The following is a 72,089-nucleotide window of genomic DNA, read 5'->3' as shown; positions in this document are numbered from 1 at the left end:
GGTCCCTTAGCATGTAGGTATCATTGAAGCATTTTTTGTCAGCACCCCAGCAAATGCACTGGTAGGATTTTTGCAGAGGCCATAGATGCTTTATTGCAGGGCAGATGTCAAGATGCCCCTGGGCTTTCAGTGTAAGCCCCTGAGTTTATGGAGCCCTCTTGGATGCCACCAGTAGTTAGCAGATGGGCCTGTCATCTTCCATGTGTTAGTTACCTATATGTGTGTAACAAATTCCTCCAACTTTTAGCATAGTAAACAAGAAAACATAATTCACTCATTTTCTGTGGCTCAGGCATTTGGGAAGTGCCCAGTTGAGCAAAAGTGACCGAAAATGTTAGTAGAATAGGAGAAGCCAAACTGACCTTATATGTCATTTAGACCAACCTTCTTATTTGATAGGGAAATGTATGCAGAGAGTTTGAATGATTACCTGTGCTGGTGCAGCTATTTTCAGAGGTGTTTGGAGCACAGGGCTCTGTTCCTCACATCTGCTGTTGGGTGATGTGAGTGTGATGTCAGTGCTGTAATGTTTGTGAGGAGGTATGAGGTCATGAGAACTAACATGCATAGTCAGTCATTTGGGTGTTAGTTTGTGGGAAAACTGGCCGATTAAGTTTGGTTGTGTAACTTCTGTCTGTGAAGGTCAGTGAAATGAACACAATGATTAAAAACACTTTTTTTCCATTCCTGAGTTTTAACAAACTTACTGTAGTGGGGGTACATTGTGACTTTTGCCAAAGTTCTTATAATATGCCATAGTTGAATTCATCCCTCCACGTTCTCCTTTATTCTCTCTCACCGTATTCCTGGAATAGTTTCATCACGTCTCGTTTTTCCATTTTCATACATGAGTATATAATATTTATACCATATCCTACACCCTTTCCTTATATCCTCACCCCTCCCACAAGTAACAACTCCCTATACAGGACCTATTTTCCATTTCTGTTACCAAAAATCCCTTTTTGTGTTTATTTTGTTTTAGTGTGGGGGGCAGAACTGGGGCTTGAACTCAGGGACTCTACCTTGAGGCAGTTCACCAGCCCTTTTTTTGTGATAGGTGTTTTTGAGACAGGGTCTTGCAAACTATTTGCCCAAGCTGTGTTTGAACCAAGATCTTCCTTATCTCTCCCTTCTGAGTCACAGGGACTGCGGGTGTGAGCCACTGGTGACCCGCACGTTTTTGTTTGTTTAATTGAGATAGCTATACGGGATGTTTCATTGTGACATTTGCTCATACATATATAGCTCTATGCATATATATATATGTACACGTTATAACACAAATTGGGTCATTCCCTCGATTTTTTGCTTTTCTACTTTATTCTCCTTCTTATGGTAGTTTCAAAAGTTTTTAAAATTCTGCATTCCTCTACAGAAAGTACAACAACCATATTGACCTGGTTAACCTCCTCCTTTTACCCTCTCTCTCTCATAAATGAGCTCCCCTTAGACCTGTTGTTCATACTACTGCTTGTATGTGTGTCAGGTCTCTAGTGCATGTGTGAGAAAAAACATGTGGCCTTTGGTTTCCCCAACCTGACTAATTTAACTTAAGGTGATGTTCTCTAGTTCCATCCATTTACCTGCAAACAACAAAATTTCATGCTTATTTAAGGCTGAATAAAATTCCATTGTGTGTAAATGCCACAGTTTTGGATCCATGTATCAGTTGTGAGGCATCTTGGCCGTTTACATATGTTAGCTGTTGTGAGTAATGCTGCAGTAAACACGGATGTGCAGGTGTCTGTATTGTTACCTGGCTTGCATTCATTCAGGTATATCCCTATGAATGATAATGCTGGATCACACAGCAATTCTACTTTGAGTTTCGAGAAGCCTCCATATTGTTTTCCACAGTTGTTGTACTAATTTGCATTCCCACTAACTGCATATGAGGGTTCCTTTTTTTTAGACATCCTTGAAAACATTAGTTGTTTGTATTCTTGATAGCCATTACAATGGGAGTGGTTTGGAATCTTGGTATGGTTTTCATTTTTGTTTTCTTTCTGACGAGCGATGGTGAGCATTTCTTTATGTAGTTGTAGGTCCTTTGGACTTCTGCCTTGGAACAAGCTCTGTTAAGTTCATTCGTGTATTTCTTCATTGGGTCACTGATTTTTACGGGAATTTAGTTTTTGAGTATATTCTCGGTATTAATTTCAGTCAGATGTATACCTGGCAATGATTTCCCCATTCTGGAGCCTTGGTTTCTGCTTCTATTCCTCACCACGTCATCTCAAGGTGTGGTTCTAGTGGACTGGCAAGGGAGGAAAAGGTTCCATGGAGGCACAGCACAGACACCTGTTGATCTGATATAAATTCTTCTCTGGTCTGCAGAGTACATCAAAGCACAGGCAGTGAAGGTTGGAAGGAATTCACCTCATTCACCGGTGTTTCCAGGTGTTCATAAGTATGGGTTCTGCTGAAAGGTACTTTTTTTTTGATGAAAGCCCAGAAATTGACTTCCACAAAGTAGTTAATATTCATGGGTCACATTCATTGTGTGGGTGTGTTTGTGTGTGGGGCCGCATGTGCGGTTGAAAATAGTTCCTGGATCATTGTCCGTGGATGCTGTGTTCCTAATAATGCCAGTCAGGAATGCTCCTTCGGAAGGCAGTAATTTTGGGTTTTTCTCTGTGTTGTTACTCCCTAGGTAAACTGTAATCAATTCACTGAGGAGGAAAGATTCAGGGATCCTTGAATATGTGCAGGGTATGTGAGGCTATCACGATGCATATATGTATGTGCCTCGTTACCCTGCTAGAAGTGATTTGAGTTCAAGTGATGGCTTCAGACACTGACTCTCGATTAGCCTTTAGTTGTTCCTTGGCATAATGGTGGTAGTATGTCTTCCTTCCAAGGACAATGTTGGAAGTGATGTCACTTCTTGGGTTTTTCTAAGTTTGATCCTTCCTAAAGTGCTTAAAGTGTCGCCTCAGTAGGGTAACGCCAGGATTTCAGCCTTTGCAGATAACATTCGACTTGCGTTGAATAGAGGCCAGGTTCCTGGGTGTCTGTGTCTACCTTTCTGTGTGCCTTTCTTGTGTGTATGTGTCTGTCTTTGTCTGTGTGCTTAATATTTCTCATTTGTTCATGTGTGAATTTCTTTGCTATTTGTCATAAATTCTCATATTACCAATTGTTTCACACTCTTTGAGTGTATCCGCTGCTTAGGCATGCAGAAGTGTCTTTGAATCAAAATCTATCATTAACGTGGAGGAAATAGATGGAACGAACAAGGCTGGGTGATTTTCTATGACTTCTGGTCTTGCACAAAGTTGTAATTAACTCCATAGAATGTAAGAAATTCACATACAAGATAAATATTAGTATGTCACTCATTCTCTGTGTGTGAGTGTGTGTGGGATGTTTGTTGTTTAGTTTCCCAACACTGGTTGGTAGAATATAGGTTCCTTCCCCAAGTCACTTGAGGAACAGCCTTGTGTGGCACTGACTTTATGTCTTCGGTTCCATGAATGAAAGGTGAACTGTGATGTCCCTCAGAGAACCATTGCAGATTTGGATGTCCTTCCTGAGAGTTTCATGTTTATTCCATAGGTTGTGGTGTTCCTGAAATCTGCCATTCTTCCGAGAGGTGGTAAGCATTTCAGTCACTAGAGAACCCTAAGCATTCCTTGGCTATAGCGTGTGTGTGCCTGTGTACTTCTCAGATCAAAGTGAAGTAATTTCTGTGTCGTTAGGAAGTGAATTCTTGTGGTGACCTTGAGGCTCTTGGCAGCCAGTGTGTGCTTTTGCGTGTTTTGTTCAAGTTAGGAACACTGTAGGCTGGAAGACAGCCCCAGGCCCTCACTCTGTGATATTTTGGGTCAGTTAAGGGAATACCCTCCCAGATGATGGGAGATGTAGTTCTGAGAAGGAAGTTGCCTCATCCAAGGTTCAGGGAGTTTTCCTGGCTTATTTACCTTCAAAGGGCTTGAGGTGTTTGTGTACTCACCAGGTGAAAGCCTTCCTGTCCTCCAAAGTGTGGGGTCCAGATTGGGAGTAGTATGGAAGAAGTCAGAAATGTCATGCCACTTGAACCTTGAATGATCTGAGGAGGGAACGTGGAGGAGAAAAGCAATTCCCAGATCACAAGTTCTTGCCAGGAAACTGCCACACAAATGGCTGGAGACTGAAGGGAGAGGGGCCATAGAGGCAGTGCTTACGTGGTCTGACCAATCAGGACAGACTTGGTTGTGATGTCACAGTGGGATCCCAGCCACTGCAACATACACATTCCCGAGGCAGCTCCTGCCTGGCCTCTTGCTATGGTAGCGCAGCCAGCCAAGCATGGAGAAGCTGGAGGTAGGTGCCACTGTCTCGTGTGGAAGACTTCTCTTTTATTTGGGTCCTCGATATACGGGGCACACGTGGCCTGAGCACACGGGTGACCTGAGCATCCTAGGATCGGGTGATACCATTCCTCAGTAGAGATCTTCGTAAACTTTTTTGGTTTTGGTGGAACTGTTGGGACTGGTAATACTGGCGTTGAAACTCAATGCTTTTCACTTGCAAAGCAGTTGCTCTACCCTTTTAGCAACACCTCCTGTCAAAGTTCTATAAATCTTTAGATTAAAGAAGTACAGTGAACCCCGAAAAGAATAAACAGAGCCAAACCATCCAACACCAATCACTATATTGTTTAGGAATGGATCGGTATGTGATAAAAAACCCATAGTAATGTACCTGAAATTTGGGCTGTTTGCCCGTGACGTATACCTGCATTTCTCTCACCTCAGCAGGTAGAAACAGGAGGATCGCAGTTCAAAGCAAGCTCTTTGAAATATTTTCCACAAGCCTCTGTTGAAAATACTCAACGCACAGAAGGTGTGCTGGAGTGGTATGGTTTTTCTTTTTTGAAATATTGTTTATTGAGTACTGTTGTACTGGGTATATGTTGTTACATTTACAAAAGTTTTTTACACTATGTCATAGTTAAAATCATCCCTTCCATCATTTTCCTTTATTATCTCCCTCCCTATTCCTGGAATAGTTTCACAGGTCTCATGTTTGCATTTTCATACATGAGTACACAATATTTCCATCCTATTCACCCTCACAACCATTTACTAATAATCCTCCCTGCTCCCAATGTAAGTAACCGCGAGACAAGACCAGGTTTCCTTTCTTGTGTTGTGTTTTTTATTAGTTTATATGTTTGTGTTTGGTGGGACTGGGTCTGTTTTCTTCTTTTGAAAAAAAATGATATTTTTTTGTTTAAGATAGGTCTATAGGGAGTTTCACTGTGACATTTCCATGTACATACGTCTTATGATCCTAATTGTTTCATCCCTTCCTGTTGTCCTTTTTACTTTATTCCCCTTCCATTTTTGATGTATAGAAAATACATTCACATTCTTAACTTCGTTCTTTTAAATGTTCTCCCTCCCATTAGGGACTCCCCGTCAGATTGAGTTGTTTTTCATAGCACTCTTTGTATATTTATTGGGCCTGTATTCTACATCTGGGAGAAAACATGCAGTGTTTGGTTTCAGAACCTGGCTAATTTCACTTAAGATAATCTCCATTTCCATCCATTTCTCTGCAAAGGATAAAATCTCATTCTTTATTGTGGCTGAATCAAATTCCATTGAAAATTCTTGTTTTTCTAATTTACAGATAAAAAGAAAGTTATGCAGTGACACAGATTATCAGGAAATTACCACATGGTTTCTGTTCAACTGGAATTTCAGATTCCACAAACTCAGGTGAGTTAAGGAGCATGTTTGATCAGAGATCTTTCTCTGTGAGATAAACAACTCCCATACCCCCGCTTCTAGCAGTGACTGAGTTGAGGACGAGTTCATGAGCCCTGGGTCCCTTAGCATGTAGGTATCATTGAAGCCTTTTTTCTCAGCACCCCAGCAAATGCACTGGTAGGATTTTTGCAGAGGCCATAGATGCTTTATTGCAGGGCAGATGTCAAGATGCCCCTGGGCTTTCAGTGTAAGCCCCTGAGTTTATGGAGCCCTCTTGGATGCCACCAGTAGTTAGCAGATGGGCCTGTCATCTTCCATGTGTTAGTTACCTATATGTGTGTAACAAATTCCTCCAACTTTTAGCATAGTAAACAAGAAAACATAATTCACTCATTTTCTGTGGCTCAGGCATTTGGGAAGTGCCCAGTTGAGCAAAAGTGACCCAAAATGTTAGTAGAATAGGAGAAGCCAAACTGACCTTATATGTCATTTAGACCAACCTTCTTATTTGATAGGGAAATGTATGCAGAGAGTTTGAATGATTACCTGTGCTGGTGCAGCTATTTTCAGAGGTGTTTGGAGCACAGGGCTCTGTTCCTCACATCTGCTGTTGGGTGATGTGAGTGTGATGTCAGTGCTACAACGTTTGTGAGGAGGTATGAGGTCATGAGAAGTAACATGCATAGTCAGTCATTTGGGTGTTAGTTTGTGGGAAAACTGGCCGATTAAGTTTGGTTGTGTAACTTCTGTCTGTGAAGGTCAGTGAAATGAACACAATGATTAAAAACACTTTTTTTCCATTCCTGAGTTTTAACAAACTTACTGTAGTGGGGGTACATTGTGACTTTTGCCAAAGTTCTTATAATATGCCATAGTTGAATTCATCCCTCCACATTCTCCTTTATTCTCTCTCACCGTATTCCTGGAATAGTTTCATCACGTCTCGTTTTTCCATTTTCATACATGAGTATATAATATTTATACCATATCCTACACCCTTTCCTTATATCCTCACCCCTCCCACAAGTAACAACTCCCTATACAGGACCTATTTTCCATTTCTGTTACCAAAAATCCCTTTTTGTGTTTATTTTGTTTTAGTGTGGGGGGCAGAACTGGGGCTTGAACTCAGGGACTCTACCTTGAGGCAGTTCACCAGCCCTTTTTTTGTGATAGGTGTTTTTGAGACAGGGTCTTGCAAACTATTTGCCCAAGCTGTGTTTGAACCAAGATCTTCCTTATCTCTCCCTTCTGAGTCACAGGGACTGCGGGTGTGAGCCACTGGTGACCCGCACGTTTTTGTTTGTTTAATTGAGATAGCTATACGGGATGTTTCATTGTGACATTTGCTCATACATATATAGCTCTATGCATATATATATATGTACACGTTATAACACAAATTGGGTCATTCCCTCGATTTTTTGCTTTTCTACTTTATTCTCCTTCTTATGGTAGTTTCAAATTTTTTAAAATTCTGCATTCCTCTACAGAAAGTACAACAACCATATTGACCTGGTTAACCTCCTCCTTTTACCCTCTCTCTCTCATAAATGAGCTCCCCTTAGACCTGTTGTTCATACTACTGCTTGTATGTGTGTCAGGTCTCTAGTGCATGTGTGAGAAAAAACATGTGGCCTTTGGTTTCCCCAACCTGACTAATTTAACTTAAGGTGATGTTCTCTAGTTCCATCCATTTACCTGCAAGCAACAAAATTTCATGCTTATTTAAGGCTGAATAAAATTCCATTGTGTGTAAATGCCACAGTTTTGGATCCATGTATCAGTTGTGAGGCATCTTGGCCGTTTACATATGTTAGCTGTTGTGAGTAATGCTGCAGTAAACACGGATGTGCAGGTGTCTGTATTGTTACCTGGCTTGCATTCATTCAGGTATATCCCTATGAATGATAATGCTGGATCACACAGCAATTCTACTTTGAGTTTCGAGAAGCCTCCATATTGTTTTCCACAGTTGTTGTACTAATTTGCATTCCCACTAACTGCATATGAGGGTTCCTTTTTTTTAGACATCCTTGAAAACATTAGTTGTTTGTATTCTTGATAGCCATTACAATGGGAGTGGTTTGGAATCTTGGTATGGTTTTCATTTTTGTTTTCTTTCTGACGAGCGATGGTGAGCATTTCTTTATGTAGTTGTAGGTCCTTTGGACTTCTGCCTTGGAACAAGCTCTGTTAAGTTCATTTGTGTATTTCTTCATTGGGTCACTGATTTTTACGGGAATTTAGTTTTTGAGTATATTCTCGGTATTAATTTCAGTCAGATGTATACCTGGCAATGATTTCCCCATTCTGGAGCCTTGGTTTCTGCTTCTATTCCTCACCACATCATCTCAAGGTGTGGTTCTAGTGGACTGGCAAGGGAGGAAAAGGTTCCATGGAGGCACAGCACAGACACCTGTTGATCTGATATAAATTCTTCTCTGGTCTGCAGAGTACATCAAAGCACAGGCAGTGAAGGTTGGAAGGAATTCACCTCATTCACCGGTGTTTCCAGGTGTTCATAAGTATGGGTTCTGCTGAAAGGTACTTTTTTTTGATGAAAGCCCAGAAATTGACTTACACAAAGTAGTTAATATTCATGGGTCACATTCATTGTGTGGGTGTGTTTGTGTGTGGGGCCGCATGTGCGGTTGAAAATAGTTCCTGGATCATTGTCCGTGGATGCTGTGTTCCTAATAATGCCAGTCAGGAATGCTCCTTCGGAAGGCAGTAATTTTGGGTTTTTCTCTGTGTTGTTACTCCCTAGGTAAACTGTAATCAATTCACTGAGGAGGAAAGATTCAGGGATCCTTGAATATGTACAGGGTATGTGAGGCTATCGTGATGCATATATGTATGTGCCTCGTTACCCTGCTAGAAGTGATTTGAGTTCAAGTGATGGCTTCAGACACTGACTCTCGATTAGCCTTTAGTTGTTCCTTGGCATAATGGTGGTAGTATGTCTTCCTTCCAAGGACAATGTTGGAAGTGATGTCACTTCTTGGGTTTTTCTAAGTTTGATCCTTCCTAAAGTGCTTAAAGTGTCGCCTCAGTAGGGTAACGCCAGGATTTCAGCCTTTGCAGATAACATTCGACTTGCGTTGTATAGAGGCCAGGCTCCTGGGTGTCTGTGTCTACCTTTCTGTGTGCCTTTCTTGTGTGTATGTGTCTGTCTTTGTCTGTGTGCTTAATATTTCTCATTTGTTCATGTATTAATTTCTTTGCTATTTGTCATAAATTCTCATATTACCAATTGTTTCACACTCTTTGAGTGTATCCGCTGCTTAGGCATGCAGAAGTGTCTTTGAATCAAAATCTATCATTAACATTGAGGAAATAGATGGAACGAACAAGGCTGGGTGATGTTCTTAGACTTCTGGTCTTGCACAAAGTTGTAATTAACTCCATAGAATGTAAGAAATTCACATACAAGATAAATATTAGTATGTCACTCATTCTCTGTGTGTGAGTGTGTGTGGGATGTTTGTTGTTTAGTTTCCCAACACTGGTTGGTAGAATATAGGTTCCTTCCCCAAGTCACTTGAGGAAAAGCCTTGTGTGGCACTGACTTTATGTCTTGGGTTCCATGAATGAAAGGTGAACTGTGATGTCCCTCAGAGAACCATTGCAGATTTGAATGTCCTTCCTGAGAGTTTCATGTTTATTCCATAGGTTGTGGTGTTCCTGAAATCTGCCATTCTTCCGAGAGGTGGTAAGCATTTCAGTCACTAGAGAACCCTAAGCATTCCTTGGCTATAGCGTGTGTGTGCCTGTGTACTTCTCAGATCAAAGTGAAGTAATTTCTGTGTCGTTAGGAAGTGAATTCTTGTGGTCACCTTGAGGCTCTTGGCAGCCAGTGTGTGCTTTTGCGTGTTTTGTTCAAGTTAGGAACACTGTAGGCTGGAAGGCAGCCCCAGGCCCTCACTCTGTGATATTTTGGGTCAGTTAAGGGAATACCCTCCCAGATGATGGGAGATGTTGTTCTGAGAAGGAAGTTGCCTCATCCAAGGTTCAGGGAGTTTTCCTGGCTTATTTACCTTCAAAGGGCTTGAGGTGTTTGTGTACTCACCAGGTGAAAGCCTTCCTGTCCTCCAAAGTGTGGGGTCCAGATTGGGAGTAGTTTGGAAGAAGTCAGAAATGTCATGCCAGTTGAACCTTGAATGATCTGAGGAGGGAACGTGGAGGAGAAAAGCAATTCCCAGATCACAAGTTCTTGCCAGGAAACTGCCACACAAATGGCTGGAGACTGAAGGGAGAGGGGCCATAGAGGCAGTGCTTACGTGGTCTGACCAATCAGGACAGACTTGGTTGTGATGTCACAGTGGGATCCCAGCCACTGCAACATACACATTCCCGAGGCAGCTCCTGCCTGGCCTCTTGCTATGGTAGCACAGCCAGCCAAGCATGGAGAAGCTGGAGGTAGGTGCCACTGTCTCGTGTGGAAGACTTCTCTTTTATTTGGGTCCTCGATATACGGGGCACACGTGGCCTGAGCACACGGGTGACCTGAGCATCCTAGGATCGGGTGATACCATGCCTCAGTAGAGATCTTCGTAAACTTTTTTGGTTTTGGTGGAACTGTTGGGACTGGTAATACTGGCGTTGAAACTCAATGCTTTTCACTTGCAAAGCAGTTGCTCTACCCTTTTAGCAACACCTCCTGTCAAAGTTCTATAAATCTTTAGATTAAAGAAGTACAGTGAACCCCGAAAAGAATAAACAGAGCCAAACCATCCAACACCAATCACTATATTGTTTAGGAATGGATCGGTATGTGATAAAAAACCCATAGTAATGTACCTGAAATTTGGGCTGTTTGCCCGTGACGTATACCTGCATTTCTCTCACCTCAGCAGGTAGAAACAGGAGGATCGCAGTTCAAAGCCAGCTCTTGCAAATATTTTCCACAAGCCTCTGTTGAAAATACTCAACGCACAGAAGGTGTGCTGGAGTGGTATGGTTTTTCTTTTTTTAAATATTGTTTATTGAGTACTGTTGTACTGGGTATATGTTGTTACATTTACAAAAGTTTTTTACACTATGTCATAGTTAAAATCATCCCTTCCATCATTTTCCTTTATTATCTCCCTCCCTATTCCTGGAATAGTTTCACAGGTCTCATGTTTCCATTTTCATACATGAGTACACAATATTTCCATCCTATTCACCCTCACAACCATTTACTAATAATCCTCCCTGCTCCCAATGTAACTGACCGTGAGACAAGACCAGGTTTCCTTTCTTGTGTTGTGTTTTTTATTAGTTTATATGTTTGTGTTTGGTGGGACTGGGTCTGTTTTCTTCTTTTGAAAAAAAATGATATTTTTTTGTTTAAGATAGGTCTATAGGGAGTTTCACTGTGACATTTCCATGTACATACGTCTTATGATCCTAATTGTTTCATCCCTTCCTGTTGTCCTTTTTACTTTATTCCCCTTCCATTTTTGATGTATAGAAAATACATTCACATTCTTAACTTCGTTCTTTTAAATGTTCTCCCTCCCATTAGGGACTCCCCGTCAGATTGAGTTGTTTTTCATAGCACTCTTTGTATATTTATTGGGCCTGTATTCTACATCTGAGAGAAAACATGCAGTGTTTGGTTTCAGAACCTGGCTAATTTCACTTAAGATAATCTCCATTTCCATCCATTTCTCTGCAAAGGATAAAATCTCATTCTTTATTGTGGCTGAATCAAATTCCATTGAAAATTCTTGTTTTTCTAATTTACAGATAAAAAGAAAGTTATGCAGTGACACAGATTATCAGGAAATTACCACATGGTTTCTGTTCAACTGGAATTTCAGATTCCACAAACTCAGGTGAGTTAAGGAGCATGTTTGATCAGAGATCTTTCTCTGTGAGATAAACAACTCCCATACCCCCGCTTCTAGCAGTGACTGAGTTGAGGACGAGTTCATGAGCCCTGGGTCCCTTAGCATGTAGGTATCATTGAAGCATTTTTTGTCAGCACCCCAGCAAATGCACTGGTAGGATTTTTGCAGAGGCCATAGATGCTTTATTGCAGGGCAGATGTCAAGATGCCCCTGGGCTTTCAGTGTAAGCCCCTGAGTTTATGGAGCCCTCTTGGATGCCACCAGTAGTTAGCAGATGGGCCTGTCATCTTCCATGTGTTAGTTACCTATATGTGTGTAACAAATTCCTCCAACTTTTAGCATAGTAAACAAGAAAACATAATTCACTCATTTTCTGTGGCTCAGGCATTTGGGAAGTGCCCAGTTGAGCAAAAGTGACCGAAAATGTTAGTAGAATAGGAGAAGCCAAACTGACCTTATATGTCATTTAGACCAACCTTCTTATTTGATAGGGAAATGTATGCAGAGAGTTTGAATGATTACCTGTGCTGGTGCAGCTATTTTCAGAGGTGTTTGGAGCACAGGGCTCTGTTCCTCACATCTGCTGTTGGGTGATGTGAGTGTGATGTCAGTGCTGTAATGTTTGTGAGGAGGTATGAGGTCATGAGAACTAACATGCATAGTCAGTCATTTGGGTGTTAGTTTGTGGGAAAACTGGCCGATTAAGTTTGGTTGTGTAACTTCTGTCTGTGAAGGTCAGTGAAATGAACACAATGATTAAAAACACTTTTTTTCCATTCCTGAGTTTTAACAAACTTACTGTAGTGGGGGTACATTGTGACTTTTGCCAAAGTTCTTATAATATGCCATAGTTGAATTCATCCCTCCACGTTCTCCTTTATTCTCTCTCACCGTATTCCTGGAATAGTTTCATCACGTCTCGTTTTTCCATTTTCATACATGAGTATATAATATTTATACCATATCCTACACCCTTTCCTTATATCCTCACCCCTCCCACAAGTAACAACTCCCTATACAGGACCTATTTTCCATTTCTGTTACCAAAAATCCCTTTTTGTGTTTATTTTGTTTTAGTGTGGGGGGCAGAACTGGGGCTTGAACTCAGGGACTCTACCTTGAGGCAGTTCACCAGCCCTTTTTTTGTGATAGGTGTTTTTGAGACAGGGTCTTGCAAACTATTTGCCCAAGCTGTGTTTGAACCAAGATCTTCCTTATCTCTCCCTTCTGAGTCACAGGGACTGCGGGTGTGAGCCACTGGTGACCCGCACGTTTTTGTTTGTTTAATTGAGATAGCTATACGGGATGTTTCATTGTGACATTTGCTCATACATATATAGCTCTATGCATATATATATATGTACACGTTATAACACAAATTGGGTCATTCCCTCGATTTTTTGCTTTTCTACTTTATTCTCCTTCTTATGGTAGTTTCAAAAGTTTTTAAAATTCTGCATTCCTCTACAGAAAGTACAACAACCATATTGACCTGGTTAACCTCCTCCTTTTACCCTCTCTCTCTCATAAATGAGCTCCCCTTAGACCTGTTGTTCATACTACTGCTTGTATGTGTGTCAGGTCTCTAGTGCATGTGTGAGAAAAAACATGTGGCCTTTGGTTTCCCCAACCTGACTAATTTAACTTAAGGTGATGTTCTCTAGTTCCATCCATTTACCTGCAAACAACAAAATTTCATGCTTATTTAAGGCTGAATAAAATTCCATTGTGTGTAAATGCCACAGTTTTGGATCCATGTATCAGTTGTGAGGCATCTTGGCCGTTTACATATGTTAGCTGTTGTGAGTAATGCTGCAGTAAACACGGATGTGCAGGTGTCTGTATTGTTACCTGGCTTGCATTCATTCAGGTATATCCCTATGAATGATAATGCTGGATCACACAGCAATTCTACTTTGAGTTTCGAGAAGCCTCCATATTGTTTTCCACAGTTGTTGTACTAATTTGCATTCCCACTAACTGCATATGAGGGTTCCTTTTTTTTAGACATACTTGAAAACATTAGCTGTTTGTATTCTTGATAGCCATTACAATGGGAGTGGTTTGGAATCTTGGTATGGTTTTCATTTTTGTTTTCTTTCTGACGAGCGATGGTGAGCATTTCTTTATGTAGTTGTAGGTCCTTTGGACTTCTGCCTTGGAACAAGCTCTGTTAAGTTCATTCGTGTATTTCTTCATTGGGTCACTGATTTTTACGGGAATTTAGTTTTTGAGTATATTCTCGGTATTAATTTCAGTCAGATGTATACCTGGCAATGATTTCCCCATTCTGGAGCCTTGGTTTCTGCTTCTATTCCTCACCACGTCATCTCAAGGTGTGGTTCTAGTGGACTGGCAAGGGAGGAAAAGGTTCCATGGAGGCACAGCACAGACACCTGTTGATCTGATATTAATTCTTCTCTGGTCTGCAGAGTACATCAAAGCACAGGCAGTGAAGGTTGGAAGGAATTCACCTCATTCACCGGTGTTTCCAGGTGTTCATAAGTATGGGTTCTGCTGAAAGGTACTTTTTTTTGATGAAAGCCCAGAAATTGACTTACACAAAGTAGTTAATATTCATGGGTCACATTCATTGTGTGGGTGTGTTTGTGTGTGGGGCCGCATGTGCGGTTGAAAATAGTTCCTGGATCATTGTCCGTGGATGCTGTGTTCCTAATAATGCCAGTCAGGAATGCTCCTTCGGAAGGCAGTAATTTTGGGTTTTTCTCTGTGTTGTTACTCCCTAGGTAAACTGTAATCAATTCACTGAGGAGGAAAGATTCAGGGATCCTTGAATATGTGCAGGGTATGTGAGGCTATCACGATGCATATATGTATGTGCCTCGTTACCCTGCTAGAAGTGATTTGAGTTCAAGTGATGGCTTCAGACACTGACTCTCGATTAGCCTTTAGTTGTTCCTTGGCATAATGGTGGTAGTATGTCTTCCTTCCAAGGACAATGTTGGAAGTGATGTCACTTCTTGGGTTTTTCTAAGTTTGATCCTTCCTAAAGTGCTTAAAGTGTCGCCTCAGTAGGGTAACGCCAGGATTTCAGCCTTTGCAGATAACATTCGACTTGCGTTGAATAGAGGCCAGGTTCCTGGGTGTCTGTGTCTACCTTTCTGTGTGCCTTTCTTGTGTGTATGTGTCTGTCTTTGTCTGTGTGCTTAATATTTCTCATTTGTTCATGTGTGAATTTCTTTGCTATTTGTCATAAATTCTCATATTACCAATTGTTTCACACTCTTTGAGTGTATCCGCTGCTTAGGCATGCAGAAGTGTCTTTGAATCAAAATCTATCATTAACGTGGAGGAAATAGATGGAACGAACAAGGCTGGGTGATTTTCTATGACTTCTGGTCTTGCACAAAGTTGTAATTAACTCCATAGAATGTAAGAAATTCACATACAAGATAAATATTAGTATGTCACTCATTCTCTGTGTGTGAGTGTGTGTGGGATGTTTGTTGTTTAGTTTCCCAACACTGGTTGGTAGAATATAGGTTCCTTCCCCAAGTCACTTGAGGAACAGCCTTGTGTGGCACTGACTTTATGTCTTGGGTTCCATGAATGAAAGGTGAACTGTGATGTCCCTCAGAGAACCATTGCAGATTTGGATGTCCTTCCTGAGAGTTTCATGTTTATTCCATAGGTTGTGGTGTTCCTGAAATCTGCCATTCTTCCGAGAGGTGGTAAGCATTTCAGTCACTAGAGAACCCTAAGCATTCCTTGGCTATAGCGTGTGTGTGCCTGTGTACTTCTCAGATCAAAGTGAAGTAATTTCTGTGTCGTTAGGAAGTGAATTCTTGTGGTGACCTTGAGGCTCTTGGCAGCCAGTGTGTGCTTTTGCGTGTTTTGTTCAAGTTAGGAACACTGTAGGCTGGAAGACAGCCCCAGGCCCTCACTCTGTGATATTTTGGGTCAGTTAAGGGAATACCCTCCCAGATGATGGGAGATGTTGTTCTGAGAAGGAAGTTGCCTCATCCAAGGTTCAGGGAGTTTTCCTGGCTTATTTACCTTCAAAGGGCTTGAGGTGTTTGTGTACTCACCAGGTGAAAGCCTTCCTGTCCTCCAAAGTGTGGGGTCCAGATTGGGAGTAGTATGGAAGAAGTCAGAAATGTCATGCCACTTGAACCTTGAATGATCTGAGGAGGGAACGTGGAGGAGAAAAGCAATTCCCAGATCACAAGTTCTTGCCAGGAAACTGCCACACAAATGGCTGGAGACTGAAGGGAGAGGGGCCATAGAGGCAGTGCTTACGTGGTCTGACCAATCAGGACAGACTTGGTTGTGATGTCACAGTGGGATCCCAGCCACTGCAACATACACATTCCCGAGGCAGCTCCTGCCTGGCCTCTTGCTATGGTAGCACAGCCAGCCAAGCATGGAGAAGCTGGAGGTAGGTGCCACTGTCTCGTGTGGAAGACTTCTCTTTTATTTGGGTCCTCGATATACGGGGCACACGTGGCCTGAGCACACGGGTGACCTGAGCATCCTAGGATCGGGTGATACCATGCCTCAGTAGAGATCTTCGTAAACTTTTTTGGTTTTGGTGGAACTGTTGGGACTGGTAATACTGGCGTTGAAACTCAATGCTTTTCACTTGCAAAGCAGTTGCTCTACCCTTTTAGCAACACCTCCTGTCAAAGTTCTATAAATCTTTAGATTAAAGAAGTACAGTGAACCCCGAAAAGAATACACAGAGCCAAACCATCCAACACCAATCACTATATTGTTTAGGAATGGATCGGTATGTGATAAAAAACCCATAGTAATGTACCTGAAATTTGGGCTGTTTGCCCGTGACGTATACCTGCATTTCTCTCACCTCAGCAGGTAGAAACAGGAGGATCGCAGTTCAAAGCCAGCTCTTGCAAATATTTTCCACAAGCCTCTGTTGAAAATACTCAACGCACAGAAGGTGTGCTGGAGTGGTATGGTTTTTCTTTTTTTAAATATTGTTTATTGAGTACTGTTGTACTGGGTATATGTTGTTACATTTACAAAAGTTTTTTACACTATGTCATAGTTAAAATCATCCCTTCCATCATTTTCCTTTATTATCTCCCTCCCTATTCCTGGAATAGTTTCACAGGTCTCATGTTTCCATTTTCATACATGAGTACACAATATTTCCATCCTATTCACCCTCACAACCATTTACTAATAATCCTCCCTGCTCCCAATGTAACTGACCGCGAGACAAGACCAGGTTTCCTTTCTTGTGTTGTGTTTTTTATTAGTTTATATGTTTGTGTTTGGTGGGACTGGGTCTGTTTTCTTCTTTTGAAAAAAAATGATATTTTTTTGTTTAAGATAGGTCTATAGGGAGTTTCACTGTGACATTTCCATGTACATACGTCTTATGATCCTAATTGTTTCATCCCTTCCTGTTGTCCTTTTTACTTTATTCCCCTTCCATTTTTGATGTATAGAAAATACATTCACATTCTTAACTTCGTTCTTTTAAATGTTCTCCCTCCCATTAGGGACTCCCCGTCAGATTGAGTTGTTTTTCATAGCACTCTTTGTATATTTATTGGGCCTGTATTCTACATCTGAGAGAAAACATGCAGTGTTTGGTTTCAGAACCTGGCTAATTTCACTTAAGATAATCTCCATTTCCATCCATTTCTCTGCAAAGGATAAAATCTCATTCTTTATTGTGGCTGAATCAAATTCCATTGAAAATTCTTGTTTTTCTAATTTACAGATAAAAAGAAAGTTATGCAGTGACACAGATTATCAGGAAATTACCACATGGTTTCTGTTCAACTGGAATTTCAGATTCCACAAACTCAGGTGAGTTAAGGAGCATGTTTGATCAGAGATCTTTCTCTGTGAGATAAACAACTCCCATACCCCCGCTTCTAGCAGTGACTGAGTTGAGGACGAGTTCATGAGCCCTGGGTCCCTTAGCATGTAGGTATCATTGAAGCATTTTTTGTCAGCACCCCAGCAAATGCACTGGTAGGATTTTTGCAGAGGCCATAGATGCTTTATTGCAGGGCAGATGTCAAGATGCCCCTGGGCTTTCAGTGTAAGCCCCTGAGTTTATGGAGCCCTCTTGGATGCCACCAGTAGTTAGCAGATGGGCCTGTCATCTTCCATGTGTTAGTTACCTATATGTGTGTAACAAATTCCTCCAACTTTTAGCATAGTAAACAAGAAAACATAATTCACTCATTTTCTGTGGCTCAGGCATTTGGGAAGTGCCCAGTTGAGCAAAAGTGACCGAAAATGTTAGTAGAATAGGAGAAGCCAAACTGACCTTATATGTCATTTAGACCAACCTTCTTATTTGATAGGGAAATGTATGCAGAGAGTTTGAATGATTACCTGTGCTGGTGCAGCTATTTTCAGAGGTGTTTGGAGCACAGGGCTCTGTTCCTCACATCTGCTGTTGGGTGATGTGAGTGTGATGTCAGTGCTACAACGTTTGTGAGGAGGTATGAGGTCATGAGAAGTAACATGCATAGTCAGTCATTTGGGTGTTAGTTTGTGGGAAAACTGGCCGATTAAGTTTGGTTGTGTAACTTCTGTCTGTGAAGGTCAGTGAAATGAACACAATGATTAAAAACACTTTTTTTCCATTCCTGAGTTTTAACAAACTTACTGTAGTGGGGGTACATTGTGACTTTTGCCAAAGTTCTTATAATATGCCATAGTTGAATTCATCCCTCCACATTCTCCTTTATTCTCTCTCACCGTATTCCTGGAATAGTTTCATCACGTCTCGTTTTTCCATTTTCATACATGAGTATATAATATTTATACCATATCCTACACCCTTTCCTTATATCCTCACCCCTCCCACAAGTAACAACTCCCTATACAGGACCTATTTTCCATTTCTGTTACCAAAAATCCCTTTTTGTGTTTATTTTGTTTTAGTGTGGGGGGCAGAACTGGGGCTTGAACTCAGGGACTCTACCTTGAGGCAGTTCACCAGCCCTTTTTTTGTGATAGGTGTTTTTGAGACAGGGTCTTGCAAACTATTTGCCCAAGCTGTGTTTGAACCAAGATCTTCCTTATCTCTCCCTTCTGAGTCACAGGGACTGCGGGTGTGAGCCACTGGTGACCCGCACGTTTTTGTTTGTTTAATTGAGATAGCTATACGGGATGTTTCATTGTGACATTTGCTCATACATATATAGCTCTATGCATATATATATATGTACACGTTATAACACAAATTGGGTCATTCCCTCGATTTTTTGCTTTTCTACTTTATTCTCCTTCTTATGGTAGTTTCAAAAGTTTTTAAAATTCTGCATTCCTCTACAGAAAGTACAACAACCATATTGACCTGGTTAACCTCCTCCTTTTACCCTCTCTCTCTCATAAATGAGCTCCCCTTAGACCTGTTGTTCATACTACTGCTTGTATGTGTGTCAGGTCTCTAGTGCATGTGTGAGAAAAAACATGTGGCCTTTGGTTTCCCCAACCTGACTAATTTAACTTAAGGTGATGTTCTCTAGTTCCATCCATTTACCTGCAAACAACAAAATTTCATGCTTATTTAAGGCTGAATAAAATTCCATTGTGTGTAAATGCCACAGTTTTGGATCCATGTATCAGTTGTGAGGCATCTTGGCCGTTTACATATGTTAGCTGTTGTGAGTAATGCTGCAGTAAACACGGATGTGCAGGTGTCTGTATTGTTACCTGGCTTGCATTCATTCAGGTATATCCCTATGAATGATAATGCTGGATCACACAGCAATTCTACTTTGAGTTTCGAGAAGCCTCCATATTGTTTTCCACAGTTGTTGTACTAATTTGCATTCCCACTAACTGCATATGAGGGTTCCTTTTTTTTAGACATCCTTGAAAACATTAGCTGTTTGTATTCTTGATAGCCATTACAGTGGGAGTGGTTTGGAATCTTGGTATGGTTTTAATTTTTGTTTTCTTTCTGACGAGCGATGGTGAGCATTTCTTTATGTAGTTGTAGGTCCTTTGGACTTCTGCCTTGGAACAAGCTCTGTTAAGTTCATTCGTGTATTTCTTCATTGGGTCACTGATTTTTACGGGAATTTAGTTTTTGAGTATATTCTCGGTATTAATTTCAGTCAGATGTATACCTGGCAATGATTTCCCCATTCTGGAGCCTTGGTTTCTGCTTCTATTCCTCACCACGTCATCTCAAGGTGTGGTTCTAGTGGACTGGCAAGGGAGGAAAAGGTTCCATGGAGGCACAGCACAGACACCTGTTGATCTGATATTAATTCTTCTCTGGTCTGCAGAGTACATCAAAGCACAGGCAGTGAAGGTTGGAAGGAATTCACCTCATTCACCGGTGTTTCCAGGTGTTCATAAGTATGGGTTCTGCTGAAAGGTACTTTTTTTTGATGAAAGCCCAGAAATTGACTTACACAAAGTAGTTAATATTCATGGGTCACATTCATTGTGTGGGTGTGTTTGTGTGTGGGGCCGCATGTGCGGTTGAAAATAGTTCCTGGATCATTGTCCGTGGATGCTGTGTTCCTAATAATGCCAGTCAGGAATGCTCCTTCGGAAGGCAGTAATTTTGGGTTTTTCTCTGTGTTGTTACTCCCTAGGTAAACTGTAATCAATTCACTGAGGAGGAAAGATTCAGGGATCCTTGAATATGTGCAGGGTATGTGAGGCTATCACGATGCATATATGTATGTGCCTCGTTACCCTGCTAGAAGTGATTTGAGTTCAAGTGATGGCTTCAGACACTGACTCTCGATTAGCCTTTAGTTGTTCCTTGGCATAATGGTGGTAGTATGTCTTCCTTCCAAGGACAATGTTGGAAGTGATGTCACTTCTTGGGTTTTTCTAAGTTTGATCCTTCCTAAAGTGCTTAAAGTGTCGCCTCAGTACGGTAACGCCAGGATTTCAGCCTTTGCAGATAACATTCGACTTGCGTTGAATAGAGGCCAGGTTCCTGGGTGTCTGTGTCTACCTTTCTGTGTGCCTTTCTTGTGTGTATGTGTCTGTCTTTGTCTGTGTGCTTAATATTTCTCATTTGTTCATGTATTAATTTCTTTGCTATTTGTCATAAATTCTCATATTACCAATTGTTTCACACTCTTTGAGTGTATCCGCTGCTTAGGCATGCAGAAGTGTCTTTGAATCAAAATCTATCATTAACGTGGAGGAAATAGATGGAACGAACAAGGCTGGGTGATGTTCTATGACTTCTGGTCTTGCACAAAGTTGTAATTAACTCCATAGAATGTAAGAAATTCACATACAAGATAAATATTAGTATGTCACTCATTCTCTGTGTGTGAGTGTGTGTGGGATGTTTGTTGTTTAGTTTCCCAACACTGGTTGGTAGAATATAGGTTCCTTCCCCAAGTCACTTGAGGAACAGCCTTGTGTGGCACTGACTTTATGTCTTGGGTTCCATGAATGAAAGGTGAACTGTGATGTCCCTCAGAGAACCATTGCAGATTTGGATGTCCTTCCTGAGAGTTTCATGTTTATTCCATAGGTTGTGGTGTTCCTGAAATCTGCCATTCTTCCGAGAGGTGGTAAGCTTTTCAGTCACTAGAGAACCCTAAGCATTCCTTGGCTATAGCGTGTGTGTGCCTGTGTACTTCTCAGATCAAAGTGAAGTAATTTCTGTGTCGTTAGGAAGTGAATTCTTGTGGTCACCTTGAGGCTCTTGGCAGCCAGTGTGTGCTTTTGCGTGTTTTGTTCAAGTTAGGAACACTGTAGGCTGGAAGACAGCCCCAGGCCCTCACTCTGTGATATTTTGGGTCAGTTAAGGGAATACCCTCCCAGATGATGGGAGATGTAGTTCTGAGAAGGAAGTTGCCTCATCCAAGGTTCAGGGAGTTTTCCTGGCTTATTTACCTTCAAAGGGCTTGAGGTGTTTGTGTACTCACGAGGTGAAAGCCTTCCTGTCCTCCAAAGTGTGGGGTCCAGATTGGGAGTAGTTTGGAAGAAGTCAGAAATGTCATGCCAGTTGAACCTTGAATGATCTGAGGAGGGAACGTGGAGGAGAAAAGCAATTCCCAGATCACAAGTTCTTGCCAGGAAACTGCCACACAAATGGCTGGAGACTGAAGGGAGAGGGGCCATAGAGGCAGTGCTTACGTGGTCTGACCAATCAGGACAGACTTGGTTGTGATGTCACAGTGGGATCCCAGCCACTGCAACATACACATTCCCGAGGCAGCTCCTGCCTGGCCTCTTGCTATGGTAGCACAGCCAGCCAAGCATGGAGAAGCTGGAGGTAGGTGCCACTGTCTCGTGTGGAAGACTTCTCTTTTATTTGGGTCCTCGATATACGGGGCACACGTGGCCTGAGCACACGGGTGACCTGAGCATCCTAGGATCGGGTGATACCATGCCTCAGTAGAGATCTTCGTAAACTTTTTTGGTTTTGGTGGAACTGTTGGGACTGGTAATACTGGCGTTGAAACTCAATGCTTTTCACTTGCAAAGCAGTTGCTCTACCCTTTTAGCAACACCTCCTGTCAAAGTTCTATAAATCTTTAGATTAAAGAAGTACAGTGAACCCCGAAAAGAATACACAGAGCCAAACCATCCAACACCAATCACTATATTGTTTAGGAATGGATCGGTATGTGATAAAAAACCCATAGTAATGTACCTGAAATTTGGGCTGTTTGCCCGTGACGTATACCTGCATTTCTCTCACCTCAGCAGGTAGAAACAGGAGGATCGCAGTTCAAAGCCAGCTCTTGCAAATATTTTCCACAAGCCTCTGTTGAAAATACTCAACGCACAGAAGGTGTGCTGGAGTGGTATGGTTTTTCTTTTTTTAAATATTGTTTATTGAGTACTGTTGTACTGGGTATATGTTGTTACATTTACAAAAGTTTTTTACACTATGTCATAGTTAAAATCATCCCTTCCATCATTTTCCTTTATTATCTCCCTCCCTATTCCTGGAATAGTTTCACAGGTCTCATGTTTCCATTTTCATACATGAGTACACAATATTTCCATCCTATTCACCCTCACAACCATTTACTAATAATCCTCCCTGCTCCCAATGTAACTGACCGCGAGACAAGACCAGGTTTCCTTTCTTGTGTTGTGTTTTTTATTAGTTTATATGTTTGTGTTTGGTGGGACTGGGTCTGTTTTCTTCTTTTGAAAAAAAATGATATTTTTTTGTTTAAGATAGGTCTATAGGGAGTTTCACTGTGACATTTCCATGTACATACGTCTTATGATCCTAATTGTTTCATCCCTTCCTGTTGTCCTTTTTACTTTATTCCCCTTCCATTTTTGATGTATAGAAAATACATTCACATTCTTAACTTCGTTCTTTTAAATGTTCTCCCTCCCATTAGGGACTCCCCGTCAGATTGAGTTGTTTTTCATAGCACTCTTTGTATATTTATTGGGCCTGTATTCTACATCTGAGAGAAAACATGCAGTGTTTGGTTTCAGAACCTGGCTAATTTCACTTAAGATAATCTCCATTTCCATCCATTTCTCTGCAAAGGATAAAATCTCATTCTTTATTGTGGCTGAATCAAATTCCATTGAAAATTCTTGTTTTTCTAATTTACAGATAAAAAGAAAGTTATGCAGTGACACAGATTATCAGGAAATTACCACATGGTTTCTGTTCAACTGGAATTTCAGATTCCACAAACTCAGGTGAGTTAAGGAGCATGTTTGATCAGAGATCTTTCTCTGTGAGATAAACAACTCCCATACCCCCGCTTCTAGCAGTGACTGAGTTGAGGACGAGTTCATGAGCCCTGGGTCCCTTAGCATGTAGGTATCATTGAAGCATTTTTTGTCAGCACCCCAGCAAATGCACTGGTAGGATTTTTGCAGAGGCCATAGATGCTTTATTGCAGGGCAGATGTCAAGATGCCCCTGGGCTTTCAGTGTAAGCCCCTGAGTTTATGGAGCCCTCTTGGATGCCACCAGTAGTTAGCAGATGGGCCTGTCATCTTCCATGTGTTAGTTACCTATATGTGTGTAACAAATTCCTCCAACTTTTAGCATAGTAAACAAGAAAACATAATTCACTCATTTTCTGTGGCTCAGGCATTTGGGAAGTGCCCAGTTGAGCAAAAGTGACCGAAAATGTTAGTAGAATAGGAGAAGCCAAACTGACCTTATATGTCATTTAGACCAACCTTCTTATTTGATAGGGAAATGTATGCAGAGAGTTTGAATGATTACCTGTGCTGGTGCAGCTATTTTCAGAGGTGTTTGGAGCACAGGGCTCTGTTCCTCACATCTGCTGTTGGGTGATGTGAGTGTGATGTCAGTGCTACAACGTTTGTGAGGAGGTATGAGGTCATGAGAAGTAACATGCATAGTCAGTCATTTGGGTGTTAGTTTGTGGGAAAACTGGCCGATTAAGTTTGGTTGTGTAACTTCTGTCTGTGAAGGTCAGTGAAATGAACACAATGATTAAAAACACTTTTTTTCCATTCCTGAGTTTTAACAAACTTACTGTAGTGGGGGTACATTGTGACTTTTGCCAAAGTTCTTATAATATGCCATAGTTGAATTCATCCCTCCACATTCTCCTTTATTCTCTCTCACCGTATTCCTGGAATAGTTTCATCACGTCTCGTTTTTCCATTTTCATACATGAGTATATAATATTTATACCATATCCTACACCCTTTCCTTATATCCTCACCCCTCCCACAAGTAACAACTCCCTATACAGGACCTATTTTCCATTTCTGTTACCAAAAATCCCTTTTTGTGTTTATTTTGTTTTAGTGTGGGGGGCAGAACTGGGGCTTGAACTCAGGGACTCTACCTTGAGGCAGTTCACCAGCCCTTTTTTTGTGATAGGTGTTTTTGAGACAGGGTCTTGCAAACTATTTGCCCAAGCTGTGTTTGAACCAAGATCTTCCTTATCTCTCCCTTCTGAGTCACAGGGACTGCGGGTGTGAGCCACTGGTGACCCGCACGTTTTTGTTTGTTTAATTGAGATAGCTATACGGGATGTTTCATTGTGACATTTGCTCATACATATATAGCTCTATGCATATATATATATGTACACGTTATAACACAAATTGGGTCATTCCCTCGATTTTTTGCTTTTCTACTTTATTCTCCTTCTTATGGTAGTTTCAAAAGTTTTTAAAATTCTGCATTCCTCTACAGAAAGTACAACAACCATATTGACCTGGTTAACCTCCTCCTTTTACCCTCTCTCTCTCATAAATGAGCTCCCCTTAGACCTGTTGTTCATACTACTGCTTGTATGTGTGTCAGGTCTCTAGTGCATGTGTGAGAAAAAACATGTGGCCTTTGGTTTCCCCAACCTGACTAATTTAACTTAAGGTGATGTTCTCTAGTTCCATCCATTTACCTGCAAACAACAAAATTTCATGCTTATTTAAGGCTGAATAAAATTCCATTGTGTGTAAATGCCACAGTTTTGGATCCATGTATCAGTTGTGAGGCATCTTGGCCGTTTACATATGTTAGCTGTTGTGAGTAATGCTGCAGTAAACACGGATGTGCAGGTGTCTGTATTGTTACCTGGCTTGCATTCATTCAGGTATATCCCTATGAATGATAATGCTGGATCACACAGCAATTCTACTTTGAGTTTCGAGAAGCCTCCATATTGTTTTCCACAGTTGTTGTACTAATTTGCATTCCCACTAACTGCATATGAGGGTTCCTTTTTTTTAGACATCCTTGAAAACATTAGCTGTTTGTATTCTTGATAGCCATTACAGTGGGAGTGGTTTGGAATCTTGGTATGGTTTTAATTTTTGTTTTCTTTCTGACGAGCGATGGTGAGCATTTCTTTATGTAGTTGTAGGTCCTTTGGACTTCTGCCTTGGAACAAGCTCTGTTAAGTTCATTCGTGTATTTCTTCATTGGGTCACTGATTTTTACGGGAATTTAGTTTTTGAGTATATTCTCGGTATTAATTTCAGTCAGATGTATACCTGGCAATGATTTCCCCATTCTGGAGCCTTGGTTTCTGCTTCTATTCCTCACCACGTCATCTCAAGGTGTGGTTCTAGTGGACTGGCAAGGGAGGAAAAGGTTCCATGGAGGCACAGCACAGACACCTGTTGATCTGATATTAATTCTTCTCTGGTCTGCAGAGTACATCAAAGCACAGGCAGTGAAGGTTGGAAGGAATTCACCTCATTCACCGGTGTTTCCAGGTGTTCATAAGTATGGGTTCTGCTGAAAGGTACTTTTTTTTGATGAAAGCCCAGAAATTGACTTACACAAAGTAGTTAATATTCATGGGTCACATTCATTGTGTGGGTGTGTTTGTGTGTGGGGCCGCATGTGCGGTTGAAAATAGTTCCTGGATCATTGTCCGTGGATGCTGTGTTCCTAATAATGCCAGTCAGGAATGCTCCTTCGGAAGGCAGTAATTTTGGGTTTTTCTCTGTGTTGTTACTCCCTAGGTAAACTGTAATCAATTCACTGAGGAGGAAAGATTCAGGGATCCTTGAATATGTGCAGGGTATGTGAGGCTATCACGATGCATATATGTATGTGCCTCGTTACCCTGCTAGAAGTGATTTGAGTTCAAGTGATGGCTTCAGACACTGACTCTCGATTAGCCTTTAGTTGTTCCTTGGCATAATGGTGGTAGTATGTCTTCCTTCCAAGGACAATGTTGGAAGTGATGTCACTTCTTGGGTTTTTCTAAGTTTGATCCTTCCTAAAGTGCTTAAAGTGTCGCCTCAGTACGGTAACGCCAGGATTTCAGCCTTTGCAGATAACATTCGACTTGCGTTGAATAGAGGCCAGGTTCCTGGGTGTCTGTGTCTACCTTTCTGTGTGCCTTTCTTGTGTGTATGTGTCTGTCTTTGTCTGTGTGCTTAATATTTCTCATTTGTTCATGTATTAATTTCTTTGCTATTTGTCATAAATTCTCATATTACCAATTGTTTCACACTCTTTGAGTGTATCCGCTGCTTAGGCATGCAGAAGTGTCTTTGAATCAAAATCTATCATTAACGTGGAGGAAATAGATGGAACGAACAAGGCTGGGTGATGTTCTATGACTTCTGGTCTTGCACAAAGTTGTAATTAACTCCATAGAATGTAAGAAATTCACATACAAGATAAATATTAGTATGTCACTCATTCTCTGTGTGTGAGTGTGTGTGGGATGTTTGTTGTTTAGTTTCCCAACACTGGTTGGTAGAATATAGGTTCCTTCCCCAAGTCACTTGAGGAACAGCCTTGTGTGGCACTGACTTTATGTCTTGGGTTCCATGAATGAAAGGTGAACTGTGATGTCCCTCAGAGAACCATTGCAGATTTGGATGTCCTTCCTGAGAGTTTCATGTTTATTCCATAGGTTGTGGTGTTCCTGAAATCTGCCATTCTTCCGAGAGGTGGTAAGCTTTTCAGTCACTAGAGAACCCTAAGCATTCCTTGGCTATAGCGTGTGTGTGCCTGTGTACTTCTCAGATCAAAGTGAAGTAATTTCTGTGTCGTTAGGAAGTGAATTCTTGTGGTCACCTTGAGGCTCTTGGCAGCCAGTGTGTGCTTTTGCGTGTTTTGTTCAAGTTAGGAACACTGTAGGCTGGAAGACAGCCCCAGGCCCTCACTCTGTGATATTTTGGGTCAGTTAAGGGAATACCCTCCCAGATGATGGGAGATGTAGTTCTGAGAAGGAAGTTGCCTCATCCAAGGTTCAGGGAGTTTTCCTGGCTTATTTACCTTCAAAGGGCTTGAGGTGTTTGTGTACTCACGAGGTGAAAGCCTTCCTGTCCTCCAAAGTGTGGGGTCCAGATTGGGAGTAGTTTGGAAGAAGTCAGAAATGTCATGCCAGTTGAACCTTGAATGATCTGAGGAGGGAACGTGGAGGAGAAAAGCAATTCCCAGATCACAAGTTCTTGCCAGGAAACTGCCACACAAATGGCTGGAGACTGAAGGGAGAGGGGCCATAGAGGCAGTGCTTACGTGGTCTGACCAATCAGGACAGACTTGGTTGTGATGTCACAGTGGGATCCCAGCCACTGCAACATACACATTCCCGAGGCAGCTCCTGCCTGGCCTCTTGCTATGGTAGCACAGCCAGCCAAGCATGGAGAAGCTGGAGGTAGGTGCCACTGTCTCGTGTGGAAGACTTCTCTTTTATTTGGGTCCTCGATATACGGGGCACACGTGGCCTGAGCACACGGGTGACCTGAGCATCCTAGGATCGGGTGATACCATGCCTCAGTAGAGATCTTCGTAAACTTTTTTGGTTTTGGTGGAACTGTTGGGACTGGTAATACTGGCGTTGAAACTCAATGCTTTTCACTTGCAAAGCAGTTGCTCTACCCTTTTAGCAACACCTCCTGTCAAAGTTCTATAAATCTTTAGATTAAAGAAGTACAGTGAACCCCGAAAAGAATACACAGAGCCAAACCATCCAACACCAATCACTATATTGTTTAGGAATGGATCGGTATGTGATAAAAAACCCATAGTAATGTACCTGAAATTTGGGCTGTTTGCCCGTGACGTATACCTGCATTTCTCTCACCTCAGCAGGTAGAAACAGGAGGATCGCAGTTCAAAGCCAGCTCTTGCAAATATTTTCCACAAGCCTCTGTTGAAAATACTCAACGCACAGAAGGTGTGCTGGAGTGGTATGGTTTTTCTTTTTTTAAATATTGTTTATTGAGTACTGTTGTACTGGGTATATGTTGTTACATTTACAAAAGTTTTTTACACTATGTCATAGTTAAAATCATCCCTTCCATCATTTTCCTTTATTATCTCCCTCCCTATTCCTGGAATAGTTTCACAGGTCTCATGTTTCCATTTTCATACATGAGTACACAATATTTCCATCCTATTCACCCTCACAACCATTTACTAATAATCCTCCCTGCTCCCAATGTAACTGACCGCGAGACAAGACCAGGTTTCCTTTCTTGTGTTGTGTTTTTTATTAGTTTATATGTTTGTGTTTGGTGGGACTGGGTCTGTTTTCTTCTTTTGAAAAAAAATGATATTTTTTTGTTTAAGATAGGTCTATAGGGAGTTTCACTGTGACATTTCCATGTACATACGTCTTATGATCCTAATTGTTTCATCCCTTCCTGTTGTCCTTTTTACTTTATTCCCCTTCCATTTTTGATGTATAGAAAATACATTCACATTCTTAACTTCGTTCTTTTAAATGTTCTCCCTCCCATTAGGGACTCCCCGTCAGATTGAGTTGTTTTTCATAGCACTCTTTGTATATTTATTGGGCCTGTATTCTACATCTGAGAGAAAACATGCAGTGTTTGGTTTCAGAACCTGGCTAATTTCACTTAAGATAATCTCCATTTCCATCCATTTCTCTGCAAAGGATAAAATCTCATTCTTTATTGTGGCTGAATCAAATTCCATTGAAAATTCTTGTTTTTCTAATTTACAGATAAAAAGAAAGTTATGCAGTGACACAGATTATCAGGAAATTACCACATGGTTTCTGTTCAACTGGAATTTCAGATTCCACAAACTCAGGTGAGTTAAGGAGCATGTTTGATCAGAGATCTTTCTCTGTGAGATAAACAACTCCCATACCCCCGCTTCTAGCAGTGACTGAGTTGAGGACGAGTTCATGAGCCCTGGGTCCCTTAGCATGTAGGTATCATTGAAGCATTTTTTGTCAGCACCCCAGCAAATGCACTGGTAGGATTTTTGCAGAGGCCATAGATGCTTTATTGCAGGGCAGATGTCAAGATGCCCCTGGGCTTTCAGTGTAAGCCCCTGAGTTTATGGAGCCCTCTTGGATGCCACCAGTAGTTAGCAGATGGGCCTGTCATCTTCCATGTGTTAGTTACCTATATGTGTGTAACAAATTCCTCCAACTTTTAGCATAGTAAACAAGAAAACATAATTCACTCATTTTCTGTGGCTCAGGCATTTGGGAAGTGCCCAGTTGAGCAAAAGTGACCGAAAATGTTAGTAGAATAGGAGAAGCCAAACTGACCTTATATGTCATTTAGACCAACCTTCTTATTTGATAGGGAAATGTATGCAGAGAGTTTGAATGATTACCTGTGCTGGTGCAGCTATTTTCAGAGGTGTTTGGAGCACAGGGCTCTGTTCCTCACATCTGCTGTTGGGTGATGTGAGTGTGATGTCAGTGCTACAACGTTTGTGAGGAGGTATGAGGTCATGAGAAGTAACATGCATAGTCAGTCATTTGGGTGTTAGTTTGTGGGAAAACTGGCCGATTAAGTTTGGTTGTGTAACTTCTGTCTGTGAAGGTCAGTGAAATGAACACAATGATTAAAAACACTTTTTTTCCATTCCTGAGTTTTAACAAACTTACTGTAGTGGGGGTACATTGTGACTTTTGCCAAAGTTCTTATAATATGCCATAGTTGAATTCATCCCTCCACATTCTCCTTTATTCTCTCTCACCGTATTCCTGGAATAGTTTCATCACGTCTCGTTTTTCCATTTTCATACATGAGTATATAATATTTATACCATATCCTACACCCTTTCCTTATATCCTCACCCCTCCCACAAGTAACAACTCCCTATACAGGACCTATTTTCCATTTCTGTTACCAAAAATCCCTTTTTGTGTTTATTTTGTTTTAGTGTGGGGGGCAGAACTGGGGCTTGAACTCAGGGACTCTACCTTGAGGCAGTTCACCAGCCCTTTTTTTGTGATAGGTGTTTTTGAGACAGGGTCTTGCAAACTATTTGCCCAAGCTGTGTTTGAACCAAGATCTTCCTTATCTCTCCCTTCTGAGTCACAGGGACTGCGGGTGTGAGCCACTGGTGACCCGCACGTTTTTGTTTGTTTAATTGAGATAGCTATACGGGATGTTTCATTGTGACATTTGCTCATACATATATAGCTCTATGCATATATATATATGTACACGTTATAACACAAATTGGGTCATTCCCTCGATTTTTTGCTTTTCTACTTTATTCTCCTTCTTATGGTAGTTTCAAAAGTTTTTAAAATTCTGCATTCCTCTACAGAAAGTACAACAACCATATTGACCTGGTTAACCTCCTCCTTTTACCCTCTCTCTCTCATAAATGAGCTCCCCTTAGACCTGTTGTTCATACTACTGCTTGTATGTGTGTCAGGTCTCTAGTGCATGTGTGAGAAAAAACATGTGGCCTTTGGTTTCCCCAACCTGACTAATTTAACTTAAGGTGATGTTCTCTAGTTCCATCCATTTACCTGCAAACAACAAAATTTCATGCTTATTTAAGGCTGAATAAAATTCCATTGTGTGTAAATGCCACAGTTTTGGATCCATGTATCAGTTGTGAGGCATCTTGGCCGTTTACATATGTTAGCTGTTGTGAGTAATGCTGCAGTAAACACGGATGTGCAGGTGTCTGTATTGTTACCTGGCTTGCATTCATTCAGGTATATCCCTATGAATGATAATGCTGGATCACACAGCAATTCTACTTTGAGTTTCGAGAAGCCTCCATATTGTTTTCCACAGTTGTTGTACTAATTTGCATTCCCACTAACTGCATATGAGGGTTCCTTTTTTTTAGACATCCTTGAAAACATTAGCTGTTTGTATTCTTGATAGCCATTACAGTGGGAGTGGTTTGGAATCTTGGTATGGTTTTAATTTTTGTTTTCTTTCTGACGAGCGATGGTGAGCATTTCTTTATGTAGTTGTAGGTCCTTTGGACTTCTGCCTTGGAACAAGCTCTGTTAAGTTCATTCGTGTATTTCTTCATTGGGTCACTGATTTTTACGGGAATTTAGTTTTTGAGTATATTCTCGGTATTAATTTCAGTCAGATGTATACCTGGCAATGATTTCCCCATTCTGGAGCCTTGGTTTCTGCTTCTATTCCTCACCACGTCATCTCAAGGTGTGGTTCTAGTGGACTGGCAAGGGAGGAAAAGGTTCCATGGAGGCACAGCACAGACACCTGTTGATCTGATATTAATTCTTCTCTGGTCTGCAGAGTACATCAAAGCACAGGCAGTGAAGGTTGGAAGGAATTCACCTCATTCACCGGTGTTTCCAGGTGTTCATAAGTATGGGTTCTGCTGAAAGGTACTTTTTTTTGATGAAAGCCCAGAAATTGACTTACACAAAGTAGTTAATATTCATGGGTCACATTCATTGTGTGGGTGTGTTTGTGTGTGGGGCCGCATGTGCGGTTGAAAATAGTTCCTGGATCATTGTCCGTGGATGCTGTGTTCCTAATAATGCCAGTCAGGAATGCTCCTTCGGAAGGCAGTAATTTTGGGTTTTTCTCTGTGTTGTTACTCCCTAGGTAAACTGTAATCAATTCACTGAGGAGGAAAGATTCAGGGATCCTTGAATATGTGCAGGGTATGTGAGGCTATCACGATGCATATATGTATGTGCCTCGTTACCCTGCTAGAAGTGATTTGAGTTCAAGTGATGGCTTCAGACACTGACTCTCGATTAGCCTTTAGTTGTTCCTTGGCATAATGGTGGTAGTATGTCTTCCTTCCAAGGACAATGTTGGAAGTGATGTCACTTCTTGGGTTTTTCTAAGTTTGATCCTTCCTAAAGTGCTTAAAGTGTCGCCTCAGTAGGGTAACGCCAGGATTTCAGCCTTTGCAGATAACATTCGACTTGCGTTGAATAGAGGCCAGGTTCCTGGGTGTCTGTGTCTACCTTTCTGTGTGCCTTTCTTGTGTGTATGTGTCTGTCTTTGTCTGTGTGCTTAATATTTCTCATTTGTTCATGTATTAATTTCTTTGCTATTTGTCATAAATTCTCATATTACCAATTGTTTCACACTCTTTGAGTGTATCCGCTGCTTAGGCATGCAGAAGTGTCTTTGAATCAAAATCTATCATTAACGTGGAGGAAATAGATGGAACGAACAAGGCTGGGTGATGTTCTATGACTTCTGGTCTTGCACAAAGTTGTAATTAACTCCATAGAATGTAAGAAATTCACATACAAGATAAATATTAGTATGTCACTCATTCTCTGTGTGTGAGTGTGTGTGGGATGTTTGTTGTTTAGTTTCCCAACACTGGTTGGTAGAATATAGGTTCCTTCCCCGAGTCACTTGAGGAACAGCCTTGTGTGGCACTGACTTTATGTCTTGGGTTCCATGAATGAAAGGTGAACTGTGATGTCCCTCAGAGAACCATTGCAGATTTGGATGTCCTTGCTGAGAGTTTCATGTTTCTTCCATAGGTTGTGGTGTTCCTGAAATCTGCCATTCTTCCGAGAGGTGGTAAGCTTTTCAGTCACTAGAGAACCCTAAGCATTCCTTGGCTATAGCGTGTGTGTGCCTGTGTACTTCTCAGATCAAAGTGAAGTAATTTCTGTGTCGTTAGGAAGTGAATTCTTGTGGTCACCTTGAGGCTCTTGGCAGCCAGTGTGTGCTTTTGCGTGTTTTGTTCAAGTTAGGAACACTGTAGGCTGGAAGACAGCCCCAGGCCCTCACTCTGTGATATTTTGGGTCAGTTAAGGGAATACCCTCCCAGATGATGGGAGATGTAGTTCTGAGAAGGAAGTTGCCTCATCCAAGGTTCAGGGAGTTTTCCTGGCTTATTTACCTTCAAAGGGCTTGAGGTGTTTGTGTACTCACGAGGTGAAAGCCTTCCTGTCCTCCAAAGTGTGGGGTCCAGATTGGGAGTAGTTTGGAAGAAGTCAGAAATGTCATGCCAGTTGAACCTTGAATGATCTGAGGAGGGAACGTGGAGGAGAAAAGCAATTCCCAGATCACAAGTTCTTGCCAGGAAACTGCCACACAAATGGCTGGAGACTGAAGGGAGAGGGGCCATAGAGGCAGTGCTTACGTGGTCTGACCAATCAGGACAGACTTGGTTGTGATGTCACAGTGGGATCCCAGCCACTGCAACATACACATTCCCGAGGCAGCTCCTGCCTGGCCTCTTGCTATGGTAGCACAGCCAGCCAAGCATGGAGAAGCTGGAGGTAGGTGCCACTGTCTCGTGTGGAAGACTTCTCTTTTATTTGGGTCCTCGATATACGGGGCACACGTGGCCTGAGCACACGGGTGACCTGAGCATCCTAGGATCGGGTGATACCATGCCTCAGTAGAGATCTTCGTAAACTTTTTTGGTTTTGGTGGAACTGTTGGGACTGGTAATACTGGCGTTGAAACTCAATGCTTTTCACTTGCAAAGCAGTTGCTCTACCCTTTTAGCAACACCTCCTGTCAAAGTTCTATAAATCTTTAGATTAAAGAAGTACAGTGAACCCCGAAAAGAATACACAGAGCCAAACCATCCAACACCAATCACTATATTGTTTAGGAATGGATCGGTATGTGATAAAAAACCCATAGTAATGTACCTGAAATTTGGGCTGTTTGCCCGTGACGTATACCTGCATTTCTCTCACCTCAGCAGGTAGAAACAGGAGGATCGCAGTTCAAAGCCAGCTCTTGCAAATATTTTCCACAAGCCTCTGTTGAAAATACTCAACGCACAGAAGGTGTGCTGGAGTGGTATGGTTTTTCTTTTTTTAAATATTGTTTATTGAGTACTGTTGTACTGGGTATATGTTGTTACATTTACAAAAGTTTTTTACACTATGTCATAGTTAAAATCATCCCTTCCATCATTTTCCTTTATTATCTCCCTCCCTATTCCTGGAATAGTTTCACAGGTCTCATGTTTCCATTTTCATACATGAGTACACAATATTTCCATCCTATTCACCCTCACAACCATTTACTAATAATCCTCCCTGCTCCCAATGTAACTGACCGCGAGACAAGACCAGGTTTCCTTTCTTGTGTTGTGTTTTTTATTAGTTTATATGTTTGTGTTTGGTGGGACTGGGTCTGTTTTCTTCTTTTGAAAAAAAATGATATTTTTTTGTTTAAGATAGGTCTATAGGGAGTTTCACTGTGACATTTCCATGTACATACGTCTTATGATCCTAATTGTTTCATCCCTTCCTGTTGTCCTTTTTACTTTATTCCCCTTCCATTTTTGATGTATAGAAAATACATTCACATTCTTAACTTCGTTCTTTTAAATGTTCTCCCTCCCATTAGGGACTCCCCGTCAGATTGAGTTGTTTTTCATAGCACTCTTTGTATATTTATTGGGCCTGTATTCTACATCTGAGAGAAAACATGCAGTGTTTGGTTTCAGAACCTGGCTAATTTCACTTAAGATAATCTCCATTTCCATCCATTTCTCTGCAAAGGATAAAATCTCATTCTTTATTGTGGCTGAATCAAATTCCATTTAAAATTCTTGTTTTTCTAATTTACAGATAAAAAGAAAGTTATGCAGTGACACAGATTATCAGGAAATTACCACATGGTTTCTGTTCAACTGGAATTTCAGATTCCACAAACTCAGGTGAGTTAAGGAGCATGTTTGATCAGAGATCTTTCTCTGTGAGATAAACAACTCCCATACCCCCGCTTCTAGCAGTGACTGAGTTGAGGACGAGTTCATGAGCCCTGGGTCCCTTAGCATGTAGGTATCATTGAAGCATTTTTTGTCAGCACCCCAGCAAATGCACTGGTAGGATTTTTGCAGAGGCCATAGATGCTTTATTGCAGGGCAGATGTCAAGATGCCCCTGGGCTTTCAGTGTAAGCCCCTGAGTTTATGGAGCCCTCTTGGATGCCACCAGTAGTTAGCAGATGGGCCTGTCATCTTCCATGTGTTAGTTACCTATATGTGTGTAACAAATTCCTCCAACTTTTAGCATAGTAAACAAGAAAACATAATTCACTCATTTTCTGTGGCTCAGGCATTTCGGAAGTGCCCAGTTGAGCAAAAGTGACCGAAAATGTTAGTAGAATAGGAGAAGCCAAACTGACCTTATATGTCATTTAGACCAACCTTCTTATTTGATAGGGAAATGTATGCAGAGAGTTTGAATGATTACCTGTGCTGGTGCAGCTATTTTCAGAGGTGTTTGGAGCACAGGGCTCTGTTCCTCACATCTGCTGTTGGGTGATGTGAGTGTGATGTCAGTGCTGTAATGTTTGTGAGGAGGTATGAGGTCATGAGAACTAACATGCATAGTCAGTCATTTGGGTGTTAGTTTGTGGGAAAACTGGCCGATTAAGTTTGGTTGTGTAACTTCTGTCTGTGAAGGTCAGTGAAATGAACACAATGATTAAAAACACTTTTTTTCCATTCCTGAGTTTTAACAAACTTACTGTAGTGGGGGTACATTGTGACTTTTGCCAAAGTTCTTATAATATGCCATAGTTGAATTCATCCCTCCACGTTCTCCTTTATTCTCTCTCACCGTATTCCTGGAATAGTTTCATCACGTCTCGTTTTTCCATTTTCATACATGAGTATATAATATTTATACCATATCCTACACCCTTTCCTTATATCCTCACCCCTCCCACAAGTAACAACTCCCTATACAGGACCTATTTTCCATTTCTGTTACCAAAAATCCCTTTTTGTGTTTATTTTGTTTTAGTGTGGGGGGCAGAACTGGGGCTTGAACTCAGGGACTCTACCTTGAGGCAGTTCACCAGCCCTTTTTTTGTGATAGGTGTTTTTGAGACAGGGTCTTGCAAACTATTTGCCCAAGCTGTGTTTGAACCAAGATCTTCCTTATCTCTCCCTTCTGAGTCACAGGGACTGCGGGTGTGAGCCACTGGTGACCCGCACGTTTTTGTTTGTTTAATTGAGATAGCTATACGGGATGTTTCATTGTGACATTTGCTCATACATATATAGCTCTATGCATATATATATATGTACACGTTATAACACAAATTGGGTCATTCCCTCGATTTTTTGCTTTTCTACTTTATTCTCCTTCTTATGGTAGTTTCAAATTTTTTAAAATTCTGCATTCCTCTACAGAAAGTACAACAACCATATTGACCTGGTTAACCTCCTCCTTTTACCCTCTCTCTCTCATAAATGAGCTCCCCTTAGACCTGTTGTTCATACTACTGCTTGTATGTGTGTCAGGTCTCTAGTGCATGTGTGAGAAAAAACATGTGGCCTTTGGTTTCCCCAACCTGACTAATTTAACTTAAGGTGATGTTCTCTAGTTCCATCCATTTACCTGCAAGCAACAAAATTTCATGCTTATTTAAGGCTGAATAAAATTCCATTGTGTGTAAATGCCACAGTTTTGGATCCATGTATCAGTTGTGAGGCATCTTGGCCGTTTACATATGTTAGCTGTTGTGAGTAATGCTGCAGTAAACACGGATGTGCAGGTGTCTGTATTGTTACCTGGCTTGCATTCATTCAGGTATATCCCTATGAATGATAATGCTGGATCACACAGCAATTCTACTTTGAGTTTCGAGAAGCCTCCATATTGTTTTCCACAGTTGTTGTACTAATTTGCATTCCCACTAACTGCATATGAGGGTTCCTTTTTTTTAGACATCCTTGAAAACATTAGTTGTTTGTATTCTTGATAGCCATTACAATGGGAGTGGTTTGGAATCTTGGTATGGTTTTCATTTTTGTTTTCTTTCTGACGAGCGATGGTGAGCATTTCTTTATGTAGTTGTAGGTCCTTTGGACTTCTGCCTTGGAACAAGCTCTGTTAAGTTCATTTGTGTATTTCTTCATTGGGTCACTGATTTTTACGGGAATTTAGTTTTTGAGTATATTCTCGGTATTAATTTCAGTCAGATGTATACCTGGCAATGATTTCCCCATTCTGGAGCCTTGGTTTCTGCTTCTATTCCTCACCACGTCATCTCAAGGTGTGGTTCTAGTGGACTGGCAAGGGAGGAAAAGGTTCCATGGAGGCACAGCACAGACACCTGTTGATCTGATATAAATTCTTCTCTGGTCTGCAGAGTACATCAAAGCACAGGCAGTGAAGGTTGGAAGGAATTCACCTCATTCACCGGTGTTTCCAGGTGTTCATAAGTATGGGTTCTGCTGAAAGGTACTTTTTTTTGATGAAAGCCCAGAAATTGACTTACACAAAGTAGTTAATATTCATGGGTCACATTCATTGTGTGGGTGTGTTTGTGTGTGGGGCCGCATGTGCGGTTGAAAATAGTTCCTGGATCATTGTCCGTGGATGCTGTGTTCCTAATAATGCCAGTCAGGAATGCTCCTTCGGAAGGCAGTAATTTTGGGTTTTTCTCTGTGTTGTTACTCCCTAGGTAAACTGTAATCAATTCACTGAGGAGGAAAGATTCAGGGATCCTTGAATATGTACAGGGTATGTGAGGCTATCGTGATGCATATATGTATGTGCCTCGTTACCCTGCTAGAAGTGATTTGAGTTCAAGTGATGGCTTCAGACACTGACTCTCGATTAGCCTTTAGTTGTTCCTTGGCATAATGGTGGTAGTATGTCTTCCTTCCAAGGACAATGTTGGAAGTGATGTCACTTCTTGGGTTTTTCTAAGTTTGATCCTTCCTAAAGTGCTTAAAGTGTCGCCTCAGTAGGGTAACGCCAGGATTTCAGCCTTTGCAGATAACATTCGACTTGCGTTGTATAGAGGCCAGGCTCCTGGGTGTCTGTGTCTACCTTTCTGTGTGCCTTTCTTGTGTGTATGTGTCTGTCTTTGTCTGTGTGCTTAATATTTCTCATTTGTTCATGTATTAATTTCTTTGCTATTTGTCATAAATTCTCATATTACCAATTGTTTCACACTCTTTGAGTGTATCCGCTGCTTAGGCATGCAGAAGTGTCTTTGAATCAAAATCTATCATTAACATTGAGGAAATAGATGGAACGAACAAGGCTGGGTGATGTTCTTAGACTTCTGGTCTTGCACAAAGTTGTAATTAACTCCATAGAATGTAAGAAATTCACATACAAGATAAATATTAGTATGTCACTCATTCTCTGTGTGTGAGTGTGTGTGGGATGTTTGTTGTTTAGTTTCCCAACACTGGTTGGTAGAATATAGGTTCCTTCCCCAAGTCACTTGAGGAAAAGCCTTGTGTGGCACTGACTTTATGTCTTGGGTTCCATGAATGAAAGGTGAACTGTGATGTCCCTCAGAGAACCATTGCAGATTTGAATGTCCTTCCTGAGAGTTTCATGTTTATTCCATAGGTTGTGGTGTTCCTGAAATCTGCCATTCTTCCGAGAGGTGGTAAGCATTTCAGTCACTAGAGAACCCTAAGCATTCCTTGGCTATAGCGTGTGTGTGCCTGTGTACTTCTCAGATCAAAGTGAAGTAATTTCTGTGTCGTTAGGAAGTGAATTCTTGTGGTCACCTTGAGGCTCTTGGCAGCCAGTGTGTGCTTTTGCGTGTTTTGTTCAAGTTAGGAACACTGTAGGCTGGAAGGCAGCCCCAGGCCCTCACTCTGTGATATTTTGGGTCAGTTAAGGGAATACCCTCCCAGATGATGGGAGATGTTGTTCTGAGAAGGAAGTTGCCTCATCCAAGGTTCAGGGAGTTTTCCTGGCTTATTTACCTTCAAAGGGCTTGAGGTGTTTGTGTACTCACCAGGTGAAAGCCTTCCTGTCCTCCAAAGTGTGGGGTCCAGATTGGGAGTAGTATGGAAGAAGTCAGAAATGTCATGCCACTTGAACCTTGAATGATCTGAGGAGGGAACGTGGAGGAGAAAAGCAATTCCCAGATCACAAGTTCTTGCCAGGAAACTGCCACACAAATGGCTGGAGACTGAAGGGAGAGGGGCCATAGAGGCAGTGCTTACGTGGTCTGACCAATCAGGACAGACTTGGTTGTGATGTCACAGTGGGATCCCAGCCACTGCAACATACACATTCCCGAGGCAGCTCCTGCCTGGCCTCTTGCTATGGTAGCACAGCCAGCCAAGCATGGAGAAGCTGGAGGTAGGTGCCACTGTCTCGTGTGGAAGACTTCTCTTTTATTTGGGTCCTCGATATACGGGGCACACGTGGCCTGAGCACACGGGTGACCTGAGCATCCTAGGATCGGGTGATACCATGCCTCAGTAGAGATCTTCGTAAACTTTTTTGGTTTTGGTGGAACTGTTGGGACTGGTAATACTGGCGTTGAAACTCAATGCTTTTCACTTGCAAAGCAGTTGCTCTACCCTTTTAGCAACACCTCCTGTCAAAGTTCTATAAATCTTTAGATTAAAGAAGTACAGTGAACCCCGAAAAGAATACACAGAGCCAAACCATCCAACACCAATCACTATATTGTTTAGGAATGGATCGGTATGTGATAAAAAACCCATAGTAATGTACCTGAAATTTGGGCTGTTTGCCCGTGACGTATACCTGCATTTCTCTCACCTCAGCAGGTAGAAACAGGAGGATCGCAGTTCAAAGCCAGCTCTTGCAAATATTTTCCACAAGCCTCTGTTGAAAATACTCAACGCACAGAAGGTGTGCTGGAGTGGTATGGTTTTTCTTTTTTGAAATATTGTTTATTGAGTACTGTTGTACTGGGTATATGTTGTTACATTTACAAAAGTTTTTTACACTATGTCATAGTTAAAATCATCCCTTCCATCATTTTCCTTTATTATCTCCCTCCCTATTCCTGGAATAGTTTCACAGGTCTCATGTTTCCATTTTCATACATGAGTACACAATATTTCCATCCTATTCACCCTCACAACCATTTACTAATAATCCTCCCTGCTCCCAATGTAACTGACCGCGAGACAAGACCAGGTTTCCTTTCTTGTGTTGTGTTTTTTATTAGTTTATATGTTTGTGTTTGGTGGGACTGGGTCTGTTTTCTTCTTTTGAAAAAAAATGATATTTTTTTGTTTAAGATAGGTCTATAGGGAGTTTCACTGTGACATTTCCATGTACATACGTCTTATGATCCTAATTGTTTCATCCCTTCCTGTTGTCCTTTTTACTTTATTCCCCTTCCATTTTTGATGTATAGAAAATACATTCACATTCTTAACTTCGTTCTTTTAAATGTTCTCCCTCCCATTAGGGACTCCCCGTCAGATTGAGTTGTTTTTCATAGCACTCTTTGTATATTTATTGGGCCTGTATTCTACATCTGAGAGAAAACATGCAGTGTTTGGTTTCAGAACCTGGCTAATTTCACTTAAGATAATCTCCATTTCCATCCATTTCTCTGCAAAGGATAAAATCTCATTCTTTATTGTGGCTGAATCAAATTCCATTGAAAATTCTTGTTTTTCTAATTTACAGATAAAAAGAAAGTTATGCAGTGACACAGATTATCAGGAAATTACCACATGGTTTCTGTTCAACTGGAATTTCAGATTCCACAAACTCAGGTGAGTTAAGGAGCATGTTTGATCAGAGATCTTTCTCTGTGAGATAAACAACTCCCATACCCCCGCTTCTAGCAGTGACTGAGTTGAGGACGAGTTCATGAGCCCTGGGTCCCTTAGCATGTAGGTATCATTGAAGCATTTTTTGTCAGCACCCCAGCAAATGCACTGGTAGGATTTTTGCAGAGGCCATAGATGCTTTATTGCAGGGCAGATGTCAAGATGCCCCTGGGCTTTCAGTGTAAGCCCCTGAGTTTATGGAGCCCTCTTGGATGCCACCAGTAGTTAGCAGATGGGCCTGTCATCTTCCATGTGTTAGTTACCTATATGTGTGTAACAAATTCCTCCAACTTTTAGCATAGTAAACAAGAAAACATAATTCACTCATTTTCTGTGGCTCAGGCATTTGGGAAGTGCCCAGTTGAGCAAAAGTGACCGAAAATGTTAGTAGAATAGGAGAAGCCAAACTGACCTTATATGTCATTTAGACCAACCTTCTTATTTGATAGGGAAATGTATGCAGAGAGTTTGAATGATTACCTGTGCTGGTGCAGCTATTTTCAGAGGTGTTTGGAGCACAGGGCTCTGTTCCTCACATCTGCTGTTGGGTGATGTGAGTGTGATGTCAGTGCTACAACGTTTGTGAGGAGGTATGAGGTCATGAGAAGTAACATGCATAGTCAGTCATTTGGGTGTTAGTTTGTGGGAAAACTGGCCGATTAAGTTTGGTTGTGTAACTTCTGTCTGTGAAGGTCAGTGAAATGAACACAATGATTAAAAACACTTTTTTTCCATTCCTGAGTTTTAACAAACTTACTGTAGTGGGGGTACATTGTGACTTTTGCCAAAGTTCTTATAATATGCCATAGTTGAATTCATCCCTCCACATTCTCCTTTATTCTCTCTCACCGTATTCCTGGAATAGTTTCATCACGTCTCGTTTTTCCATTTTCATACATGAGTATATAATATTTATACCATATCCTACACCCTTTCCTTATATCCTCACCCCTCCCACAAGTAACAACTCCCTATACAGGACCTATTTTCCATTTCTGTTACCAAAAATCCCTTTTTGTGTTTATTTTGTTTTAGTGTGGGGGGCAGAACTGGGGCTTGAACTCAGGGACTCTACCTTGAGGCAGTTCACCAGCCCTTTTTTTGTGATAGGTGTTTTTGAGACAGGGTCTTGCAAACTATTTGCCCAAGCTGTGTTTGAACCAAGATCTTCCTTATCTCTCCCTTCTGAGTCACAGGGACTGCGGGTGTGAGCCACTGGTGACCCGCACGTTTTTGTTTGTTTAATTGAGATAGCTATACGGGATGTTTCATTGTGACATTTGCTCATACATATATAGCTCTATGCATATATATATATGTACACGTTATAACACAAATTGGGTCATTCCCTCGATTTTTTGCTTTTCTACTTTATTCTCCTTCTTATGGTAGTTTCAAAAGTTTTTAAAATTCTGCATTCCTCTACAGAAAGTACAACAACCATATTGACCTGGTTAACCTCCTCCTTTTACCCTCTCTCTCTCATAAATGAGCTCCCCTTAGACCTGTTGTTCATACTACTGCTTGTATGTGTGTCAGGTCTCTAGTGCATGTGTGAGAAAAAACATGTGGCCTTTGGTTTCCCCAACCTGACTAATTTAACTTAAGGTGATGTTCTCTAGTTCCATCCATTTACCTGCAAACAACAAAATTTCATGCTTATTTAAGGCTGAATAAAATTCCATTGTGTGTAAATGCCACAGTTTTGGATCCATGTATCAGTTGTGAGGCATCTTGGCCGTTTACATATGTTAGCTGTTGTGAGTAATGCTGCAGTAAACACGGATGTGCAGGTGTCTGTATTGTTACCTGGCTTGCATTCATTCAGGTATATCCCTATGAATGATAATGCTGGATCACACAGCAATTCTACTTTGAGTTTCGAGAAGCCTCCATATTGTTTTCCACAGTTGTTGTACTAATTTGCATTCCCACTAACTGCATATGAGGGTTCCTTTTTTTTAGACATCCTTGAAAACATTAGCTGTTTGTATTCTTGATAGCCATTACAGTGGGAGTGGTTTGGAATCTTGGTATGGTTTTAATTTTTGTTTTCTTTCTGACGAGCGATGGTGAGCATTTCTTTATGTAGTTGTAGGTCCTTTGGACTTCTGCCTTGGAACAAGCTCTGTTAAGTTCATTCGTGTATTTCTTCATTGGGTCACTGATTTTTACGGGAATTTAGTTTTTGAGTATATTCTCGGTATTAATTTCAGTCAGATGTATACCTGGCAATGATTTCCCCATTCTGGAGCCTTGGTTTCTGCTTCTATTCCTCACCACGTCATCTCAAGGTGTGGTTCTAGTGGACTGGCAAGGGAGGAAAAGGTTCCATGGAGGCACAGCACAGACACCTGTTGATCTGATATTAATTCTTCTCTGGTCTGCAGAGTACATCAAAGCACAGGCAGTGAAGGTTGGAAGGAATTCACCTCATTCACCGGTGTTTCCAGGTGTTCATAAGTATGGGTTCTGCTGAAAGGTACTTTTTTTTGATGAAAGCCCAGAAATTGACTTACACAAAGTAGTTAATATTCATGGGTCACATTCATTGTGTGGGTGTGTTTGTGTGTGGGGCCGCATGTGCGGTTGAAAATAGTTCCTGGATCATTGTCCGTGGATGCTGTGTTCCTAATAATGCCAGTCAGGAATGCTCCTTCGGAAGGCAGTAATTTTGGGTTTTTCTCTGTGTTGTTACTCCCTAGGTAAACTGTAATCAATTCACTGAGGAGGAAAGATTCAGGGATCCTTGAATATGTGCAGGGTATGTGAGGCTATCACGATGCATATATGTATGTGCCTCGTTACCCTGCTAGAAGTGATTTGAGTTCAAGTGATGGCTTCAGACACTGACTCTCGATTAGCCTTTAGTTGTTCCTTGGCATAATGGTGGTAGTATGTCTTCCTTCCAAGGACAATGTTGGAAGTGATGTCACTTCTTGGGTTTTTCTAAGTTTGATCCTTCCTAAAGTGCTTAAAGTGTCGCCTCAGTACGGTAACGCCAGGATTTCAGCCTTTGCAGATAACATTCGACTTGCGTTGAATAGAGGCCAGGTTCCTGGGTGTCTGTGTCTACCTTTCTGTGTGCCTTTCTTGTGTGTATGTGTCTGTCTTTGTCTGTGTGCTTAATATTTCTCATTTGTTCATGTATTAATTTCTTTGCTATTTGTCATAAATTCTCATATTACCAATTGTTTCACACTCTTTGAGTGTATCCGCTGCTTAGGCATGCAGAAGTGTCTTTGAATCAAAATCTATCATTAACGTGGAGGAAATAGATGGAACGAACAAGGCTGGGTGATGTTCTATGACTTCTGGTCTTGCACAAAGTTGTAATTAACTCCATAGAATGTAAGAAATTCACATACAAGATAAATATTAGTATGTCACTCATTCTCTGTGTGTGAGTGTGTGTGGGATGTTTGTTGTTTAGTTTCCCAACACTGGTTGGTAGAATATAGGTTCCTTCCCCAAGTCACTTGAGGAACAGCCTTGTGTGGCACTGACTTTATGTCTTGGGTTCCATGAATGAAAGGTGAACTGTGATGTCCCTCAGAGAACCATTGCAGATTTGGATGTCCTTCCTGAGAGTTTCATGTTTATTCCATAGGTTGTGGTGTTCCTGAAATCTGCCATTCTTCCGAGAGGTGGTAAGCTTTTCAGTCACTAGAGAACCCTAAGCATTCCTTGGCTATAGCGTGTGTGTGCCTGTGTACTTCTCAGATCAAAGTGAAGTAATTTCTGTGTCGTTAGGAAGTGAATTCTTGTGGTGACCTTGAGGCTCTTGGCAGCCAGTGTGTGCTTTTGCGTGTTTTGTTCAAGTTAGGAACACTGTAGGCTGGAAGACAGCCCCAGGCCCTCACTCTGTGATATTTTGGGTCAGTTAAGGGAATACCCTCCCAGATGATGGGAGATGTAGTTCTGAGAAGGAAGTTGCCTCATCCAAGGTTCAGGGAGTTTTCCTGGCTTATTTACCTTCAAAGGGCTTGAGGTGTTTGTGTACTCACGAGGTGAAAGCCTTCCTGTCCTCCAAAGTGTGGGGTCCAGATTGGGAGTAGTTTGGAAGAAGTCAGAAATGTCATGCCAGTTGAACCTTGAATGATCTGAGGAGGGAACGTGGAGGAGAAAAGCAATTCCCAGATCACAAGTTCTTGCCAGGAAACTGCCACACAAATGGCTGGAGACTGAAGGGAGAGGGGCCATAGAGGCAGTGCTTACGTGGTCTGACCAATCAGGACAGACTTGGTTGTGATGTCACAGTGGGATCCCAGCCACTGCAACATACACATTCCCGAGGCAGCTCCTGCCTGGCCTCTTGCTATGGTAGCACAGCCAGCCAAGCATGGAGAAGCTGGAGGTAGGTGCCACTGTCTCGTGTGGAAGACTTCTCTTTTATTTGGGTCCTCGATATACGGGGCACACGTGGCCTGAGCACACGGGTGACCTGAGCATCCTAGGATCGGGTGATACCATGCCTCAGTAGAGATCTTCGTAAACTTTTTTGGTTTTGGTGGAACTGTTGGGACTGGTAATACTGGCGTTGAAACTCAATGCTTTTCACTTGCAAAGCAGTTGCTCTACCCTTTTAGCAACACCTCCTGTCAAAGTTCTATAAATCTTTAGATTAAAGAAGTACAGTGAACCCCGAAAAGAATACACAGAGCCAAACCATCCAACACCAATCACTATATTGTTTAGGAATGGATCGGTATGTGATAAAAAACCCATAGTAATGTACCTGAAATTTGGGCTGTTTGCCCGTGACGTATACCTGCATTTCTCTCACCTCAGCAGGTAGAAACAGGAGGATCGCAGTTCAAAGCCAGCTCTTGCAAATATTTTCCACAAGCCTCTGTTGAAAATACTCAACGCACAGAAGGTGTGCTGGAGTGGTATGGTTTTTCTTTTTTTAAATATTGTTTATTGAGTACTGTTGTACTGGGTATATGTTGTTACATTTACAAAAGTTTTTTACACTATGTCATAGTTAAAATCATCCCTTCCATCATTTTCCTTTATTATCTCCCTCCCTATTCCTGGAATAGTTTCACAGGTCTCATGTTTCCATTTTCATACATGAGTACACAATATTTCCATCCTATTCACCCTCACAACCATTTACTAATAATCCTCCCTGCTCCCAATGTAACTGACCGCGAGACAAGACCAGGTTTCCTTTCTTGTGTTGTGTTTTTTATTAGTTTATATGTTTGTGTTTGGTGGGACTGGGTCTGTTTTCTTCTTTTGAAAAAAAATGATATTTTTTTGTTTAAGATAGGTCTATAGGGAGTTTCACTGTGACATTTCCATGTACATACGTCTTATGATCCTAATTGTTTCATCCCTTCCTGTTGTCCTTTTTACTTTATTCCCCTTCCATTTTTGATGTATAGAAAATACATTCACATTCTTAACTTCGTTCTTTTAAATGTTCTCCCTCCCATTAGGGACTCCCCGTCAGATTGAGTTGTTTTTCATAGCACTCTTTGTATATTTATTGGGCCTGTATTCTACATCTGAGAGAAAACATGCAGTGTTTGGTTTCAGAACCTGGCTAATTTCACTTAAGATAATCTCCATTTCCATCCATTTCTCTGCAAAGGATAAAATCTCATTCTTTATTGTGGCTGAATCAAATTCCATTTAAAATTCTTGTTTTTCTAATTTACAGATAAAAAGAAAGTTATGCAGTGACACAGATTATCAGGAAATTACCACATGGTTTCTGTTCAACTGGAATTTCAGATTCCACAAACTCAGGTGAGTTAAGGAGCATGTTTGATCAGAGATCTTTCTCTGTGAGATAAACAACTCCCATACCCCCGCTTCTAGCAGTGACTGAGTTGAGGACGAGTTCATGAGCCCTGGGTCCCTTAGCATGTATGTATCATTGAAGCATTTTTTGTCAGCACCCCAGCAAATGCACTGGTAGGATTTTTGCAGAGGCCATAGATGCTTTATTGCAGGGCAGATGTCAAGATGCCCCTGGGCTTTCAGTGTAAGCCCCTGAGTTTATGGAGCCCTCTTGGATGCCACCAGTAGTTAGCAGATGGGCCTGTCATCTTCCATGTGTTAGTTACCTATATGTGTGTAACAAATTCCTCCAACTTTTAGCATAGTAAACAAGAAAACATAATTCACTCATTTTCTGTGGCTCAGGCATTTGGGAAGTGCCCAGTTGAGCAAAAGTGACCGAAAATGTTAGTAGAATAGGAGAAGCCAAACTGACCTTATATGTCATTTAGACCAACCTTCTTATTTGATAGGGAAATGTATGCAGAGAGTTTGAATGATTACCTGTGCTGGTGCAGCTATTTTCAGAGGTGTTTGGAGCACAGGGCTCTGTTCCTCACATCTGCTGTTGGGTGATGTGAGTGTGATGTCAGTGCTACAACGTTTGTGAGGAGGTATGAGGTCATGAGAAGTAACATGCATAGTCAGTCATTTGGGTGTTAGTTTGTGGGAAAACTGGCCGATTAAGTTTGGTTGTGTAACTTCTGTCTGTGAAGGTCAGTGAAATGAACACAATGATTAAAAACACTTTTTTTCCATTCCTGAGTTTTAACAAACTTACTGTAGTGGGGGTACATTGTGACTTTTGCCAAAGTTCTTATAATATGCCATAGTTGAATTCATCCCTCCACATTCTCCTTTATTCTCTCTCACCGTATTCCTGGAATAGTTTCATCACGTCTCGTTTTTCCATTTTCATACATGAGTATATAATATTTATACCATATCCTACACCCTTTCCTTATATCCTCACCCCTCCCACAAGTAACAACTCCCTATACAGGACCTATTTTCCATTTCTGTTACCAAAAATCCCTTTTTGTGTTTATTTTGTTTTAGTGTGGGGGGCAGAACTGGGGCTTGAACTCAGGGACTCTACCTTGAGGCAGTTCACCAGCCCTTTTTTTGTGATAGGTGTTTTTGAGACAGGGTCTTGCAAACTATTTGCCCAAGCTGTGTTTGAACCAAGATCTTCCTTATCTCTCCCTTCTGAGTCACAGGGACTGCGGGTGTGAGCCACTGGTGACCCGCACGTTTTTGTTTGTTTAATTGAGATAGCTATACGGGATGTTTCATTGTGACATTTGCTCATACATATATAGCTCTATGCATATATATATATGTACACGTTATAACACAAATTGGGTCATTCCCTCGATTTTTTGCTTTTCTACTTTATTCTCCTTCTTATGGTAGTTTCAAATTTTTTAAAATTCTGCATTCCTCTACAGAAAGTACAACAACCATATTGACCTGGTTAACCTCCTCCTTTTACCCTCTCTCTCTCATAAATGAGCTCCCCTTAGACCTGTTGTTCATACTACTGCTTGTATGTGTGTCAGGTCTCTAGTGCATGTGTGAGAAAAAACATGTGGCCTTTGGTTTCCCCAACCTGACTAATTTAACTTAAGGTGATGTTCTCTAGTTCCATCCATTTACCTGCAAACAACAAAATTTCATGCTTATTTAAGGCTGAATAAAATTCCATTGTGTGTAAATGCCACAGTTTTGGATCCATGTATCAGTTGTGAGGCATCTTGGCCGTTTACATATGTTAGCTGTTGTGAGTAATGCTGCAGTAAACACGGATGTGCAGGTGTCTGTATTGTTACCTGGCTTGCATTCATTCAGGTATATCCCTATGAATGATAATGCTGGATCACACAGCAATTCTACTTTGAGTTTCGAGAAGCCTCCATATTGTTTTCCACAGTTGTTGTACTAATTTGCATTCCCACTAACTGCATATGAGGGTTCCTTTTTTTTAGACATCCTTGAAAACATTAGTTGTTTGTATTCTTGATAGCCATTACAATGGGAGTGGTTTGGAATCTTGGTATGGTTTTCATTTTTGTTTTCTTTCTGACGAGCGATGGTGAGCATTTCTTTATGTAGTTGTAGGTCCTTTGGACTTCTGCCTTGGAACAAGCTCTGTTAAGTTCATTCGTGTATTTCTTCATTGGGTCACTGATTTTTACGGGAATTTAGTTTTTGAGTATATTCTCGGTATTAATTTCAGTCAGATGTATACCTGGCAATGATTTCCCCATTCTGGAGCCTTGGTTTCTGCTTCTATTCCTCACCACGTCATCTCAAGGTGTGGTTCTAGTGGACTGGCAAGGGAGGAAAAGGTTCCATGGAGGCACAGCACAGACACCTGTTGATCTGATATTAATTCTTCTCTGGTCTGCAGAGTACATCAAAGCACAGGCAGTGAAGGTTGGAAGGAATTCACCTCATTCACCGGTGTTTCCAGGTGTTCATAAGTATGGGTTCTGCTGAAAGGTACTTTTTTTTGATGAAAGCCCAGAAATTGACTTACACAAAGTAGTTAATATTCATGGGTCACATTCATTGTGTGGGTGTGTTTGTGTGTGGGGCCGCATGTGCGGTTGAAAATAGTTCCTGGATCATTGTCCGTGGATGCTGTGTTCCTAATAATGCCAGTCAGGAATGCTCCTTCGGAAGGCAGTAATTTTGGGTTTTTCTCTGTGTTGTTACTCCCTAGGTAAACTGTAATCAATTCACTGAGGAGGAAAGATTCAGGGATCCTTGAATATGTGCAGGGTATGTGAGGCTATCACGATGCATATATGTATGTGCCTCGTTACCCTGCTAGAAGTGATTTGAGTTCAAGTGATGGCTTCAGACACTGACTCTCGATTAGCCTTTAGTTGTTCCTTGGCATAATGGTGGTAGTATGTCTTCCTTCCAAGGACAATGTTGGAAGTGATGTCACTTCTTGGGTTTTTCTAAGTTTGATCCTTCCTAAAGTGCTTAAAGTGTCGCCTCAGTAGGGTAACGCCAGGATTTCAGCCTTTGCAGATAACATTCGACTTGCGTTGAATAGAGGCCAGGTTCCTGGGTGTCTGTGTCTACCTTTCTGTGTGCCTTTCTTGTGTGTATGTGTCTGTCTTTGTCTGTGTGCTTAATATTTCTCATTTGTTCATGTATTAATTTCTTTGCTATTTGTCATAAATTCTCATATTACCAATTGTTTCACACTCTTTGAGTGTATCCGCTGCTTAGGCATGCAGAAGTGTCTTTGAATCAAAATCTATCATTAACGTGGAGGAAATAGATGGAACGAACAAGGCTGGGTGATGTTCTATGACTTCTGGTCTTGCACAAAGTTGTAATTAACTCCATAGAATGTAAGAAATTCACATACAAGATAAATATTAGTATGTCACTCATTCTCTGTGTGTGAGTGTGTGTGGGATGTTTGTTGTTTAGTTTCCCAACACTGGTTGGTAGAATATAGGTTCCTTCCCCAAGTCACTTGAGGAACAGCCTTGTGTGGCACTGACTTTATGTCTTGGGTTCCATGAATGAAAGGTGAACTGTGATGTCCCTCAGAGAACCATTGCAGATTTGGATGTCCTTCCTGAGAGTTTCATGTTTATTCCATAGGTTGTGGTGTTCCTGAAATCTGCCATTCTTCCGAGAGGTGGTAAGCATTTCAGTCACTAGAGAACCCTAAGCATTCCTTGGCTATAGCGTGTGTGTGCCTGTGTACTTCTCAGATCAAAGTGAAGTAATTTCTGTGTCGTTAGGAAGTGAATTCTTGTGGTCACCTTGAGGCTCTTGGCAGCCAGTGTGTGCTTTTGCGTGTTTTGTTCAAGTTAGGAACACTGTAGGCTGGAAGACAGCCCCAGGCCCTCACTCTGTGATATTTTGGATCAGTTAAGGGAATACCCTCCCAGATGATGGGAGATGTAGTTCTGAGAAGGAAGTTGCCTCATCCAAGGTTCAGGGAGTTTTCCTGGCTTATTTACCTTCAAAGGGCTTGAGGTGTTTGTGTACTCACCAGGTGAAAGCCTTCCTGTCCTCCAAAGTGTGGGGTCCAGATTGGGAGTAGTTTGGAAGAAGTCAGAAATGTCATGCCAGTTGAACCTTGAATGATCTGAGGAGGGAACGTGGAGGAGAAAAGCAATTCCCAGATCACAAGTTCTTGCCAGGAAACTGCCACACAAATGGCTGGAGACTGAAGGGAGAGGGGCCATAGAGGCAGTGCTTACGTGGTCTGACCAATCAGGACAGAATTGGTTGTGATGTCACAGTGGGATCCCAGCCACTGCAACATACACATTCCCGAGGCAGCTCCTGCCTGGCCTCTTGCTATGGTAGCACAGCCAGCCAAGCATGGAGAAGCTGGAGGTAGGTGCCACTGTCTCGTGTGGAAGACTTCTCTTTTATTTGGGTCCTCGATATACGGGGCACACGTGGCCTGAGCACACGGGTGACCTGAGCATCCTAGGATCGGGTGATACCATGCCTCAGTAGAGATCTTCGTAAACTTTTTTGGTTTTGGTGGAACTGTTGGGACTGGTAATACTGGCGTTGAAACTCAATGCTTTTCACTTGCAAAGCAGTTGCTCTACCCTTTTAGCAACACCTCCTGTCAAAGTTCTATAAATCTTTAGATTAAAGAAGTACAGTGAACCCCGAAAAGAATAAACAGAGCCAAACCATCCAACACCAATCACTATATTGTTTAGGAATGGATCGGTATGTGATAAAAAACCCATAGTAATGTACCTGAAATTTGGGCTGTTTGCCCGTGACGTATACCTGCATTTCTCTCACCTCAGCAGGTAGAAACAGGAGGATCGCAGTTCAAAGCCAGCTCTTTGAAATATTTTCCACAAGCCTCTGTTGAAAATACTCAACGCACAGAAGGTGTGCTGGAGTGGTATGGTTTTTCTTTTTTGAAATATTGTTTATTGAGTACTGTTGTACTGGGTATATGTTGTTACATTTACAAAAGTTTTTTACACTATGTCATAGTTAAAATCATCCCTTCCATCATTTTCCTTTATTATCTCCCTCCCTATTCCTGGAATAGTTTCACAGGTCTCATGTTTCCATTTTCATACATGAGTACACAATATTTCCATCCTATTCACCCTCACAACCATTTACTAATAATCCTCCCTGCTCCCAATGTAACTGACCGCGAGACAAGACCAGGTTTCCTTTCTTGTGTTGTGTTTTTTATTAGTTTATATGTTTGTGTTTGGTGGGACTGGGTCTGTTTTCTTCTTTTGAAAAAAAATGATATTTTTTTGTTTAAGATAGGTCTATAGGGAGTTTCACTGTGACATTTCCATGTACATACGTCTTATGATCCTAATTGTTTCATCCCTTCCTGTTGTCCTTTTTACTTTATTCCCCTTCCATTTTTGATGTATAGAAAATACATTCACATTCTTAACTTCGTTCTTTTAAATGTTCTCCCTCCCATTAGGGACTCCCCGTCAGATTGAGTTGTTTTTCATAGCACTCTTTGTATATTTATTGGGCCTGTATTCTACATCTGAGAGAAAACATGCAGTGTTTGGTTTCAGAACCTGGCTAATTTCACTTAAGATAATCTCCATTTCCATCCATTTCTCTGCAAAGGATAAAATCTCATTCTTTATTGTGGCTGAATCAAATTCCATTTAAAATTCTTGTTTTTCTAATTTACAGATAAAAAGAAAGTTATGCAGTGACACAGATTATCAGGAAATTACCACATGGTTTCTGTTCAACTGGAATTTCAGATTCCACAAACTCAGGTGAGTTAAGGAGCATGTTTGATCAGAGATCTTTCTCTGTGAGATAAACAACTCCCATACCCCCGCTTCTAGCAGTGACTGAGTTGAGGACGAGTTCATGAGCCCTGGGTCCCTTAGCATGTATGTATCATTGAAGCATTTTTTGTCAGCACCCCAGCAAATGCACTGGTAGGATTTTTGCAGAGGCCATAGATGCTTTATTGCAGGGCAGATGTCAAGATGCCCCTGGGCTTTCAGTGTAAGCCCCTGAGTTTATGGAGCCCTCTTGGATGCCACCAGTAGTTAGCAGATGGGCCTGTCATCTTCCATGTGTTAGTTACCTATATGTGTGTAACAAATTTCTCCAACTTTTGGCGTAGTAAACAAGAAAACATAATTCACTCATTTTCTGTGGGTCAGGCATTTGGGAAGTGCCCAGTTGAGCAAAAGTGACCGAAAATGTTAGTAGAATAGGAGAAGCCAAACTGACCTTATATGTCATTTAGACCAACCTTCTTATTTGATAGGGAAATGTATGCAGAGAGTTTGAATGATTACCTGTGCTGGTGCAGCTATTTTCAGAGGTGTTTGGAGCACAGGGCTCTGTTCCTCACATCTGCTGTTGGGTGATGTGAGTGTGATGTCAGTGCTATAATGTTTGTGAGGAGGTATGAGGTCATGAGAACTAACGTGCATAGTCAGTCATTTGGGTGTTAGTTTGTGGGAAAACTGGCCGATTAAGTTTGGTTGTGTAACTTCTGTCTGTGAAGGTCAGTGAAATGAACACAATGATTAAAAACACTTTTTTTCCATTCCTGAGTTTTAACAAACTTACTGTAGTGGGAGTACATTGTGACTTTTGCCAAAGTTCTTATACTATGCCATAGTTGAATTCATCCCTCCACGTTCTCCTTTATTCTCTCTCACCGTATTCCTGGAATAGTTTCATCACGTCTCGTTTTTCCATTTTCATACATGAGTATATAATATTTATACCATATCCTACACCCTTTCCTTATATCCTCACCCCTCCCACAAGTAACAACTCCCTATACAGGACCTATTTTCCATTTCTGTTACCAAAAATCCCTTTTTGTGTTTATTTTGTTTTAGTGTGGGGGGCAGAACTGGGGCTTGAACTCAGGGACTCTACCTTGAGGCAGTTCACCAGCCCTTTTTTTGTGATAGGTGTTTTTGAGACAGGGTCTTGCAAACTATTTGCCCAAGCTGTGTTTGAACCAAGATCTTCCTTATCTCTCCCTTCTGAGTCACAGGGACTGCGGGTGTGAGCCACTGGTGACCCGCACGTTTTTGTTTGTTTAATTGAGATAGCTATACGGGATGTTTCATTGTGACATTTGCTCATACATATATAGCTCTATGCATATATATATATGTACACGTTATAACACAAATTGGGTCATTCCCTCGATTTTTTGCTTTTCTACTTTATTCTCCTTCTTATGGTAGTTTCAAAAGTTTTTAAAATTCTGCATTCCTCTACAGAAAGTACAACAACCATATTGACCTGGTTAACCTCCTCCTTTTACCCTCTCTCTCTCATAAATGAGCTCCCCTTAGACCTGTTGTTCATACTACTGCTTGTATGTGTGTCAGGTCTCTAGTGCATGTGTGAGAAAAAACATGTGGCCTTTGGTTTCCCCAACCTGACTAATTTAACTTAAGGTGATGTTCTCTAGTTCCATCCATTTACCTGCAAACAACAAAATTTCATGCTTATTTAAGGCTGAATAAAATTCCATTGTGTGTAAATGCCACAGTTTTGGATCCATGTATCAGTTGTGAGGCATCTTGGCCGTTTACATATGTTAGCTGTTGTGAGTAATGCTGCAGTAAACACGGATGTGCAGGTGTCTGTATTGTTACCTGGCTTGCATTCATTCAGGTATATCCCTATGAATGATAATGCTGGATCACACAGCAATTCTACTTTGAGTTTCGAGAAGCCTCCATATTGTTTTCCACAGTTGTTGTACTAATTTGCATTCCCACTAAGTGCATATGAGGGTTCCTTTTTTTTAGACATCCTTGAAAACATTAGTTGTTTGTATTCTTGATAGCCATTACAATGGGAGTGGTTTGGAATCTTGGTATGGTTTTCATTTTTGAATTCTTTCAGACGAGCGATGGTGAGCATTTCTTTATGTAGTTGTAGGTCCTTTGGACTTCTGCCTTGGAACAAGCTCTGTTAAGTGCATTCGTGTATTTCTTCATTGGGTCACTGATTTTTACGGGAATTTAGTTTTTGAGTATATTCTCGGTATTAATTTCAGTCAGATGTATACCTGGCAAAGATTTCCCCTTCTGGAGCCTTGGTTTCTGCTTCTATTCCTCACCACGTCATCTCAAGGTGTGGTTCTAGTGGACTGGCAAGGGAGGAAAAGGTTCCATGGAGGCACAGCACAGACACCTGTTGATCTGATATAAATTCTTCTCTGGTCTGCAGAGTACATCAAAGCACAGGCAGTGAAGGTTGGAAGGAATTCACCTCATTCACCGGTGTTTCCAGGTGTTCATAAGTATGGGTTCTGCTGAAAGGTACTTTTTTTGATGAAAGCCCAGAAATTGACTTACACAAAGTAGTTAATATTCATGGGTCACATTCATTGTGTGGGTGTGTTTGTGTGTGGGGCCGCATGTGCGGTTGAAAATAGTTCCTGGATCATTGTCCGTGGATGCTGTGTTCCTAATAATGCCAGTCAGGAATGCTCCTTCGGAAGGCAGTAATTTTGGGTTTTTCTCTGTGTTGTTACTCCCTAGGTAAACTGTAATCAATTCACTGAGGAGGAAAGATTCAGGGATCCTTGAATATGTGCAGGGTATGTGAGGCTATCACGATGCATATATGTATGTGCCTCGTTACCCTGCTAGAAGTGATTTGAGTTCAAGTGATGGCTTCAGACACTGACTCTCGATTAGCCTTTAGTTGTTCCTTGGCATAATGGTGGTAGTATGTCTTCCTTCCAAGGACAATGTTGGAAGTGATGTCACTTCTTGGGTTTTTCTAAGTTTGATCCTTCCTAAAGTGCTTAAAGTGTCGCCTCAGTAGGGTAACGCCAGGATTTCAGCCTTTGCAGATAACATTCGACTTGCGTTGAATAGAGGCCAGGTTCCTGGGTGTCTGTGTCTACCTTTCTGTGTGCCTTTCTTGTGTGTATGTGTCTGTCTTTGTCTGTGTGCTTAATATTTCTCATTTGTTCATGTATTAATTTCTTTGCTATTTGTCATAAATTCTCATATTACCAATTGTTTCACACTCTTTGAGTGTATCCGCTGCTTAGGCATGCAGAAGTGTCTTTGAATCAAAATCTATCATTAACGTGGAGGAAATAGATGGAACGAACAAGGCTGGGTGATGTTCTATGACTTCTGGTCTTGCACAAAGTTGTAATTAACTCCATAGAATGTAAGAAATTCACATACAAGATAAATATTAGTATGTCACTCATTCTCTGTGTGTGAGTGTGTGTGGGATGTTTGTTGTTTAGTTTCCCAACACTGGTTGGTAGAATATAGGTTCCTTCCCCAAGTCACTTGAGGAACAGCCTTGTGTGGCACTGACTTTATGTCTTGGGTTCCATGAATGAAAGGTGAACTGTGATGTCCCTCAGAGAACCATTGCAGATTTGGATGTCCTTCCTGAGAGTTTCATGTTTATTCCATAGGTTGTGGTGTTCCTGAAATCTGCCATTCTTCCGAGAGTTGGTAAGCATTTCAGTCACTAGAGAACCCTAAGCATTCCTTGGCTATAGCGTGTGTGTGCCTGTGTACTTCTCAGATCAAAGTGAAGTAATTTCTGTGTCGTTAGGAAGTGAATTCTTGTGGTCACCTTGAGGCTCTTGGCAGCCAGTGTGTGCTTTTGCGTGTTTTGTTCAAGTGAGGAACACTGTAGGCTGGAAGACAGCCCCAGGCCCTCACTCTGTGATATTTTGGGTCAGTTAAGGGAATACCCTCCCAGATGATGGGAGATGTTGTTCTGAGAAGGAAGTTGCCTCATCCAAAGTTCAGGGAGTTTTCCTGGCTTATTTACCTTCAAAGGGCTTGAGGTGTTTGTGTACTCACCAGGTGAAAGCCTTCCTGTCCTCCAAAGTGTGGGGTCCAGATTGGGAGTAGTTTGGAAGAAGTCAGAAATGTCATGCCAGTTGAACCTTGAATGATCTGAGGAGGGAACGTGGAGGAGAAAAGCAATTCCCAGATCACAAGTTCTTACCAGGAAACTGCCACACAAATGGCTGGAGACTGAAGGGAGAGGGGCCATAGAGGCAGTGCTTACGTGATCTGACCAATCAGGACAGACTTGGTTGTGATGTCACAGTGGGATCCCAGCCACTGCAACATACACATTCCCGAGGCAGCTCCTGCCTGGCCTCTTGCTATGGTAGCGCAGCCAGCCAAGCATGGAGAAGCTGGAGGTAGGTGCCACTGTCTCGTGTGGAAGACTTCTCTTTTATTTGGGTCCTCGATATACGGGGCACACGTGGCCTGAGCACACGGGTGACCTGAGCATCCTAGGATCGGGTGATACCATTCCTCACTAGAGATCTTCGTAAACTTTTTTGGTTTTGGTGGAACTGTTGGGACTGGTAATACTGGCGTTGAAACTCAATGCTTTTCACTTGCAAAGCAGTTGCTCTACCCTTTTAGCAACACCTCCTGTCAAAGTTCTATAAATCTTTAGATTAAAGAAGTACAGTGAACCCCGAAAAGAATAAACAGAGCCAAACCATCCAACACCAATCACTATATTGTTTAGGAATGGATCGGTATGTGATAAAAAACCCATAGTAATGTACCTGAAATTTGGGCTGTTTGCCCGTGACGTATACCTGCATTTCTCTCACCTCAGCAGGTAGAAACAGGAGGATCGCAGTTCAAAGCCAGCTCTTGCAAATATTTTCCACAAGCCTCTGTTGAAAATACTCAACGCACAGAAGGTGTGCTGGAGTGGTATGGTTTTTCTTTTTTGAAATATTGTTTATTGAGTACTGTTGTACTGGGTATATGTTGTTACATTTACAAAAGTTTTTTACACTATGTCATAGTTAAAATCATCCCTTCCATCATTTTCCTTTATTATCTCCCTCCCTATTCCTGGAATAGTTTCACAGGTCTCATGTTTGCATTTTCATACAAGAGTACACAATATTTCCATCCTATTCACCCTCACAACCATTTACTAATAATCCTCCCTGCTCCCAATGTAAGTAACCGCGAGACAAGACCAGGTTTCCTTTCTTGTGTTGTGTTTTTTATTAGTTTATATGTTTGTGTTTGGTGGGACTGGGTCTGTTTTCTCCTTTTGAAAAAAAATGATATTTTTTTGTTTAAGATAGGTCTATAGGGAGTTTCACTGTGACATTTCCATGTACATACGTCTTATGATCCTAATTGTTTCATCCCTTCCTGTTGTCCTTTTTACTTTATTCCCCTTCCATTTTTGATGTATAGAAAATACATTCACATTCTTAACTTCGTTCTTTTAAATGTTCTCCCTCCCATTAGGGACTCCCCGTCAGATTGAGTTGTTTTTCATAGCACTCTTTGTATATTTATTGGGCCTGTATTCTACATCTGAGAGAAAACATGCAGTGTTTGGTTTCAGAACCTGGCTAATTTCACTTAAGATAATCTCCATTTCCATCCATTTCTCTGCAAAGGATAAAATCTCATTCTTTATTGTGGCTGAATCAAATTCCATTGAAAATTCTTGTTTTTCTAATTTACAGATAAAAAGAAAGTTATGCAGTGACACAGATTATCAGGAAATTACCACATGGTTTCTGTTCAACTGGAATTTCAGATTCCACAAACTCAGGTGAGTTAAGGAGCATGTTTGATCAGAGATCTTTCTCTGTGAGATAAACAACTCCCATACCCCCGCTTCTAGCAGTGACTGAGTTGAGGACGAGTTCATGAGCCCTGGGTCCCTTAGCATGTATGTATCATTGAAGCATTTTTTGTCAGCACCCCAGCAAATGCACTGGTAGGATTTTTGCAGAGGCCATAGATGCTTTATTGCAGGGCAGATGTCAAGATGCCCCTGGGCTTTCAGTGTAAGCCCCTGAGTTTATGGAGCCCTCTTGGATGCCACCAGTAGTTAGCAGATGGGCCTGTCATCTTCCATGTGTTAGTTACCTATATGTGTGTAACAAATTCCTCCAACTTTTAGCATAGTAAACAAGAAAACATAATTCACTCATTTTCTGTGGCTCAGGCATTTGGGAAGTGCCCAGTTGAGCAAAAGTGACCGAAAATGTTAGTAGAATAGGAGAAGCCAAACTGACCTTATATGTCATTTAGACCAACCTTCTTATTTGATAGGGAAATGTATGCAGAGAGTTTGAATGATTACCTGTGCTGGTGCAGCTATTTTCAGAGGTGTTTGGAGCACAGGGCTCTGTTCCTCACATCTGCTGTTGGGTGATGTGAGTGTGATGTCAGTGCTATAATGTTTGTGAGGAGGTATGAGGTCATGAGAACTAACGTGCATAGTCAGTCATTTGGGTGTTAGTTTGTGGGAAAACTGGCCGATTAAGTTTGGTTGTGTAACTTCTGTCTGTGAAGGTCAGTGAAATGAACACAATGATTAAAAACACTTTTTTTCCATTCCTGAGTTTTAACAAACTTACTGTAGTGGGAGTACATTGTGACTTTTGCCAAAGTTCTTATACTATGCCATAGTTGAATTCATCCCTCCACGTTCTCCTTTATTCTCTCTCACCGTATTCCTGGAATAGTTTCATCACGTCTCGTTTTTCCATTTTCATACATGAGTATATAATATTTATACCATATACTACACCCTTTCCTTATATCCTCACCCCTCCCACAAGTAACAACTCCCTATACAGGACCTATTTTCCATTTCTGTTACCAAAAATCCCTTTTTGTGTTTATTTTGTTTTAGTGTGGGGGGCAGAACTGGGGCTTGAACTCAGGGACTCTACCTTGAGGCAGTTCACCAGCCCTTTTTTTGTGATAGGTGTTTTTGAGACAGGGTCTTGCAAACTATTTGCCCAAGCTGTGTTTGAACCAAGATCTTCCTTATCTCTCCCTTCTGAGTCACAGGGACTGCGGGTGTGAGCCACTGGTGACCCGCACGTTTTTGTTTGTTTAATTGAGATAGCTATACGGGATGTTTCATTGTGACATTTGCTCATACATATATAGCTCTATGCATATATATATATGTACACGTTATAACACAAATTGGGTCATTCCCTCGATTTTTTGCTTTTCTACTTTATTCTCCTTCTTATGGTAGTTTCAAAAGTTTTTAAAATTCTGCATTCCTCTACAGAAAGTACAACAACCATATTGACCTGGTTAACCTCCTCCTTTTACCCTCTCTCTCTCATAAATGAGCCTCCCTTAGACCTGTTGTTCATACTACTGCTTGTATGTGTGTCAGGTCTCTAGTGCATGTGTGAGAAAAAACATGTGGCCTTTGGTTTCCCCAACCTGACTAATTTAACTTAAGGTGATGTTCTCTAGTTCCATCCATTTACCTGCAAACAACAAAATTTCATGCTTATTTAAGGCTGAATAAAATTCCATTGTGTGTAAATGCCACAGTTTTGGATCCATGTATCAGTTGTGAGGCATCTTGGCCGTTTACATATGTTAGCTGTTGTGAGTAATGCTGCAGTAAACACGGATGTGCAGGTGTCTGTATTGTTACCTGGCTTGCATTCATTCAGGTATATCCCTATGAATGATAATGCTGGATCACACAGCAATTCTACTTTGAGTTTCGAGAAGCCTCCATATTGTTTTCCACAGTTGTTGTACTAATTTGCATTCCCACTAACTGCATATGAGGGTTCCTTTTTTTTAGACATCCTTGAAAACATTAGTTGTTTGTATTCTTGATAGCCATTACAATGGGAGTGGTTTGGAATCTTGGTATGGTTTTCATTTTTGAATTCTTTCAGACGAGCGATGGTGAGCATTTCTTTATGTAGTTGTAGGTCCTTTGGACTTCTGCCTTGGAACAAGCTCTGTTAAGTGCATTCGTGTATTTCTTCATTGGGTCACTGATTTTTACGGGAATTTAGTTTTTGAGTATATTCTCGGTATTAATTTCAGTCAGATGTATACCTGGCAAAGATTTCCCCTTCTGGAGCCTTGGTTTCTGCTTCTATTCCTCACCACGTCATCTCAAGGTGTGGTTCTAGTGGACTGGCAAGGGAGGAAAAGGTTCCATGGAGGCACAGCACAGACACCTGTTGATCTGATATAAATTCTTCTCTGGTCTGCAGAGTACATCAAAGCACAGGCAGTGAAGGTTGGAAGGAATTCACCTCATTCACCGGTGTTTCCAGGTGTTCATAAGTATGGTTTCTGCTGAAAGGTACTTTTTTTGATGAAAGCCCAGAAATTGACTTACACAAAGTAGTTAATATTCATGGGTCACATTCATTGTGTGGGTGTGTTTGTGTGTGGGGCCGCATGTGCGGTTGAAAATAGTTCCTGGATCATTGTCCGTGGATGCTGTGTTCCTAATAATGCCAGTCAGGAATGCTCCTTCGGAAGGCAGTAATTTTGGGTTTTTCTCTGTGTTGTTACTCCCTAGGTAAACTGTAATCAATTCACTGAGGAGGAAAGATTCAGGGATCCTTGAATATGTGCAGGGTATGTGAGGCTATCACGATGCATATATGTATGTGCCTCGTTACCCTGCTAGAAGTGATTTGAGTTCAAGTGATGGCTTCAGACACTGACTCTCGATTAGCCTTTAGTTGTTCCTTGGCATAATGGTGGTAGTATGTCTTCCTTCCAAGGACAATGTTGGAAGTGATGTCACTTCTTGGGTTTTTCTAAGTTTGATCCTTCCTAAAGTGCTTAAAGTGTCGCCTCAGTAGGGTAACGCCAGGATTTCAGCCTTTGCAGATAACATTCGACTTGCGTTGAATAGAGGCCAGGTTCCTGGGTGTCTGTGTCTACCTTTCTGTGTGCCTTTCTTGTGTGTATGTGTCTGTCTTTGTCTGTGTGCTTAATATTTCTCATTTGTTCATGTATTAATTTCTTTGCTATTTGTCATAAATTCTCATATTACCAATTGTTTCACACTCTTTGAGTGTATCCGCTGCTTAGGCATGCAGAAGTGTCTTTGAATCAAAATCTATCATTAACGTGGAGGAAATAGATGGAACGAACAAGGCTGGGTGATGTTCTATGACTTCTGGTCTTGCACAAAGTTGTAATTAACTCCATAGAATGTAAGAAATTCACATACAAGATAAATATTAGTATGTCACTCATTCTCTGTATGTGAGTGTGTGTGGGATGTTTGTTGTTTAGTTTCCCAACACTGGTTGGTAGAATATAGGTTCCTTCCCCAAGTCACTTGAGGAACAGCCTTGTGTGGCACTGACTTTATGTCTTGGGTTCCATGAATGAAAGGTGAACTGTGATGTCCCTCAGAGAACCATTGCAGATTTGGATGTCCTTCCTGAGAGTTTCATGTTTATTCCATAGGTTGTGGTGTTCCTGAAATCTGCCATTCTTCCGAGAGGTGGTAAGCATTTCAGTCACTAGAGAACCCTAAGCATTCCTTGGCTATAGCGTGTGTGTGCCTGTGTACTTCTCAGATCAAAGTGAAGTAATTTCTGTGTCGTTAGGAAGTGAATTCTTGTGGTCACCTTGAGGCTCTTGGCAGCCAGTGTGTGCTTTTGCGTGTTTTGTTCAAGTTAGGAACACTGTAGGCTGGAAGACAGCCCCAGGCCCTCACTCTGTGATATTTTGGGTCAGTTAAGGGAATACCCTCCCAGATGATGGGAGATGTTGTTCTGAGAAGGAAGTTGCCTCATCCAAGGTTCAGGGAGTTTTCCTGGCTTATTTACCTTCAAAGGGCTTGAGGTGTTTGTGTACTCACCAGGTGAAAGCCTTCCTGTCCTCCAAAGTGTGGGGTCCAGATTGGGAGTAGTTTGGAAGAAGTCAGAAATGTCATGCCAGTTGAACCTTGAATGATCTGAGGAGGGAACGTGGAGGAGAAAAGCAATTCCCAGATCACAAGTTCTTACCAGGAAACTGCCACACAAATGGCTGGAGACTGAAGGGAGAGGGGCCATAGAGGCAGTGCTTACGTGATCTGACCAATCAGGACAGACTTGGTTGTGATGTCACAGTGGGATCCCAGCCACTGCAACATACACATTCCCGAGGCAGCTCCTGCCTGGCCTCTTGCTATGGTAGCGCAGCCAGCCAAGCATGGAGAAGCTGGAGGTAGGTGCCACTGTCTCGTGTGGAAGACTTCTCTTTTATTTGGGTCCTCGATATACGGGGCACACGTGGCCTGAGCACACGGGTGACCTGAGCATCCTAGGATCGGGTGATACCATTCCTCACTAGAGATCTTCGTAAACTTTTTTGGTTTTGGTGGAACTGTTGGGACTGGTAATACTGGCGTTGAAACTCAATGCTTTTCACTTGCAAAGCAGTTGCTCTACCCTTTTAGCAACACCTCCTGTCAAAGTTCTATAAATCTTTAGATTAAAGAAGTACAGTGAACCCCGAAAAGAATAAACAGAGCCAAACCATCCAACACCAATCACTATATTGTTTAGGAATGGATCGGTATGTGATAAAAAACCCATAGTAATGTACCTGAAATTTGGGCTGTTTGCCCGTGACGTATACCTGCATTTCTCTCACCTCAGCAGGTAGAAACAGGAGGATCGCAGTTCAAAGCCAGCTCTTGCAAATATTTTCCACAAGCCTCTGTTGAAAATACTCAACGCACAGAAGGTGTGCTGGAGTGGTATGGTTTTTCTTTTTTGAAATATTGTTTATTGAGTACTGTTGTACTGGGTATATGTTGTTACATTTACAAAAGTTTTTTACACTATGTCATAGTTAAAATCATCCCTTCCATCATTTTCCTTTATTATCTCCCTCCCTATTCCTGGAATAGTTTCACAGGTCTCATGTTTGCATTTTCATACAAGAGTACACAATATTTCCATCCTATTCACCCTCACAACCATTTACTAATAATCCTCCCTGCTCCCAATGTAAGTAACCGCGAGACAAGACCAGGTTTCCTTTCTTGTGTTGTGTTTTTTATTAGTTTATATGTTTGTGTTTGGTGGGACTGGGTCTGTTTTCTCCTTTTGAAAAAAAATGATATTTTTTTGTTTAAGATAGGTCTATAGGGAGTTTCACTGTGACATTTCCATGTACATACGTCTTATGATCCTAATTGTTTCATCCCTTCCTGTTGTCCTTTTTACTTTATTCCCCTTCCATTTTTGATGTATAGAAAATACATTCACATTCTTAACTTCGTTCTTTTAAATGTTCTCCCTCCCATTAGGGACTCCCCGTCAGATTGAGTTGTTTTTCATAGCACTCTTTGTATATTTATTGGGCCTGTATTCTACATCTGAGAGAAAACATGCAGTGTTTGGTTTCAGAACCTGGCTAATTTCACTTAAGATAATCTCCATTTCCATCCATTTCTCTGCAAAGGATAAAATCTCATTCTTTATTGTGGCTGAATGAAATTCCATTGAAAATTCTTGTTTTTCTAATTTACAGATAAAAAGAAAGTTATGCAGTGACACAGATTATCAGGAAATTACCACATGGTTTCTGTTCAACTGGAATTTCAGATTCCACAAACTCAGGTGAGTTAAGGAGCATGTTTGATCAGAGATCTTTCTCTGTGAGATAAACAACTCCCATACCCCCGCTTCTAGCAGTGACTGAGTTGAGGACGAGTTCATGAGCCCTGGGTCCCTTAGCATGTATGTATCATTGAAGCATTTTTTGTCAGCACCCCAGCAAATGCACTGGTAGGATTTTTGCAGAGGCCATAGATGCTTTATTGCAGGGCAGATGTCAAGATGCCCCTGGGCTTTCAGTGTAAGCCCCTGAGTTTATGGAGCCCTCTTGGATGCCACCAGTAGTTAGCAGATGGGCCTGTCATCTTCCATGTGTTAGTTACCTATATGTGTGTAACAAATTCCTCCAACTTTTAGCATAGTAAACAAGAAAACATAATTCACTCATTTTCTGTGGCTCAGGCATTTGGGAAGTGCCCAGTTGAGCAAAAGTGACCGAAAATGTTAGTAGAATAGGAGAAGCCAAACTGACCTTATATGTCATTTAGACCAACCTTCTTATTTGATAGGGAAATGTATGCAGAGAGTTTGAATGATTACCTGTGCTGGTGCAGCTATTTTCAGAGGTGTTTGGAGCACAGGGCTCTGTTCCTCACATCTGCTGTTGGGTGATGTGAGTGTGATGTCAGTGCTACAACGTTTGTGAGGAGGTATGAGGTCATGAGAAGTAACATGCATAGTCAGTCATTTGGGTGTTAGTTTGTGGGAAAACTGGCCGATTAAGTTTGGTTGTGTAACTTCTGTCTGTGAAGGTCAGTGAAATGAACACAATGATTAAAAACACTTTTTTTCCATTCCTGAGTTTTAACAAACTTACTGTAGTGGGGGTACATTGTGACTTTTGCCAAAGTTCTTATAATATGCCATAGTTGAATTCATCCCTCCACATTCTCCTTTATTCTCTCTCACCGTATTCCTGGAATAGTTTCATCACGTCTCGTTTTTCCATTTTCATACATGAGTATATAATATTTATACCATATCCTACACCCTTTCCTTATATCCTCACCCCTCCCACAAGTAACAACTCCCTATACAGGACCTATTTTCCATTTCTGTTACCAAAAATCCCTTTTTGTGTTTATTTTGTTTTAGTGTGGGGGGCAGAACTGGGGCTTGAACTCAGGGACTCTACCTTGAGGCAGTTCACCAGCCCTTTTTTTGTGATAGGTGTTTTTGAGACAGGGTCTTGCAAACTATTTGCCCAAGCTGTGTTTGAACCAAGATCTTCCTTATCTCTCCCTTCTGAGTCACAGGGACTGCGGGTGTGAGCCACTGGTGACCCGCACGTTTTTGTTTGTTTAATTGAGATAGCTATACCGGATGTTTCATTGTGACATTTGCTCATACATATATAGCTCTATGCATATATATATATGTACACGTTATAACACAAATTGGGTCATTCCCTCGATTTTTTGCTTTTCTACTTTATTCTCCTTCTTATGGTAGTTTCAAAAGTTTTTAAAATTCTGCATTCCTCTACAGAAAGTACAACAACCATATTGACCTGGTTAACCTCCTCCTTTTACCCTCTCTCTCTCATAAATGAGCTCCCCTTAGACCTGTTGTTCATACTACTGCTTGTATGTGTGTCAGGTCTCTAGTGCATGTGTGAGAAAAAACATGTGGCCTTTGGTTTCCCCAACCTGACTAATTTAACTTAAGGTGATGTTCTCTAGTTCCATCCATTTACCTGCAAACAACAAAATTTCATGCTTATTTAAGGCTGAATAAAATTCCATTGTGTGTAAATGCCACAGTTTTGGATCCATGTATCAGTTGTGAGGCATCTTGGCCGTTTACATATGTTAGCTGTTGTGAGTAATGCTGCAGTAAACACGGATGTGCAGGTGTCTGTATTGTTACCTGGCTTGCATTCATTCAGGTATATCCCTATGAATGATAATGCTGGATCACACAGCAATTCTACTTTGAGTTTCGAGAAGCCTCCATATTGTTTTCCACAGTTGTTGTACTAATTTGCATTCCCACTAAGTGCATATGAGGGTTCCTTTTTTTTAGACATCCTTGAAAACATTAGTTGTTTGTATTCTTGATAGCCATTACAATGGGAGTGGTTTGGAATCTTGGTATGGTTTTCATTTTTGAATTCTTTCAGACGAGCGATGGTGAGCATTTCTTTATGTAGTTGTAGGTCCTTTGGACTTCTGCCTTGGAACAAGCTCTGTTAAGTGCATTCGTGTATTTCTTCATTGGGTCACTGATTTTTACGGGAATTTAGTTTTTGAGTATATTCTCGGTATTAATTTCAGTCAGATGTATACCTGGCAAAGATTTCCCCTTCTGGAGCCTTGGTTTCTGCTTCTATTCCTCACCACGTCATCTCAAGGTGTGGTTCTAGTGGACTGGCAAGGGAGGAAAAGGTTCCATGGAGGCACAGCACAGACACCTGTTGATCTGATATAAATTCTTCTCTGGTCTGCAGAGTACATCAAAGCACAGGCAGTGAAGGTTGGAAGGAATTCACCTCATTCACCGGTGTTTCCAGGTGTTCATAAGTATGGGTTCTGCTGAAAGGTACTTTTTTTGATGAAAGCCCAGAAATTGACTTACACAAAGTAGTTAATATTCATGGGTCACATTCATTGTGTGGGTGTGTTTGTGTGTGGGGCCGCATGTGCGGTTGAAAATAGTTCCTGGATCATTGTCCGTGGATGCTGTGTTCCTAATAATGCCAGTCAGGAATGCTCCTTCGGAAGGCAGTAATTTTGGGTTTTTCTCTGTGTTGTTACTCCCTAGGTAAACTGTAATCAATTCACTGAGGAGGAAAGATTCAGGGATCCTTGAATATGTGCAGGGTATGTGAGGCTATCACGATGCATATATGTATGTGCCTCGTTACCCTGCTAGAAGTGATTTGAGTTCAAGTGATGGCTTCAGACACTGACTCTCGATTAGCCTTTAGTTGTTCCTTGGCATAATGGTGGTAGTATGTCTTCCTTCCAAGGACAATGTTGGAAGTGATGTCACTTCTTGGGTTTTTCTAAGTTTGATCCTTCCTAAAGTGCTTAAAGTGTCGCCTCAGTAGGGTAACGCCAGGATTTCAGCCTTTGCAGATAACATTCGACTTGCGTTGAATAGAGGCCAGGTTCCTGGGTGTCTGTGTCTACCTTTCTGTGTGCCTTTCTTGTGTGTATGTGTCTGTCTTTGTCTGTGTGCTTAATATTTCTCATTTGTTCATGTATTAATTTCTTTGCTATTTGTCATAAATTCTCATATTACCAATTGTTTCACACTCTTTGAGTGTATCCGCTGCTTAGGCATGCAGAAGTGTCTTTGAATCAAAATCTATCATTAACGTGGAGGAAATAGATGGAACGAACAAGGCTGGGTGATGTTCTATGACTTCTGGTCTTGCACAAAGTTGTAATTAACTCCATAGAATGTAAGAAATTCACATACAAGATAAATATTAGTATGTCACTCATTCTCTGTGTGTGAGTGTGTGTGGGATGTTTGTTGTTTAGTTTCCCAACACTGGTTGGTAGAATATAGGTTCCTTCCCCAAGTCACTTGAGGAACAGCCTTGTGTGGCACTGACTTTATGTCTTGGGTTCCATGAATGAAAGGTGAACTGTGATGTCCCTCAGAGAACCATTGCAGATTTGGATGTCCTTCCTGAGAGTTTCATGTTTATTCCATAGGTTGTGGTGTTCCTGAAATCTGCCATTCTTCCGAGAGGTGGTAAGCATTTCAGTCACTAGAGAACCCTAAGCATTCCTTGGCTATAGCGTGTGTGTGCCTGTGTACTTCTCAGATCAAAGTGAAGTAATTTCTGTGTCGTTAGGAAGTGAATTCTTGTGGTCACCTTGAGGCTCTTGGCAGCCAGTGTGTGCTTTTGCGTGTTTTGTTCAAGTGAGGAACACTGTAGGCTGGAAGACAGCCCCAGGCCCTCACTCTGTGATATTTTGGGTCAGTTAAGGGAATACCCTCCCAGATGATGGGAGATGTTGTTCTGAGAAGGAAGTTGCCTCATCCAAAGTTCAGGGAGTTTTCCTGGCTTATTTACCTTCAAAGGGCTTGAGGTGTTTGTGTACTCACCAGGTGAAAGCCTTCCTGTCCTCCAAAGTGTGGGGTCCAGATTGGGAGTAGTTTGGAAGAAGTCAGAAATGTCATGCCAGTTGAACCTTGAATGATCTGAGGAGGGAACGTGGAGGAGAAAAGCAATTCCCAGATCACAAGTTCTTACCAGGAAACTGCCACACAAATGGCTGGAGACTGAAGGGAGAGGGGCCATAGAGGCAGTGCTTACGTGATCTGACCAATCAGGACAGACTTGGTTGTGATGTCACAGTGGGATCCCAGCCACTGCAACATACACATTCCCGAGGCAGCTCCTGCCTGGCCTCTTGCTATGGTAGCGCAGCCAGCCAAGCATGGAGAAGCTGGAGGTAGGTGCCACTGTCTCGTGTGGAAGACTTCTCTTTTATTTGGGTCCTCGATATACGGGGCACACGTGGCCTGAGCACACGGGTGACCTGAGCATCCTAGGATCGGGTGATACCATTCCTCACTAGAGATCTTCGTAAACTTTTTTGGTTTTGGTGGAACTGTTGGGACTGGTAATACTGGCGTTGAAACTCAATGCTTTTCACTTGCAAAGCAGTTGCTCTACCCTTTTAGCAACACCTCCTGTCAAAGTTCTATAAATCTTTAGATTAAAGAAGTACAGTGAACCCCGAAAAGAATAAACAGAGCCAAACCATCCAACACCAATCACTATATTGTTTAGGAATGGATCGGTATGTGATAAAAAACCCATAGTAATGTACCTGAAATTTGGGCTGTTTGCCCGTGACGTATACCTGCATTTCTCTCACCTCAGCAGGTAGAAACAGGAGGATCGCAGTTCAAAGCCAGCTCTTGCAAATATTTTCCACAAGCCTCTGTTGAAAATACTCAACGCACAGAAGGTGTGCTGGAGTGGTATGGTTTTTCTTTTTTGAAATATTGTTTATTGAGTACTGTTGTACTGGGTATATGTTGTTACATTTACAAAAGTTTTTTACACTATGTCATAGTTAAAATCATCCCTTCCATCATTTTCCTTTATTATCTCCCTCCCTATTCCTGGAATAGTTTCACAGGTCTCATGTTTGCATTTTCATACAAGAGTACACAATATTTCCATCCTATTCACCCTCACAACCATTTACTAATAATCCTCCCTGCTCCCAATGTAAGTAACCGCGAGACAAGACCAGGTTTCCTTTCTTGTGTTGTGTTTTTTATTAGTTTATATGTTTGTGTTTGGTGGGACTGGGTCTGTTTTCTCCTTTTGAAAAAAAATGATATTTTTTTGTTTAAGATAGGTCTATAGGGAGTTTCACTGTGACATTTCCATGTACATACGTCTTATGATCCTAATTGTTTCATCCCTTCCTGTTGTCCTTTTTACTTTATTCCCCTTCCATTTTTGATGTATAGAAAATACATTCACATTCTTAACTTCGTTCTTTTAAATGTTCTCCCTCCCATTAGGGACTCCCCGTCAGATTGAGTTGTTTTTCATAGCACTCTTTGTATATTTATTGGGCCTGTATTCTACATCTGAGAGAAAACATGCAGTGTTTGGTTTCAGAACCTGGCTAATTTCACTTAAGATAATCTCCATTTCCATCCATTTCTCTGCAAAGGATAAAATCTCATTCTTTATTGTGGCTGAATCAAATTCCATTGAAAATTCTTGTTTTTCTAATTTACAGATAAAAAGAAAGTTATGCAGTGACACAGATTATCAGGAAATTACCACATGGTTTCTGTTCAACTGGAATTTCAGATTCCACAAACTCAGGTGAGTTAAGGAGCATGTTTGATCAGAGATCTTTCTCTGTGAGATAAACAACTCCCATACCCCCGCTTCTAGCAGTGACTGAGTTGAGGACGAGTTCATGAGCCCTGGGTCCCTTAGCATGTATGTATCATTGAAGCATTTTTTGTCAGCACCCCAGCAAATGCACTGGTAGGATTTTTGCAGAGGCCATAGATGCTTTATTGCAGGGCAGATGTCAAGATGCCCCTGGGCTTTCAGTGTAAGCCCCTGAGTTTATGGAGCCCTCTTGGATGCCACCAGTAGTTAGCAGATGGGCCTGTCATCTTCCATGTGTTAGTTACCTATATGTGTGTAACAAATTCCTCCAACTTTTAGCATAGTAAACAAGAAAACATAATTCACTCATTTTCTGTGGCTCAGGCATTTGGGAAGTGCCCAGTTGAGCAAAAGTGACCGAAAATGTTAGTAGAATAGGAGAAGCCAAACTGACCTTATATGTCATTTAGACCAACCTTCTTATTTGATAGGGAAATGTATGCAGAGAGTTTGAATGATTACCTGTGCTGGTGCAGCTATTTTCAGAGGTGTTTGGAGCACAGGGCTCTGTTCCTCACATCTGCTGTTGGGTGATGTGAGTGTGATGTCAGTGCTATAATGTTTGTGAGGAGGTATGAGGTCATGAGAACTAACGTGCATAGTCAGTCATTTGGGTGTTAGTTTGTGGGAAAACTGGCCGATTAAGTTTGGTTGTGTAACTTCTGTCTGTGAAGGTCAGTGAAATGAACACAATGATTAAAAACACTTTTTTTCCATTCCTGAGTTTTAACAAACTTACTGTAGTGGGAGTACATTGTGACTTTTGCCAAAGTTCTTATACTATGCCATAGTTGAATTCATCCCTCCACGTTCTCCTTTATTCTCTCTCACCGTATTCCTGGAATAGTTTCATCACGTCTCGTTTTTCCATTTTCATACATGAGTATATAATATTTATACCATATACTACACCCTTTCCTTATATCCTCACCCCTCCCACAAGTAACAACTCCCTATACAGGACCTATTTTCCATTTCTGTTACCAAAAATCCCTTTTTGTGTTTATTTTGTTTTAGTGTGGGGGGCAGAACTGGGGCTTGAACTCAGGGACTCTACCTTGAGGCAGTTCACCAGCCCTTTTTTTGTGATAGGTGTTTTTGAGACAGGGTCTTGCAAACTATTTGCCCAAGCTGTGTTTGAACCAAGATCTTCCTTATCTCTCCCTTCTGAGTCACAGGGACTGCGGGTGTGAGCCACTGGTGACCCGCACGTTTTTGTTTGTTTAATTGAGATAGCTATACGGGATGTTTCATTGTGACATTTGCTCATACATATATAGCTCTATGCATATATATATATGTACACGTTATAACACAAATTGGGTCATTCCCTCGATTTTTTGCTTTTCTACTTTATTCTCCTTCTTATGGTAGTTTCAAAAGTTTTTAAAATTCTGCATTCCTCTACAGAAAGTACAACAACCATATTGACCTGGTTAACCTCCTCCTTTTACCCTCTCTCTCTCATAAATGAGCCTCCCTTAGACCTGTTGTTCATACTACTGCTTGTATGTGTGTCAGGTCTCTAGTGCATGTGTGAGAAAAAACATGTGGCCTTTGGTTTCCCCAACCTGACTAATTTAACTTAAGGTGATGTTCTCTAGTTCCATCCATTTACCTGCAAACAACAAAATTTCATGCTTATTTAAGGCTGAATAAAATTCCATTGTGTGTAAATGCCACAGTTTTGGATCCATGTATCAGTTGTGAGGCATCTTGGCCGTTTACATATGTTAGCTGTTGTGAGTAATGCTGCAGTAAACACGGATGTGCAGGTGTCTGTATTGTTACCTGGCTTGCATTCATTCAGGTATATCCCTATGAATGATAATGCTGGATCACACAGCAATTCTACTTTGAGTTTCGAGAAGCCTCCATATTGTTTTCCACAGTTGTTGTACTAATTTGCATTCCCACTAACTGCATATGAGGGTTCCTTTTTTTTAGACATCCTTGAAAACATTAGTTGTTTGTATTCTTGATAGCCATTACAATGGGAGTGGTTTGGAATCTTGGTATGGTTTTCATTTTTGAATTCTTTCAGACGAGCGATGGTGAGCATTTCTTTATGTAGTTGTAGGTCCTTTGGACTTCTGCCTTGGAACAAGCTCTGTTAAGTGCATTCGTGTATTTCTTCATTGGGTCACTGATTTTTACGGGAATTTAGTTTTTGAGTATATTCTCGGTATTAATTTCAGTCAGATGTATACCTGGCAAAGATTTCCCCTTCTGGAGCCTTGGTTTCTGCTTCTATTCCTCACCACGTCATCTCAAGGTGTGGTTCTAGTGGACTGGCAAGGGAGGAAAAGGTTCCATGGAGGCACA

The 72,089-nt window shown here is 41.3% G+C and overlaps 1 long non-coding RNA gene across 1 annotated transcript; it reads left to right on the top strand.

Moving 5' to 3' along the window:
* Nucleotides 1-46,337: 46,337 nt before the first annotated feature.
* Nucleotides 46,338-52,244, top strand: LOC141420424 (uncharacterized). Its single transcript, XR_012444958.1, has 3 exons — nucleotides 46,338-46,428; nucleotides 51,276-51,363; nucleotides 52,156-52,244. It is a non-coding gene; the product is annotated as an uncharacterized lncRNA (long non-coding RNA).
* The last annotated feature ends 19,845 nt before the right edge of the window (nucleotides 52,245-72,089 follow it).

This window comes from Castor canadensis, unplaced genomic scaffold, assembly GCF_047511655.1.
Source record: "Castor canadensis unplaced genomic scaffold, mCasCan1.hap1v2 HAP1_SCAFFOLD_154, whole genome shotgun sequence".
In the NCBI taxonomy this organism is placed as follows: Eukaryota; Metazoa; Chordata; class Mammalia; order Rodentia; family Castoridae; genus Castor; species Castor canadensis.
The sequence above is the reverse complement of the archived record's forward strand: the minus strand, read 5'-3'. Positions and strand labels throughout refer to the sequence as shown.